General features: G+C 36.8%; 1 protein-coding gene and 1 long non-coding RNA gene across 3 annotated transcripts; one reads left to right on the top strand and one right to left on the bottom strand.

The window, feature by feature from the left end:
* Positions 1-22,983: 22,983 nt before the first annotated feature.
* Positions 22,984-25,608, top strand: LOC109163341. Of its 2 annotated transcripts, XR_002051257.1 has the most exons (8): positions 22,988-23,305; positions 23,896-23,958; positions 24,034-24,107; positions 24,187-24,339; positions 24,430-24,547; positions 24,645-24,747; positions 25,087-25,209; positions 25,352-25,608. XR_002051257.1 is itself a non-coding variant. In XM_019312092.1 (6 exons), the coding sequence occupies exons 3-6, from the start codon at positions 24,062-24,064 to the stop codon at positions 24,649-24,651; spliced, it is 324 nt and encodes a 107-aa protein (XP_019167637.1). In that variant the 5' UTR covers positions 22,984-23,305; positions 23,896-23,958; positions 24,034-24,061; the 3' UTR covers positions 24,652-24,737. The 2 variants fall into 2 exon arrangements, 1 of the variants encoding a protein (XP_019167637.1); XM_019312092.1 differs by lacking the exons at positions 25,087-25,209; positions 25,352-25,608 and having other exon boundaries at positions 22,984-23,305; positions 24,645-24,737.
* On the bottom strand, positions 24,748-33,459 carry LOC109163342. The gene is made up of 3 exons (XR_002051258.1): positions 33,448-33,459; positions 27,452-27,462; positions 24,748-24,846 (listed from the first exon to the last, which is right to left on the bottom strand). It is a non-coding gene; the product is annotated as an uncharacterized LOC109163342 (long non-coding RNA).
* Between the last annotated feature and the right edge of the window lie 38,630 nt (positions 33,460-72,089).

A 72,089-nucleotide genomic window follows, 5' to 3' on the forward strand; every position in this document is an offset into this window, starting at 1 on the left:
ATAAAACCACAAGTATAAAGCTATATATCCACAATATCACAACTATTTGTCCAAAAACATTTCAGAAAACACCAAAAAACAATCAAAGAAATAGAAAAAAAACAGAGTATTGATCTGTTTGAGAAAAATGCAAAATCGTGTTGCAAAACCCTAGTAAAAAATAACAAGAATATACAGCGAATATGAATGTTAACAGTCAAAAAACACAACGTTAACAGTAAAAAATCACAAAAATACATTATACCTAATGGAGAATGCGATGATAACGGGCGACAATGCTAGAATGAAAATGGCGAAAATGGCGACAATGGTGAACAAAACAAGCTCCGGCGACAATGAGATGAAGACGGCGAAAATCGCGACTCCGAGTAGACAGAGAGAGAGATGAAGACTGCTACAGTGCGAAGGAAGTGTGTAGCTTGTTGGAGACGAAATGTTGGAAATGGCGGAAAAAGGAGTGTAGTGGCGTTTTATGGCAATAATAATAATATATTTTTTTTAAATATCGGGATGAGTGAAACGGTGCCACTAACGGCACCGTTACTTCCCTGGCACTTTACGGTGCCGTTTTCAACCGTGTGTACCAAGAACGGTACACACGGTTGCACGGCATAACAATTGCGTTTTAGAAACGACGTCGTTTCGTGTAATTTTTTTTTCATACGACTCGCTACAATATACATTTTTATAACTCATAATGTATATTATTTCAACACATAATTTACATTATCGTACTCCAAAAGTTTCATTATTCTAACATATAATGTACATTATTCTAACACAAAAAGTACATTATTCTAACACATAATGTGCATTATCTTATCCTAAAACTTTTATTATTCTAACACATAATGTATATTATTTTAACTCATAAAAAGGATCGTTTTGGACTATGGTCCACACAGATGCTTGGACCGTAATTTGCCGTTGGGAAAAGGGACCAGAATCGCACAAGCTACACGCGACAACTCATGCGAGACAAGTTGGCTAATTTTGGATAATTGGGGAACTAAAACAAAAAGCAAACTTTCCAAAAGAAATTAAAGCAGGAAACAGAGAAGAAAATGAGTTTATGAATATGCTAAGGTGCTTATCTCCATCTATTCTTTAAGCTTTAAAAATGGTCCACAAGCCATGGACGGTATTGATGGGTAGAATCCACACACAAATATAGCCAGAAAGATGGAATTATACCCCATGCTGGCTCACTTTCGGTTGATGTTTCTATTCAATTGTAGTTTCAATAATGTTGTATTAATTCCAATTATTTTTTTAATTGATTTTGTATAAGATCATCTCTTGAATGCCTATGAGATGAATCCTAAAAACAGTTATGGGTAAAATCATTTTTCTAAAAATTTTATAAGCTATTTTTATTTGATGTCCTATAAACTGGTCTATATTTTGCAAAACCTATTACTTTTTAGCGAAGAGAATAAGGTAGCTGATAGCCCTGCTTCTATGGGAGCTTATCAACATCAAGAGTGGAAGATCCTCAACACATGTCCTCCGGAAGTGATAAGGATTATCTTAATAACCTAGTGCATGCCACTTGTTCTCGCAGAGTTAAGGAGACAAGTTAGTTTTTTTCTCACTCGGAGTTTCCCCTCCTTTTCTGATAAAAAAAAAGTTAATAATTTTTAAATAATAACAATTATTTTAAAATTGAAAATTAAACACTTGTTAAGAAGCAACACATAAATTTAAATAAAACTTACTATAAAATTTTAAGTTCAACACCGAGTGAGATCGGTCTATTGACATTTTTAAATTGCACTAATCAATTTTAATTTGGCCAACTTAAATTTATTAACTTCTTGTGGTACTTTCACAAAATGCCATTTATCCCGTACATACTATTTAGTAATGGCTAAAAGTTTATCTCATGACAAACAAATTATTACAACTTTTCAACGACCAAAGAGATAATAGTTTTGAAGCAATAACTATTACTTTTAAATTGAACATTAAATGTTTATCGAGAGCAAATGCACAACATATTTAAAATAAAATTGTCACTTTTTAGCCAAAACTATAATAGTTTTGAAGTAACAACTATTACTTTTCATTAAATAATTAAATACTTTTTAAAGAAGTAGCACATAACAGAAAAGAGTATAGTCTATAATTTTTCGGCCAAATAATAATTCTTTTGAAGCAACAACTTTAATTAAAGTGAAATCTATCATGTTTAGTCTGAAAAATAAATAATTAATACTTCTATATATGCAACAACCATTACTGGAAATTATGGAATTTCCGACCACCTGAAAGTGATCTTAAATTAAATTGAAAGTAAAAAGTGGTCAGAAATAGCAACAAAGATTTTTTCAGATACCAAAAGTGATCGGAATAAGGCTTTCAACTTGATTTAAGATCACTTTTAGGTGGTCAGAAATTCTAAAATTTCCAGCAGTGAACAACACTGATTTATAATGTAATCTCCAACTCTGTGGTCCCCATGGCCTCTTTTAGCCCTCGCAATTTTACTAACAAAAAGAGTGTAATTTTATTATTCACGAAGTTTGCATTTTATATTACTAGCATTTTCACATGTGCGTTGCACGGAATCAATTTGTTATAATATTTTAAGAATATTTAGATCGATATGCAATTGTATAAATTGTAACATCGAATATTATATAGTGCAATTGAAGAATTGAGTTGGATCGATTATGTTTTTTGATGTTATCACTGCTTGAATTCTAGCAAATAATTGCTCAATTAATACCTAATGTGTAGATATACGCATTCGCTGGTGAAACTTTAGACATTTTATATATCAACTAGTAATTGTCTCGTGCGATGCACGAACTATTATTAATTTAACAAATTTACCAATTAAATTTTTGACATAATCTGAATTAGCAAAGAAAGTAATGGTTGTTGAAACAGAAAAAAGTACTTGAGTTCTTGAGCTCAGAATTAGTTTGATTAAAAATGTAAGTATAACTATACAATGTAATATTTAATATTTTTAAAAGTTTAATTATGCTATTATTATGTTGATTTTAAAGTTTATTGTTACTTGTATTATTATTTTAATTTGAATTTTTTTGAATGGAATTTGAATTTGAAATAACTACTTTAATTATATAACTAACATATTTAAATAAAATTTGTAATTAAAATAACAAGTGATATTTGTCGAAAATCTTCACCAAAAACTTATTCATTTGAAAAAGATTATTTATGTAAGAACTATATTTATTTTATATCTAATTTCTCCTCTTTATATATGTGGAGTCAAATTAATTATAATTGAGGTTTAAATGAATATATACACAAATTATATTAAATATAAAACTTTACCAATAAATTTGAACACAATAAACTTTTTTTCATACTTCATTATGCTTTAATATTTATAGAGATAGAGATAGAGCTATAATAAAAAATATATATATAATTTATAAAATATAAATGCACATAATAACTTCAAAAAAAAATGTATAAATACATCTACCCACACAATTAATGCATTCATACTTGCTAATCTTATTTATATCAAAATGCATTCACACTTTGGAGGAAAAATTTTGTGACTAGATTCTGTTTTATATATATATATATATATATATATATATATATATATATATATATATATATATATATATATATATATATATATATATATATATATATATATATATATAATGAAGATGTTTAGGATTTGTATTAATTTGGCTAATTAGCTCGTTGTCTAGCAACTTCGTTATAGAAATTATTTGTACGGAAGATATATTTTCTATGTAGATATATAGCAATTTTGTCATCGTCGTATAAAAAGAAAATATAATATCACTGGTTTGAATTACACATTATTGAAAATCTTTTTGTAGATGACATTGGCAGTAGTAATAAAATTTTGTCCATCCTCTTCAGGTCATCAGGATGGGTGACTTGGGAAAAAGCCACATACAAATGACCGTGATTAAAGATTGGTTTTTTCAGCAATAACCCAATGGCCAACGTGAGTTAGTGTTTGACCCTGGCTTTAGTTGATAGTCATGGCATATGTGAGCATCAACAGGAATTGTTTTCGCTGGAACTTGAAGGGCAATTTCATATCAGAAGGGGTGAGAGACTTTCGGGGGATAAGAACTTTGGTTCTTTGATGTGTCCCATTAACTATTCTTGCTTCGATAATGTGATCTGTCAATCTTGTGACGATGAGGCGCGTACCGTTGCAAAGACCAAAAGAGCCGTCTATGTTTGGCAATAACATAACAGGTGCACCAATCTTTAATGTCAATGAATGATTAGGAAGTCCATACAATCTCAAACTATTTAAGAATTCAGGAGTGTGTACTTTCTATTTTTTCATTTTTAAGTACATATTGACTTCAATGGTTTACGATTAATTAGTATTCGAATAAATTAGAAAAAAAATCCATCTTTATGTAAATAAATTGGAAAAGGAATCTTCCATCTTTATGCAAATACAAATGGGATTGTAATATATTAGTTACCGTACACTAATCTATACTAAAATGAATATTAATTAATTGGTAAAAAAATAATAAAGCTTAATTGTTAATTGTTAACAAAATTGTATATGAAAATTAACTGATATCTAATAAATTGGAAAAAGAATTAGTTAATTAATGATATGGAAAAAGAATTTTGTTGGAATTTTAATGAATTTGAAAAAGAATTAGTTAATTAATGATATGAAAAATTCCAACGAAATTCTAATATTTAGTTAATTTCCATATACAATTGTAGTCAATATATACTATTAATTTTGTAATACAAATGTGTTCTAATATATTAATTACCGTACACTAATACGAATATTAATTAATTGGTAAAAAATTAATAAAGCTTAATTAGGAACACATTTTTATTTGGAAATTAACTAATATATAATGAATTGGGAAAGAATTTCGTTGTAATTTTCCACTTTCTCTTTTTAAGTACATATTGACTTTAATTTGTGGTACAAATTCATTAGATATACATATTACAAAATGTACTTATATGGAAAATTTCAACGAAATTCTAATATATTAGTTTTTATTTTTGAAAGCAAAATAATTTCGGTATATTACTGAATGAACATAGTAATAGAGTCAAGAGGGACAGACTCCCAATACATAGACTGATCCTGATCGAATACTAATGAAGCTAAAGTATGAGCATGTAAGTTTAAAGTTCGTTCTAGAAGTATAACTCAAAGAACATTGAGTAAATGACGATATAGATGTCCTACATTGGTCTATGATCACTCTAACATAGGACAAGGTTGCCGTAGAGCTTGAGTATAAGGAATTCCGCAGTTCCAAGCAATCCGTAAGAAGATCGACCGCTAATATGTTTCTTTCCTTGAGCCACGAAAGAGACTCCTTGCAAGCCAGTGCCTCTTGAGCCACGAAAGAGACTCCTTGCAAGCCAGTGCCTCTTCCATAAGGGGTGAGAATGCACCAGGTAGCTTGCCACACGTTGCCGCTATAAATGTTCCATCGTGGGCTACAGGGCCGTATTTTAAGTTTTTGTGGCCCTACCAAAATAACAATTTTTAAAATCAATATATACAAGTTTTGAACATTTGACCTCCAAATTGAAATTGAAATATAATAAATACACATTCTTACCATCTCTTCATGGAACCTTTTAAATTTAATTGAAAACTTTTAATTTTTATTTCTAAACTAGCTAGGTAAAAATTAAATATTAAACCTCTAAAATTTGGGGCCCCTTTAAAATTGGGGGCCCTGTGCGATAGCCTAGCTTGCACAGCCTAAAATCCGGCCCTGGTGGGCTAGCAATACTATTCCATATGTAGCTTCTCCGGTCGGCAACTTGAATCCAGCATCGACGTAGCATTTCGACCTGGTATGCGTCTCGTCCATTGCTGCCACCGCATGCGCTGGTTGCTGTAGCCGTCGATGGATCTGCTTGTACGCATTTTCCGCAGCTGCTGCTCGCATCCAGGTTCGTCCAGGCCGTGGGAGTGCCCTCTCCTAGACCGCCGAGTTGCGGGCATTCCACAAATGATACATCACGCCAACCGCAACTCCGCATTGCTCCTCTGTCATGGTATTCAAGATTCCCATAAGCCATGATGGTAATGAATTAGTCACAATATTTGTGATAGGTAACTCTGAAACATTCCAAACCATCTTAGAATAATCACATAAGACTAGAGTATGCATAACATCCTCATGTGCCAATCCACACATTGGGCATGCAGGATCCACTTCTACCATCTTTATAATCAAATTATTAGTGGTGGGAAGAATATCACATATAGCTCTCCATAAGAAAGTCTTCCATTTGGGCGGTACCTTCAACTTCCATAATGTAACCCATTTATCAAAAGCACCTGGGTTATTCTCAAAATTGCCAATAATGCGCCTATAGGCATTTTTGACCGTGTACATTCCTTTTGGGTCGCCCATCCAATACCATGAGTCGTCATATTCCGGGCTAACAGGGATCATAGCAATACGGTTCACATCCTCAGGAAAAAACAGATAAGATAAAATATGTGGATCCCAGGTATTTGTTTGCTGGTCAATCAGGCTAGCCACTAGTGCTCCTCTCAACTCATCAGGCATACTTGTTTGGACCAATGGGATGGGGTCATCTGGTAGCCAAGGATGTCCCTAGATCAATGTTGTCCTACCGTTTCCAATTTTCCGTCGTACCCCAGAACAGACCAGATCATGCGCAACCATAATACTTTGCCAACAGAAACTCGGGCAATTTCCTATAGTGGAATCAACAAAACTGGTATTAGGGTAATAACGAGCCTTGTATACCCTTGCAGCTAAAGTGATTGGATTCGTAAGGAACCGCCATGCCTGTTTTCCTAGCATAGCCAGATTAAAGGCACGTAGTTCTTTAAAATCCAATCTACCAAATTTCTTTGGGATGCATAATTTATCCCAGGCCTTCCAATGTATTCCCATGTCTGCGCCATTTCCCCACCAAAATTATTCATGGTTCGCTGAATAGATACACAGACTGTCTCAGGTAGCAAAAAAACACTCATTGAAAATGTAGGCATATATTGAGCCACGCTTTTCAAAAGTACTTCCTTACCACCCTGGGAGAGCAACCTCTTATTCCATGAACCAATCCTCTGCCTGATCTTATCCTCCACATAAGCAAAAACTGCCCTTTTATTTCTACCCACAAAAGATGGTAGGCCTAGGTATTTTCCAAAATTGGCTGCATGTTCAACCTCGAGACAATCCGCCGCTTCCTCTCTGTCTCCCTCTAGGTATTCCGACTAAAACAGATACTTGATTTATTAAAATTCACCATTTGACCAGATAATTTTTCATACCTTATTAGGCATTGCTTGATAATACTGGCATCCTAGATAGTTTCCTTGAAGAACAATAAACCGTCATCTGCGAAAAAGAGATGTGATATAGGAGGTGCCCCTCGAGCCACTCTACATCCATGTATAGAACCTGCCATCTGTGCCCTCTGTAACAACATTGAAAGTGCCTCTGCACAGATAATAATAAATAAATAGAGAGATAGAGACCCTTGCCTGAGTCCGCGAGTGGGTGTTATTTGTCCACTACCCACGCCATTCACCATTACAATATATCTTACAGTCATCACATAAAGCATAATCAGTCGAATCCAACTGTCATCAAATCCCATAACACTCATCATTTTCCTCAGGAACGGCTACTCCATTCTATCATAGGCTTTTGACATTTCTAATTTAAGTGCACTCCAACCCGTTAAACCACATTATTTCCTGTTTAAGTAATGTCCCACTTCCGCTGCTACTAAGATATTATCTGTGATAAGCCTTCTTGGGATAAAAGCACTCTGGGATTTCGAGATTAGGTCTCCCATAAGTGGTTTCATCCTGTTAGCTATCATCTTGGCCATAATCCTATAAATAACATTACTCAACGCAATAGGTCTCATGTCTGCCACTGTTTCAGGCACACTTTTCTTAGGAATCAAAACAATGTTAGTATCGTTCAGCCCTTCTGGGAACGCACATGTATTCAAACAACTTGTTATAAACTCAGATACATCCTACCCAACCACACTCCAAAAAGGTTGATAGAAACCCGAATTCATTCCATCCAGGCCCGGTGCTTTATCAAGGAACATAGAAAAAATTGCTGTTTTAACCTCATCAGTTCCAAAAGGGTGTAACAATGAAGCATTCTGCTCATGAGATGCTCGGGGGATGAAATTATCAAATAGGGGATCCTTACAACTAGAGTTACTAGAGGTAAAAATAGCTTTAAAATAATCCAATACGCCTGAGTTCATACTATCCCCTTCAACCCACAATCCAGCATCATTTTTAACACGAGTAATAAAATTCTTTTTCTTACGAGCAGAAGCATACCTGTTATAGAACTTTGTGTTGGCATCTGCACCACGAAGCCAGTGTTGCTTCGCTCATTGTCTCCAAAACAAATCCTTCTGGGCATCCAACTAGCTCAATTGATCATCAATCTGTTGGAACTCAGCCAAAACAGTCGGGTCCCTTCTATTCATGATAATCTCCTGCCTCTGTCGTAGCTGTTTAATGCGATCTCCAAATTTATGAAACTGATCACCAACCCATCGCATCAACTTTTCTCCACAATGCTGCTAACAATTCAGCAACCCCTCAGTCCTCCCATCCTGCCAGGCAGACACAACCACATCCCTACACCCTTCATCCAGGAGCCAAGCCATTTCGAACTTGAAACCCCTCGGACCCCTCCCCCCTTGCATGCGGATTGCATTAATATTAAAGAAAAGAGCCGAGTGATCTGAAATACGAGTTTGGGTATTCTCCACCGATGCATTCTCATTCACGTTACACCAATCTGTCGTCGTCAATACCTTATCAAGTCTCTCCTCTATCAAATTCTGTGTACCTCTACCCTTTTCCCATGTAACCTAGTGACCTCTCATGGCCATCTGCATCAGACCACAGCCATCAGTAGCCTCCCCAAAACCGCGTAGAAGGCTATCTGGATATGGGTTTCCCCCCATCTTCTCGTGCTGGAATAAGAGATTATTAAAATCCCCCACCACCACCCACGACAACGAGGGTCTACCACTCAAAACCCCTAGTAAATCCCAAGAGTCCTTTCGTTTATGTTGTTCCAGATAGCCATAAAAGCACGTAATTCACCACAACTTGTCATTCGAAATATTAACTTCCACGTCCACATGGTTTCTAGAACAACTCAACAATCTAACCGTGTTATTCTTTTTCCAAAAGAGAGTCAAACCACCACTCAAACCAATGCTATCAATGTAAAAAAGTCCTTCGTAACCAAGCTTGATGCAGATTCGTTCTACATGTACCCGCCCCACCTTGGTCTCCATCAAGAACACAAACTCGGGCTTCTTACTGGACACTAGGTCCACAACTTCTCGAACTGTTCGTGGATTGCCCAAGCCACGATAGTACTAGCTGAGCGTACTCATGAGGATGGGCGGGACTGAGAACGAGTTCCCGTCACATGCAAGTTTTTTGGTATGTCAACCATTGCTACATCACCACTCCCTGAACCTGGCCGTCTTCTCGCACCGCCCGACGTTTGCTGGCAGCGTTTAGCAGTTGCCACCATCACATCGTTCATCGGCTGCAGGTTATCGCCCGGAATCTCGCCACTGCTTCCCCTTTCGGCCACAGCATTCGACTCCTTCCCAGCTGTTTCCTCCGGCACCGGCAACGGTTTTCCACCCACCAGCACAAACCAGTTCTCGCCTACCACCCTCGGTGTTCCCCGGCTCCCTCTCGCCCGCATATCGGGGCCATATGGATACAATTTAGCAGTCATGCCACTCTCACATGCCTTCAAGCAAAAGGTGTGAACATGCCCCATAAAACCACAAAAGAAACAATGCTTATGCAACTGCTCATATCGGAAAGTTATCCCGCTCGTCGTTTTGTCCCGCTTTACCAGTTTCATACGTTTCCATAACGGTTTGTCAACCGCAATGAAAACCCGGATACGGTAAAAATAAACCATGGGGCACCCACAAATCTGTCATCATGCTTCACAAACGTTCCATGCAGGAGTTCATGCAGCTGAACCCATATGTCAACCGTATTCAACGGCACCTCTCCTGGAATCGCTCCTTCGACAACCTCCCTGCAAATTAGGGTATTGTTCTCGAACGCCCACGGTCCCCCATCCAGAACATATTCCATGTCCGTTTCATGGAAGAAGACGAACAGGAACAAGCCCGGTTGAACCTCAGTGACCTGCGCACCCCTTACCGGCTGCCACACAGATGCCATAACCTGTTTCATATATTCCAGTTTAATCAGCTTTGCCATCAGAAACCTCCCTACCACCGCCCAGGTTTCCTCTCCGTCGCTGCCAACCTCCCCGACCCCCTCTCCGTCCGGTGCGAACTCCTCCTCCTCTAAGGCCATATCGGCCCATCTCTTCGTCAACCTCTCTACCACCTCCGATGCTGCCGTAGTCGTCATGCCACCACGCTGAGCAAAACCCTGCTTCGTCCCAGAATGGAAACACCGGTGATCTGCCGGAAAAAGATGCAAAGATACGAGAAAACCTAGTTAAACCCTAGGAGTGGAGGCTAAACCCTAGTTTGTCTAGGGAGAGAAGTTCGTAACTTTTAATTAATAATATATTAGTTAATTTGCATATAAAATTTAAAACAATATATACTATTAATTTTGTAATACAAATGAGGCTAATATATTACTTATTGTATACTAATCTATACTAACACTAATATGAATACTAATTAATTGTTAAAAAAAAATTTAATAAAGCTTAATTGGTAACAAAATTTTATATGAAAATTAATTAACATCTAACGAATTGTTACCACAAAAATTACTATTACGCAAAATTAGTATTCTGCATGTGTAGAATTTAAATTATTATTATTGGCTTAAAAGTAGTATTCAAATTATTATTATTGGTGTAAATAATAATTAATAAATTATTATTTCCTTATAAAACTACGCATAATTTCGAAGGAATTTTCCCATTTATTACGCAGAATTTGTTTTCATTAATCTCACAGTTATAATGTTTTAATTATTATCAGAATTTGGTAACCGATTTCCATATAAAATTTTGTTACCAATTAAGCTTTATTAATTTTTTTACTAATTAATTAGTATTCATATTAGTATGGACGGGAAAGTTAAAGAGGAGGATTTTACCTTTATTAATAGTATAGAATATAGATTGGTGTAAATAATAATTAATAAATTATTATTTCCTTATAAAATTCCACAGAATTTCCTAAGAATTTTAACATTTATTACGCAGAATTTGTTTCCATTATTCTCACAATTATAATGGTTTAATTATTCTAATAATTTGGTAACCATTTTCCATTTTAAGTACATATTGACTTTAATTTGTAGTAACAATTCATTAGATATTAGTTAATTTTCATATAAAATTTTGTTACAAATTAAGCTTTATTAATTTTTTTACCAATTAATTAATATTCATATTATTTTGGGCGGAAAAGTTGAAGAGGAGAATTTTACTTTTATTAATAGTATAGATTGGTATAAATAATAATTAATAAATTATTATTTCTTTATAAAATTATGCATAATTTCAAAGGAATTTTTCCATTTATTACGCATAATTTATTTCTATTATTCTCACAATAATAATGGTCTAGTTGTTCTCTGAATTAGGTAATCATTTTCTATTTTTAAGCACATATTGACTTTAATTTGTTGTAACAAATCATTGGATATTAGTTAATTTTTATATAACTTTTTTTTTTTTTTTACAAATTAAGCTTTATTAATTTTGTTACCAATTAATTAGTATTTATATTAGTTTAGGCGAGAAAGTTGAAGATGAGGATTTTACTTTTATTAATAGTATATTGGGTGTAAATAATAATTAATAAAGTATTATTTCCTTATAAAATTACGCAGAATTTTAAAGAAATTTTTCTATTTATTACGCATAATTTGTTTCCATTATTCTCGTAATTATAATTGTTTACTTATTCTCATAATTTGGTAACCATTTTCCATTTTATGTACATATTGGCTTTAATTTGTGGTAACAATTCATTAGAAATTAGTTAATTTTCATATAAAATTTTGTTACCAATTAAGCTTTATTAATTTTTTTTTCTAATTAATTAATATTTATATTAGTTTGGGCGGGAAAGCTGAAGCGGAATATTTTACTTTTATTAATAGTATAGTTTTTTTTTGCCTCAAATTTTAATAGTCAAACTTGCATTGTGTGATGTTTTTAGAGACAAAAAGATTAGTTGTTTTTTTTTTTTTCCTTAATGGGGATTGAACAATATGTTCGATCAAGGATATTAATTTACTGCATAATTTCAATGGATTATGTTTGAACTAACACACAACTTGTTTTTAAATCAATTGTAAAGATAAAGCGTTTATCATTATATTATGACATATTATGTCATAAGCTATAACTAGTCGTTAAAATGTAACTTTATTTTCTTATACTCGTTTAGTAGTTATCGCTATACTTCAATGACAAGATACTAGACTTAAGCCCTCTCCCCAAAATGACAAGATACTAGACTTAAGCCCTCTCCCCAAAATTTGTTTTTTTTTTTTTTTAATGTTACTGGCCCTATTACATTGTAGTATCTGTTCATATACTTTCCCAACCTACTAAAACAGAAAGAACCAATAACACCTCCACTGAGGCTTGAACTCATAACCTTTCAAATGAAAGTCCAACCCGAGTACCATTAAACCACATAGTCCTCTCCCCAAAATTTGGTTAAATGTAAACTTATTGTGAACTATCAATGTTAGGAATAGTTGTAAGTAACAGGATTTCATGATATTGATTAATTGTATTAGGAAATTAGATTTCCCAAAGTTAGATAAACTTTCAATTTATAGAAAATTGTTGCGTCAAAAAATACCAACAAAAATTTTGCACTTTAGGTACATTATATTTTTAAAGCAGAAGATTTCACATTTGCACACTTAGAAAACTAATTTCCAGAGGATAGGTTATCAAAGTATCAGGCAATTGATGAGTGTCAAAGACACATCTTTTTAGAGGTTAATTTTGCATCTTTTGGAGCTAAATTGATTATCTTTGTAATTGGCTTGGATGTTATTTGATACAAATTGACATAATTGAGGTACAAGGAACATGGTGAGTGAATTTTGGTGTTCTGTAGGATTTTAGGCTGAATTGGAAGCATTTGGACAATGTTTGGAGCATAATTGAAAGAAATCCCGCAACAACAAATGTCACGAAGGAGTTCACGTTCGTGAAACCAACCGTGGGATAAGATCAGAGAGTTGTACGCCTAGTTCCATGATCATGATTTAATTCCCCAGCATTGTAAGCAGGGCATCATGAGCGTGGAACGCGTCGTGCAATTTAGGCGCAAAGTATTTAAGAAATTTGAGAAGTTGACTTTGTAACCTAGACTTTACTTTTATCTTTGACTACTAGTCATAGCTCTAAAAACTCTCCAATTGTAGAGAGAGAAAGTAGTTCTATGGTTCTAAGGTGAATTGACAACTCATCCTGATCTTGGAGCTTCTTCCTTGCATGATTGGATTTCTTGTTGGATTGATCTCAATTCTGATTGAAGTTAAGTAAATTCCAGCATTTTATCTCTTTTAATTTATCTTCCATATCCATTGCTAACTCAATTGCAATTGCTTCTCAATTTAGAACATGAGTGACTAGATTCTCTTACGGAATGGATTAGCATTTACTTGCATGGTGCAAGTTTGATTATTGATTGCTGTTGGAAATGTATTTGTGTTGATTGCTTGAATTCTTGATGGAAGTATAAGGTTTTGTTGATTTTCATGGGGTTACGGCCCAACCACATGGAATACCTAGGAATTAGCTTGGTTGCAAAGAGATTGAGACTATGCTAGGGCCTCATTCTACTTGCATTTCCCGCCTTAGATCCAAGAGGACAAAGTCCGGAATGAGGTGTAGGCAAGGTGTTCGACAAAATGTCTCATGGTAGTAGCATAGACACTTGGGTGCTATATTACTCCATGATAGGCCAAGAAGACCTAAAATGGCTTTGGCAATAACAAACATTTCTTTTGACTCACAATTAGCACATTATACATTTCCTACCTAAGGTACTTGATAGCACAATTACAAGGAAATGCTAATCCATACCCATTCAATCTTACTTGATTCTTTAATTGAGTTGTTAGTTTGCTTTCTATACTTTGCAAACTTGTACTTTGAACACAATACTCTTGTAAGTTCATTGCTCACTTGTGATCTGCCACACACGAATCACTCCAAATTTGCCATCTGTTGTGAATGACATTCTCAGGGAATCTTCATTCTCCACCTTACTTTCCATCCATCACATATACACAATTTGTCAAAATAGCGTCATTGCCGAGGATGGCATACGGTGACTATTGATGTGTTTTTTTGGAGGGCATGAGATGAACATGATCTTGGTAGACTAAGTCATTTACTTGCTTTCCTACTCTCTTTTGTTTACATTCTTTACATTCGTTTACTTTACTCTTGATTTTTGCTTACTTTGTTTGGATTCACCTACGCAACTACTTCTAGTTGCAAGACCACTTGTTCATTGTCATCTTGAAGGTTAGATGCACACTAGGTCAGGGGGAGGCCAAGGCTTACTTCCTCTAGACTTGGAGATAAACGCCACTACAAGGAGAAGGAAGATCATACGAACTCAAGGACACGTAGACGAGATAGCATCCACTAGTGCCATTAACCAAGGAGTTCGCGACCACCACTGTGACACCCCGTAAATCTAACTTCTAATTGTGATTAATTGAGGAATTAATCCTAGCTTTCCTTTGATAATTTCTCTATAAAAATCCTGAAATTTGATAGTCGAGGGACTAGAATTTGACTAGTCTCTTTAGTCAACCAAGTGTACCTTTTGCCTTATGCTTTGTACCTCAACCCTTGTGTCTTTCTAACCTTAGTAAGGGTAAAATTGACCTTCCACACATGTTTTGTTGTTCAAGCCATCCCTAGCAAGACATTTCATTCATTTCCCATGCTAGCCAAATCTTAAAACCTCCACCTTCTCTCTACAAGAAATCTTAGCTTTCTCTCCAAGCTAGAAGAAGGGTTCTCTATCTTTGCAAGATTTCACCTAAATCTTCCACCTTTCTACCTCTCTAGCATAGGAAATGGTAAGATCTCTAGTTGTTTAGTGTTTTTAGCTAGCTTAAAGGTATCTTTATCTTATTTTGGTGTTTTTCCTTGTGGTTTGGTTTGGTGAGAAGTCCTTGTTGAGGAAGAGCTTCAAGGTGAGGCATAGGAGGGTAAGAAGAAGTGGTTTTTGGTCTATAAAGGTAACCCATCCTTTACAAAACCTATTTTATAATTGCTATTGGTATTTCTTGGCTTCTATTTGACGATTCTTGATGTTGTGAGTGATTTGATGCATGATCTTGTGATAATGCATGTGTAGAGCTTGTATTTAGGGTTCTTGAATGCTTTTCTTTGAGCTATCCTTGGGTTCAAGTCATATCTTTGTTGTATGTGAGGTTTTGGGTGTTTTGGACTTGAACATGGCTTTGTTGATGAATTTTCCCGAAGGGAAAAATTGTGTATGTAGGTGGTACCCCACGGGCAGAACGGCGGGCAGTGGCCTACCCGCCGCCCCACCCGCGGGGAATAATGTGAAAGTGGGGTGTACCCCGCGGGCAGGCCCACGGGTGGGGGGGCCTACGCGTGGACCCACCCGCGGGGAACATATGTGGGGATTGCAGGGATTTGTTCCCCGTGATCCTTTCTTCTTGGTATTTGATGTTTTGACCTCCCGTTGTTCAATTATTGAGCTTTTGTGAGTCTTCTTGATGTTTTGTATGTCTAGAACGATGTGTTAGGAATCCATGTTAGGATTTGGTGTTTTGAATCGTGCTAAGGGTCCAACCTTGTGATTCGTTGGGCTAATATGAGTCTTGAAGGTCCGATGGAACCATTTTGGTTTACCCGTTTTGATGAGCATTCTAGTTTGATGTTGTTATGCTAGTATGTATGGTTTGTTCCTTCTTGTTGAGGATTGGCAACTCGTGTTGCCAATCATATTGGTATTGGATTGTAGCCCATTATTGTTGAGTATTGTATCATGTCTTTATTGAAATCTCTTGATTGATTCTTATGGTGTGATCTCGTACAAATCGTTGTACCCTTTGTTGATACTTGATTGGGGCTATTGATGAGCCTTAGTCTCCTTGATGATGATGACTATGTGTGAATATGAATGAGATTGGTGGTTTTGTTACTTGAGCTTTGCTCACATGATCGGTGGTATGTTACTATGATTTGAACGGTACCCTCGTGTACTATGAGTTCGGCGGAAGTTTGGCGGGGGACGACGGTCCCAGACCGGGAAAAGGTTGGACTCAGAAGTATAGGGTGGCACTCGGAGGTACAGGTTGGAACTGAGATAAGGTCGGGGGTAGCCATAAGGGTGGTACTTAGGGATAAGGTTGGAACATGAATTTGTCATTATGTGATTGATGCATTTCCTTGCTTATGTGCATGTCTATGATGAACTCTAACTTGTGCATGGTAAGTTGCATCTAGAGTCGTGGTTGTCATTTGTTGTTGTGGTCTCTACTGATTTGGTTGAGTTGTGGGTCTTGATCCTTGTTGAGAGTGTGTTATGATTGATTGTTGTCTCACCTCTTGATTTTCAAATGCTATATACTGTATTCCTCAGATCCAAATGGTTTTGATGATATCTATATATATATATTGGTAGTTAAACACATATTGGTGGGTGTTTTATTCGCTGACCGGGTGTTATCCCTTGGCTTTTACAGGTTTCGATTAGTTGAGGAGTGCGCTAGTGGAGACTTCTACCTAGTATAGCTTTACCCTTCCTTTAGTTTATTACTTGGCCTGTGAGCCGTAGACTCTGGATGTTAGTTTAGTGATTATGTTGCGCCTGTGCATCTTTAGTGCTTTAAGATGTTGCATAATATCCCCGTTTAGACTTGCTTTCGCTTAATGTTTAATGAATGATTAGCTTGCTTATCTTGCCTTTTAAGTGTTAAAAATATTGGTAAAATCGGGGGTGTTACAACCACCACTAATACACACTCAAAGATGCTATGAAGATGCCTATGATGAACCACCAATTCATCCTAGGCTTATGCAATTCCAAGAAGAAGGAGGGCCACATGTTGATCAACAAAGACCACTCATTCCACCAAGGCGTGATGAGTACTATGATGCTCAAGGGAACAACCGGAGAAGGACCGTTGCAGAGTACATGACTTCGGACTTCTCCATGCACAACTCGATCTATATTCCCCCAATTGAGGCAAATAATTTTGAAATCCGATCGGCAGTTATTACACTTGTGCAAAATTCATTGTTTAGTGGTTCACTAGCGGAGGATCCTCACACTTATATCACACAGTTCATCCAATCATGTGGGATGTATCACAAAAATGGAGTGTCAGACGAAGTGGTCTGGTTGAAGCTATTCCCATTTGAGGTGATAGGAGATGGGGCTAGATGGGTTGATTCACACAAACAACTATTTTCATTCTTGGGGTCAATTGCATAAAGAATTCATGAACGAGTTTTTTCCTTTGACTAAAACATTGAAGATCCGAAAGCAAGTCCAAGATTTAAAGCAAGGTTATATGGAATCTTTGGGTGAAGCATCGACCTGTTTCAAGAGCTTGAAGCGGCAATGTCACCTGCATTTGCTACATCTGTGGGACGTCATTAGTTCATTCTATGGTGGACTCAACGATGATAGCAAGATGTTGCTAGACTCGTCTTCAATGGGGGCATTTGTATCATCCCCACTAGAGGAAGCCGAAGCATTGATTGAAAGAATTTCGGCAAAAACTTCACTTTGGTACAAGAGAGATACTAAAGCCGGGAAGTATGAGGTTTTAGAGAAATTGGTGCAAGATGCTAAGGTAGAGGCAATGGGGCATGAAATCAAGAGGTTGCAAGCTTTAGTTGAGAAGATGAGTAAACAATCTCAATCGTGTATGGCCCTAGCACTCTATTGCAATGTTTGTGGAGGTCCTCATGATACTATGGAATGCATGTTTCCTAACAATGAAATCTATGAGCAAGTAGAGGCCATTGGTTACCAACAAAGGCTTCAAGGTCAAGGCTACAATTATAGAGGCCGTGGTAATCAAGGTTGGAAATTAAACAAGGAAATGGTTTGAATAACAACTCAAGCCAATGACGATACAATCATCAAGGGAGGCCTAATGTCAATCAAGGGAGTAAACCAACCGATGGTTCTACTAGGGAAAGCGGCCAAGTCACATACAACCCAATTCAAGGTAATGCAAGCAATGTTCCCTATAGGCTACCACAAGCTTCCCACGGTAATGCCTATACTCCTAGGTATGAAAGCCAAATAGAGTTTGAAGAAAGATTGATGTGAACGATGACCGATATGGGGAATGAAATAAATCTCTTCATGCAAGAAATGAAGCAAGAAATCTGGCAAGAAATATCCACATTGCGCCAAGAAAGCCAAACTGCCATAAGAAATGTGGAGACACAGTTGGCTTAAGTGGTGAAATCGATCTCGGAAAGGTCATGGGGTGCTGTTCCAAGCACCACCGAGAACAACCCAAGAGAACATGTTAATGCTGTTTCTTAGAGGGTTGTGAAGGAGGACACTGGAGATGTTTCTTAATTATGAGCCAAAGGGGAGCACCAATGTGTCTAAAGCCAAGGAGGAAGAACTCAAAAAGAAGGGTAATGAGGCTACCTCAAGTGGCCTAGCAACCCAGAAGGAAGATTTGAAGGAAAAGCCGATTACACCTCGTCCGACCACCAATTCACTTTCCTCAAAAGCTTGTCAACATGGAAGAATTGGAGTGAAAAGGTAAATTTAATGCACTTCTTCATAAGATTCACATTGATATACCATTCTAGAATGCACTTGGTAAAATGCCTAAGTTCTCATGCTATCTTAAAGAACTTCCGAAATAGAAGAAAAAGTTGAGTGATGTTTCTAAGGTGGTTTTGAATGAAGAATGTCCATTCGTGCTTTATAAAGGATGGCCACATAAGTTGGGGGATCCTGGTGCATTTGTAGTGCCTTGTTTGGTTAAGGATCTTGATTTTGATAATGCATTTGCTAATTTAGGAGTGTTAATTAATGTGATGCCTTCCTTTGTGGTCGACCGTTTGTTGTTACCTCTTTTGACCCCAACTCATTTGAGCGTTTGCAGTCTTGATGGCTCTATTCGGTTCCTTAAGGGGATTTCCAAAAACATGTTGGTGCATGTCAAAAGATTTATCACTCCTGTGGACTTTGTTGTTTTGGATATTGGTGATGATGATCTTGATATACCTATGATCTTTGGTAGACCATTCTTGGCCATTTGTAGGGCCATTATTGATGTTGGCACAAGAAAGTTAACCCTTCGTGTAGGTCATGAGGAAGCAAAGTTCGTTATGGTTTTACCAGAGGACAAAGCAAAAGGCAAGGGCAAAAACAAGGCCAAACCAAAAAAGCCTTTGGAAAAGTGAAGATCTCTTGTGGAGGAAGAATTGGATGACCCCTAATTACTTTCGACCCAATGGTTTTGAGGTGCCATGAGAAGAACATGTTGATTGTGTCGAGCTAAAGACGTTAAACATAGAACTTTTTGAGAGGCAACCCAATTCCTTTTATTGCATTTTGGTACATTTTTTTGTTTTATTTTATTGTTTTTTGGGTCCATGTGCACAGGAACATACCATAACGATGCTTAGGGAGAAGCCATTTTGCAAACAAATTAGGGAGTTCATAGTATGTAGGGTGTCACAGTCGTGATTCCCAGCGTACACTGTTTGGAAAGATTGTACAAAGGGGTTCATGACCATGATCTAGACTTGGCAATTCGTGTATACGGGTCCGTTAACGGGTCGACATGATAACAACACGAACACGATAAGGCTAAACACGGACATGACACCTTATGGTTAACTGGTTCAAAATTTTAACACGAACACGATTTGTTAACGGGTTAAACGGGTTGACACGATAGATACGTTTTGTTAGCAGGTTTCAAGACGTGTCGGCACGAAACCCGTTTAAACCCGCTATTTCTATTAATATATTTAAAAAACTAAAATTTAAAGTTAAGTTATATAAACAAAAAAAAAAACTTACAATTCAATCCATCAAACAAACTAAAAAATATTCAATTCATAACATTCATAAAATGATAAAATAACATCCAAAAAGCATAATTAAAGGAGTATATACTAGTTTTTACAATAAAATTGAACACACAAAATTCAAATTTCAAATTGTCAAAACAATTGCTGTAGGATCTTGGCCTAATGTAGTAAATTCATCCTTAGTCATGTTCATAATATTTTTTGTAATCTCATTCATGGCAATGGTTTTTAGCGGGTTATAAACAGGTTTGTGTAAACGAGTTCGTGTTAACGGGTTAACACGATAATATTAACGGGTTAAACGGGTTCTTAATATGTTTAACAGGTTGACTCATTAAGACACGAAACATAACGGATCAATTCATTAATGACCCGGGACACGTTAATGCTACACACTAACCCGTTATTTTCATGTTCGATTTCGGGTCGTTTCCATAATTTCCAGGTTTACCATGATCCCTTGCGTACAAGTTTCTGGAAAAATTGTACATAGCGTCCCACGATCATGATATTGCTCTTACAACTCTCTGAAGAAATTGTACGAGGGGTTCCACGATCGTGGTACTTAGCGTGAGGAATTCTGAGAAGACAAGACTTTGTACGACGATTGTACGCGGCGTTCCATGAGCGTACAATTACTAGTACAATCTTCCTAGATGTGGGTTTGCACTTCAAATACTTCCATCCCTTCATATTCTCTCATTCCACACAAAACCTACCCCAAGGTACGAGCATACTCTTTTCCATTGCACATTCCTTCCATTCTTTTGGAGATTTCAAGCTAGATTCTTCAAGTTTCCATCAACTTTGAGGTAAGAGCTTTCATCTAGACTCATTTATGATTAAGGTTCTTAGCGTTTTCTCTCTCTAATACACTATGTGTTGATAATGCTAGATTCTTGTGGTGTTATTGGATAAATTTTGTTGATATTGTTTGAGATACATGAGGAGAACCCTTTTTTTTTTAATTGATAAATTGCATGGTGGATTAGTATAATTGAATGAGCATGGTAAACCATAGGTTTATGAAATGGGGATTTTTAATTGGGTTTGTTCAATTGTGTTTGCATTGATGAATTGATCATGAAATTTTGCAATTGATTATGTGAATAGAGCTTTGATTGGTAGAATGCATGTTGTGTGGGATACATTTTTTCACTTTTGAATGAGTTTGCCTTGTTAGAAGGATGAATTAACATGTGTTAGGCTCGGTTAGGATGTTTGATCATTGAGGTTTCCATGAATATATGAGTAATTATTTTTGACTGAATTTTGGATCCCATGTATCATGATTGGCATATTTTTGAAGGTGAATTTGAATATGTGATGTTCATATGTGTTCTTATGAGTTGATGAAATAATGGATGTTGCTTATGTTCATGTCGAAAGTTTTTTTTTTTTTTTTTTTTTTTTTTTTTTTTTTTTTTTTTTTTTTTTTTGCATATGAATGTGATTATGTGAGCAATTTGAAGTGGATTTGAGCATGTAGGATGAAGGAAGGATTGTTGTGCTTTAATGCTACACATTACATGTTGAGTATAAAATGAAGTTTTGTCTTGAGATTTACATAGGAAAAATGGTGCGCCGAAAGGAATTAGCCAAGAAGAGAAAGTATCATGTTTGACAGAATATAATGCCTTAGTCACACTCATAGTTTCAGTAGACGCTAGGCACTAGTTGGGCGGTAGAGTAGTGCCTAGCGCCTAGACAGCTTAGGCAGGCGACTATGCGACTTACTAAAAAAGAAAAAACAATGAATGTGTGTGGGTGTATATATATATATATATATATATATATATATATATATATATATATATATATATAGATTTAAGATCATATCAGAACATGTGCTTAGGTGAGAACATGAGAACACATCATATGCATCCATCTAATATTTTTTAATGGTCTAGAATAGATTAACTGTGTGCGAACGCGCATTAAATGTGTGTAAACGCTATTTAGTGTGTTTGCACACACTTAATCTAATCTAGACCATTAAAAAATATTAGATGAATGCACATGATGTGTTCTCGCGTTCTCACCTAAGCACATGTTCTCACTGAAACCCTACCATATATATATATATATATATATATATATATATATATATATATATATATATACTACAAGAAAAATCATGAATCGCGATGGACTATATTTCGTCGCCATATAGCGACCGAAATTACGACCGAATACATTCCGTTGCAAAATGGCGATGGAAAAGGCGACGGAATTAAATTCCGTCGCGAATCTTGGTGCAAAGATAAATAAAGCCCGCAAAATATTGGCGGCAAAATATTCACGACCGAATTTACGACGGAACTAATTTCCGTCGCCCATTTTGTGACAAAAGGGCGACCGATGTTCATTCTGTCGCGAAATCGCGACGGAAATTGCGACCGACTTGTTTCCGTCGTTAAATGAATTAAATTTTGATATATTGACTCAATATTGCGACGGAAATTGCGATCGTCTGGATTTCGTTGTAATATTTTTTTTTAATTTTATTTTTTCTTCTGAGTTAAATGGTAGCGTTTTGAATATGAAATAAAAATAAAAATAAAATAAAACATTATTATAGTTGACTAGGGATGGCAATTAAACCGGGGGCGGGTTCGGAGATTTTTTTTGCGGGGACGGGACGGGGAGGGCATTCCCCGCACCGACCTCAACCCCGTCCCCGAATCCCCGTTTAATAGTTAATATATATATATATATATATATATATATATATATATATATATATATATATATATATATATATAATATGAATAATTAATAATTAATTAATAATTAATAATATTAATAATAAAATTAAAAAACAAAAGCCCCTTAGTTCTATACTCTTATCAGTCTGTCTTATTCTTAACCCTAATTCGCAACGCAGTCATGCAGCCGGCAGCCAAGCCTCACTCCCTCACTGTCCGCACGCCCTCCGGTCTCCCTCTACGCATCGCTGAGCCACCGTCCGTGTCTGCTCGTCGCTGAGACGCCGTCCGTGTCTGCTCGTCACTTAGATGACGCCAAGCCTCACTCAGTCACCCTCGCCGTCCGTGTTTGCTCATCACTGAGACGACGCCAAGCTTCACTCCCTCACCGTCGCCGTCCGTGTCTGACTCGTCGACCTCTCTCCATCGCCACGAGCCTGCGACGCCGTCTGTTGTATTGACTTCCGTCGTCCTCTCTCCATCGCTGCTTAGTTTCTTCAGGTAAGCGAGTAGCGACACTGTCTCCGTCGTCTGCTGCTATTTTAGTTTCTCTTTGTAGGTGTTTTAGTTTCTCTTTGTTGCTGTTTATATTAGTTTAATATTACTAATGTCTGATTGAGAAATAGAACTAAGACATTGGATATTTGGATGTTTTGGCATGAGAACTATATTTTCAATTGTATTGGCTAAGTAGCTGGTTTGTATTATTGTTTGATTGAGAAATAGAACCAATTCCATTAAATTTTGTATTAGCAGGTTTGTAATGGTTTGTCTATTGATTGTATCTGCAAAATCCCTGCTAAGTAGCTAACCTGCAGACAAGATTCCATTAAACAATATGAATTTTTTATAATATTAGACTTTCTTTTAGGCATTAATAAAAAATGGGGACGGGGACTGGGGAGATATTTCAGTTCATGACTTAATGTGTTGTACTGTGACTATATTTCAGTTTTTAATTTTATTACTTTAAGTTATTCACTGTGTAAGTTAGTAATTTATGTTTATTTTTATTTATTATGTATTTAATATTAATTATCATATTCATATATCATATATTCACTTTTGATTATCTCTTGGAAATGTGTAAGATTACTATGAGGGGCTCGTGTTCTTGTGAAACCATATAGGGGAAAGTCAAAGCCTATTGAAAGGTATTTTTACCTATTCGAGATGTTGTGTTATGATGTTTCTTGCAATGAAATTAAGTTGGTCTTGCTCTCTTGCAGGAAATTTCAAGACAAAATTGATCCATCAATGAATTACAACTCTCACAACGATTTTGAATATGAGAATCAATCAAGTTTGTTTTTAGCTTCTCATTGCGTAATTAAATTATTTTGTTTTCCAATAATTTTAAAGTGTTTCGTATTTGATTATAGGATTGGATTCCAAATTTCTAAGGAGATTCGAGGAACAACACGCTCTCAAACTTGAGATAAGGCGACTCTCGCAACTGCAGTTAGCACGAAAGCCTCTGTTGTCTAATCATTCTTTCTTTGGCTGTTCCATGGACGAGCTGAAAATGTCTGAAGGTGCAGTTCCAAAGACTTGGTTTTATTAGACATTAAATTTCACATTTCCTAAATTTTTTTTTTTTATCATTTTTCATTCTTTTCTTGCAGAGTATTCCAAGCTCACGTCTGCTGATGATTTCTACCAGTTGGATGGTCCAAGCGGCGGCTCCTCAAGTGATGATAATAACCAAATATATTCAAGCACAAAATACCATGATCACGGGAGGTACGAAATGCGGTTTCCTCCTATCTGACCAATTCTTCGGTTTAATACTTTATTTTAATGATGATGATGATGATGATGATAATGTACAACAATTCAGGAATTAATCTCCCGGACAGCCCCTTTGCATCTGCATTACCGACCAGCATCTCTGCAGTTATGTAGGCCAAATGACACATAACAAAAAGTCGTTCATCTGATAGGTAAGATTAGTGAAAGGCAGCCATCTGATCTTACGTTTGACACAAGATACAAAACTATTTTCCCTGTGAAGTTCTCTGTTTGCGAGTTTTAGAGATAAACTGTGTATTTCTTAATAGTATAAATTCCACTAGCAAATGTGTAAGATTACTATGAGGTAATCATCCATGTAGATACCGAATGAATTTGCATCTATGTTGGGCTAAAATTGACTTTTGGGCAGAATGTGATATTTTATTAGTTCATGATCTAATGGATATCATACTCTTTGTTGTTGTTATGCTTCTTTCTTCCTTTAGCAATTTATAGCCATTTTCACATCCTTTGGTTTCTTGCTTCAGACGAATGCTGACAGGAGGCTTCTGGCTGCAAAGGGAAGTGTTCCAATTGGAATTGGCAGGAATTCACACATCATCAAAAGACCAATCATTGGCAAGAATGCTCGTAATGGGAATGATGTGAAGGTTCGATATCAAATAGTTGTCTGCTTTTCTCCTCTTTTTTGCTTTTAAAAACTTGGCCATTAATCTAGTGAACAAGTGTGCTCAATCTTCCTATGCACGTGTAACATAAAGAAACAGCTAACTTGACTCTTGATTGTTTCAGATCATTAACAATGAAAATGTTCAAGAAGCAGCTAGGGAAACTGAAGGATATTTCATTAAAAGTGGAATCAGAATCATCAAGGATGCATTGATTCCTAGTGGAACCATCATGTAGAAGTATTTGAAAATCATGTGTACATGATTACTGTAGTGTAGCCGTTAGAGAGACTAATGATGCATCCTGTTAAACCTTTCGTTTTAGTTTTGAACTTTTAAATAATAAAGCATAATCTTCATCTCTATGCTGCTTTTTTCCCAGCCTAAGGCGTTTAATTGCTATGATTGAGATATAGGAAAATAACATATTTTAAAAATATTCATTACTATTTAAAATCACAATTTTATTTTAAAATAATTCAAAAACGCGATGGAATCGTGATGGAATATAAAATTTGCGACGAAATATTTGTTGCAAATGATGCGACAGAATTACGACGGGAAACATTTCCGTTGCGAAATGGGCGACGGAATCGCGACGAAATTATTCCGTCGCCAAAAGTTGCGACGGAATTATTCCGTCGTCTTTCAAAATACGACAAGGCGATAGACGACGGAATAAATTCCGTCGCTATTCCGTCGCGAAACGCGATTCGCGACGGAATATTCCCATTCGCGATGGAAAAATTCTGTCGCGATTCGTGATTTTTCTTGTAGTGATATATATATATATATATATATATATATATATATATATATATATATATATATATATATATATATATATATATATATATATATATATTATTGTGATTGTGTGAATTAGTAATCTACAATATTAACCAACTTTCTTATCAAACAGTTGGTGGGCAGATTAACACAAATAGATAATCTGACAAACAAACAGATAGGCAACCAGATAAGCTAAAGCGCCGAAAACTAAAGCAAAAAGTAAATCAACACACAGGTTTGTTTACTCAGTTCAATACAATGTGTATCTACGTCTGGGAGACGATCACTGATGCGTCCAATCCACTAACTCAGAATCCAATGTGCAAAGGTAGAGAAACGATCTCACCCAAGTGCTCCACACTAGGTCAGTACCCAATCTGCAAAGGTTTAGTCGATTGTTGAAGACGGAGACCCACGCATTCAGAAGTCCATGAAATCCCTTCAATGGAGAGCTAACTCTGATGCAGTCTGCTTCAATGACGCAGTCCCACGCTGTTCCCACAACTGAGTGATCTTCACGTCCACTGTTTAAGCACAACTGTTTCTTCTCAAGTTCATCTTCTTAAATCACCATGAACTTTAGGTCTTGAGAAGAGATAATAACCAGAGAGAGACTTTTAGAACAATGAGTGCTATTCTAGATTCAAGGATTGTATTGTATGCTTGTATCCAGTTTCTTGAATCAGCAACTGATATATAAATTCCTGGTTGAGGGTGTAGGACACGTAATCAGAAATTCAAACAGCTCCTTAATTAGATTACGTCTTGCATGATTCCAGCTTAAACTTCTTAATCATATTCTTAGCATACTTTTCTTGAGAGATAAAGTATCTTTCAGTGCTTTGTTTCACTTGTAAACTCAGAAAATACGTCAGTTAACCAACCATAGACATCTCAAACTCTCTCTTCATAACATGCACCAAATCATCAGTATACTTTTGTAGAGTAGATCCGAATACAATATCATCGACATAGATTTGAGCTATAGTAACATACTTTCCAGTAGACTTGACAAATAAAGTCTTGTCTACACTTCCCCGATCATAACCATGTTGTAGAAGATACTGAGTCAGACGTTCATACCAAGCTCTTAGAGCATGCTTAAGGCCATAAAGAGCTTTCCTTAACTTGTAGACATGTCCTAGGTACTTAAGGTCCTCAAAACCTTTAGGTTGAGCCACGTAGATATCTTCATGCAAATAGCCGTTTAGAAACGCAGTCTTTACGTCCATCTGAAACAGTGTGAATCCAGTATGCAAGCAATAGCCATTAGAATTCTGATTGATTCTAGCCTAGCAACAGGTGCAAAAGTCTCATCATAGTCGATTCCTTCTATCTGAGTGTATCCTTGAGCAACTAGTCTGACTTTATTTCGAGCAACATTCCCTACTTCATCAGTCTTGTTATTGAAGATCCATTTTGTTCCAATAACATTCACACCCTCTGGCTTAGGAACGAGATCGCACACATGATTTCTCTCTAACTAATGAAGCTCATCTTGCATAAACTTAACCGAGAGATCATCTTGTAAAGCTTCTTTGACATTTTTGGGTTCTATCTTTGAAGTATAGCAAGAATATCCAGCCAACTCTATCAGATTATTCCACACTTTGCTTCTTGTGCGAATTCCAGCTGATGGATCACTAATGATGTTGACTGATGGATGATTATATTCTTCTGAGTTCTAGTTGACTTGTCCCTTCCATCACGATCAGACAAAGATTGACTCATCCCATTATTATCATCATCTTCATTTGGTGGTTCATCAGAGACAAGAGGTTGATTAACATGTTCTGATTCATCTGGCGGCTTGAGTAGTGTATCAGGTAATGTATCAAATGCAGAATCAGACACTATTATGGCTTCAGGCTCATCTGGCTCATCATCTACAACAACGTTCACTGACTCTATAATTGTTTGAGTCCTCTTGTTATATACCCTGTAAGCTTGACTATTTGGTGAGTATCCAAGGAATACTCCCTCGTCACTCTTGGGCTCAAACTTTCCTCTTTGTTCACGATCAATCAAGATGAAACATTTAGTACCAAAAATATTGAAATATTTCAAGTTAGGTTTTTTACCTTTCTATATTTCATATGGAGTCTTAGATGTACCAGGCCTAAGACAAATGTGATTCACTGTATGACATGCAGTTTGCACTGCCTCAGCCCAAAAACGTTATGGTAGACGTGATGCATTAACATAACTCTTGTCATTTCTTGTAGTGTTCGATTCTTTCTTTCCACAATGCCATTCTGTTGAGCAGTTTGAGGGGCAGATAACTCATGGGCTATTCCATTTTCTAAGCAAAAGTGTGAGTAAGATGAGTTTTCAAATTCCTTCCCATGATCACTTCTGAGTCGTAGGATTTTGACAATAGGTTCATCTTTCTCCTTTTGAAGTCTCACACATAATGTTTTGAATGCTTCGAATGCCTCAGATTTCTCCCTTAAGAAAGACACCTAACAGAAACGTGAAAAATCATCAACACAAACAAATATGTATTCCTTACCACCAATGCTCTCAGTTTGAGTTGGACCCATCAGATCTATATGAACCAGTTCCTAACATCTCTTAGTGGTAATCATCTTTACAGCTTTGTGAGGGGTTCTGGTTTGCTTTCCTATAACACAGGTACCTCAAACTCTTTCATGATCCACTTTCAGCTTTGGTATGCCTCGAACAGCATCAAGTTTGATGAGCTTGTCCATATCCCGATAATTCATGTGACCCAGTCGTCGATGTCATAGCTTTGACTCTTCTGACTTTTCCCTAAAACAAATAGTATCATTGGTTAAGATATAACAATTATCAAAAGAACGTGTACCTTCCATGACAACTTTATCTGTCTTATCACGAACGATGCAACAGTCTCGGTTGAAGCAGACATTCCAATGAGGTAAGCCTGGAACATTTAGAGTGCCTTTACCAATTATCTTGCCTCGTTGACCATCCCCAAACGTCACTGAACCGTTGCTAGGTTGAATATATGTTAGATACTTTGAATTTCCAGTCATATGTCTCGAGCAGCCACTGCCAAAGTACCATCTGGTTTCAGTCAATGCAGCAGACAACACAATGGTTGGATAGCAAACAACTTCTGATTTTCTAACCTAAACTTGTCTCTTGAATGGAGCAATAAACTTGTTCTTGTACTTCTCCTCTCTTTGATCTTTATAGAAATAGTAGCATTCTGGTCATGTGTGACCTCTAACTTGTCAATAGTGACAAGTAGGAACATACTTCTTGAGTCTGACATACTTGCCCTTGTTTCTAGAATGAAGTGATTGAAACTTAGTATGCGGAGGTTCAGGCTCAAATGTAGAGTTGGAAGTGCTTCCTTTGACAAACACAGAAGCAGTCTTAAATGATTGTCCCCTTTCGAATCCGAGACCTGTTCTACTATTTGACTTTCGACCAGAATATAATATTTTGGCCAAAGTAGATGTAGTGTCCATCATCTTGATGTTTTTCTTCAAATCTTCCTGTTCTTTGATCAACTTTCCTTCTCGAGATCTGATCTGAGCAATAAGATCATCCTTCATTTCTAAATCTGCGTTAGCTTCTTCAACTGTTCATCTCGCTTTCTTAGATCCTCATTCAGACTTATGTTGATCTTCACCAGATGTTCCCAACTTGCAACAAGCTTAGCAATCGATCTCTAACTGAGTATGTCTCTCTTCAAAGTCATCAGAAGACATATAGGCTTCATCATCATCCTCATCAGAGTCTGAGTGAATCTCTGTTGTAGTAAAGAAAACAACAAAGTTTCCAGTATTTTCATCAGACACCTGGTCTGCATTATCTTTTTCATCATCACTCAACGTTGAAGCAGACTTGGACTTCTTTCGTTTCGAATACATTGCACATTGAGGCTGTATATGCCCAAATCCTTCACAATCACAGCATTGAACAGACCGATTTAGGGTTTTACCTGTAGAATTCGATGTGTTCTTGAACTCACCGGATTGTGTAGATTGACCAGTATTTGAAGATGAGGGGGTTGATCCAGGTTTCTGATTTACAGAGTTTCCACCCTTGGATTGGTTGCGATTAGATTGCCCTTGGTTTCTTCTTGAAATTTTTCGTCAGCAAAGCCAGAGATTCGTCCTCAACATCTTCAGAGTCAGACTCTTGATCAGCCTCAGTGATGAATGCCACTGACTTTCCCCGTCTTCTTGAACTCGGGATATCATTGGCCAACACTTCAAGTTCATAAGTGTGAAGACTACCCATTAGTTCACCTACACGTTTCTTTTCCGAACCGGCATTTTATTGGATCGCAGTCACCTTCATCCGGAATCTCTTAGGCAAAGACCGCAATATCTTCTTGACTACTCTATCTTCTTGAAATGGTTCACCAAGAACAGCCGCTCTGTTCATCAGATCTTGAACTCTACTATGGAAGTTCGAGATATTTTCATCTTCATCCATCCTCAGAGCCTAAAATTTTGACAATACCATCTGAAGTTTGGACTGTTTTACATCACTGGTGCCTTCATCTCTAGTTTCTAGGATTTCCGAAGCCCTTTTTGCATCCTTTATTCTAGTAACTTGAATGAATACTGATTCATGTAAAGATCCTACAATCGAATTTAGGGCATTGCTGTTGAGATCAGAAGCAGTTATCTCATCATCAATCCAATTCGCTATTGGTTTAGCCGATCCATCTGCATTTTGAACTATTGGAGGTGTCCATCTAGTGAGGATAGTGGAATACACCCTTGTTCCTTGTGCTTGGAGGTAAATCTCCATACGAGCCTTCCAGAATGAGTAATTGTGACCATCTAACTCAGAAGGTTCCGTATTCGAGTCCATCCTGATACAATCAGACAACTAGCCAGAAACACAGATAGAGAGAAACACAAACAGAAAGAGAAGATAATAACAAACTCTATTACCGAAATACAACAAAAAGCTTTTTCCGTATGGATCAAGTCATTATGCAGACTTAAAAGCTCTGATACCAATTGTGATTTTGTGTGAATTGGTAAACTACAATATTGACCTACTTTCTTATCAAAATGTTGGTGGGCAGATTAACAGACAGATAATCTGACAAACAAACAGATAGACAACCAGATAAGCTAAAGTGTGGAAAGTAAAGCAGAAAGTAAATCAACACACATGTTTGTTTACCCAGTTCTATACAGTGTGTATCTACGTCTAGGAGACGATCACCGATGCGTCCAATCCACTAACTCAGAATCCAATGTACAAAGGTAGAGAAACGATCTCACCCAAGTGCCCCACACAAGGCCAGTGCCCAATCTACAGAGGTTTAGTGGATTGTTAAAGACGGAGAGCCATGCATTCAGAAGTCCATAAAATCCCTTAAATGGAGAGCTAACTTTGATGCAGTCCGCTTCAATGACGCAGTCCCACGTTCCCAAACTGAGTGATCTTCGCGTCCACTGTTTAATCACAGTTGTTTCTTCTCAAGTTCATCTTCTTAAATCACCATGAACTTTAGGTCTTGAGAAGAGATAATAACTAGAGAGAGACTTTTAGAACAATGAGTGTTATTCTAGATTCAAGGGTTGTATTGTATACTTGTATCCAGTTTCTTGAATCAGCAACTCATATATAAATCTCTGGTTGTGTAGGACACGTAATCAGAAATCAAACAGCTCCTTAATTAGATTACGTCCATACCCTTTGAGGTGTCCAATAAGTGAGGACTTTCTTGTAATTTCACCTCAGGCCATAACGGCATTCTGCCAGATCATACGCTCCTCTATTAAATGTCTTCCAACTACTTTAATTTTCTAGAGACACTTCTGATGGATTACCTGATCAAACAGGTTCATTCTTCAAACTCAGACTGACTCTGATCTACAGCCTATTCTAATTTGACATAATAATAATGTCAATTACATGTTGGGGTTTAACAAACAAATTAAAACACTAACATAGTGTTTAAGCATTGATTGTTCACTACTATCAACTCCTCCAACCATATATATAACTCTATATACCTACCTCTTCACGGAAAGTGTTGGCATCTAACGCTTTAAGGACCATTACTGGAGTTATTAGGGGTCTTTCATATTAGGCTTATTCTTCTTCTTGTTGGCAAGCATAACCTTCATCCTTTATGTCGTTTCACCATTCTCAGTATCTTCAGGCATTTTTCCTTGCTTGCATTTCTTTGTGAACTTTTTATGCGTTTTCAACACTGAACCACTCAGACTTCCTATTCTCAACTCTTAGGTTTTGGTCCTTTTGGTAACATAGTTAGCTTATCAGCTAATTTAATTTTGGATTAGAGTTAATTCCAGCAATGATTCTCCGATTATATTGATTTTCCAAAATTAGCCATCGACTTTTAATTTGGACACTTTAAGTCCCTTGACTTTCAATGTCTTTGCAATAGAGGTCCTTTTGTCAGAATACGGTTAATTGGACTTTAAATGAAGGGGTAAACTCATCATTTCACTTGCCTATGTATTATTCTTCGTATTTTGCTGTTGTACCTAGTAAACATCTCAATAATGGAGGAACACACACACGGGCAGTCAGCAAATGGAGAACGACAAGGAACATTTTAGGGCTTCGACTGAGATTATCTTCATATATATCGCGTATACAAGGGAGAAATACGAAGAATAATACATAGGCAGGTGAAAGGATGAGTTTACCCCTTCATTTAAAGTCCAATTAACCGTATTCTAACGAAAAGACCTCAATTGGAAAGAAATTGAAAGTCAAGGGACTTAAAGTGTCTAAATTAAAAGTCGAGGACTAATTTTGGAAAATCAATATAGTCGGAGGACCATTGCTGGAATTAACTCTTTTGACTTGTTTCACCACTATTAGTTGTTTGATTTGGTTAAACATTCAATATAAGTTGTGTTTAATTAATTAGCTTTTTGTAACAGCTTATTGCTCTAAAATGCTAAAATTCAAAAAGCTGCTGAAAACAGTTTTTTGAGAAAATCATTTTGCATGTAATCAACTATCAGTTAACAACTAATTTATCAAACATCTTTCTATAATCAGCAAATGCTATCAACTACTCAAACTCACTAACACAATCAGCTAACAGCTATTTACCAAACTCCCCTTTGTCATTAATTGCTCCGTTGCTCGTTGAGCCCGTGCATTAACGAAAATACTTTCAAATTTAGTGAAGCTCATTCCTTCAACTTTACATAGCAGATCAAATGTCTTCTTTAGATCACCAGTTTTGAACTATTGAACAGCTCATACTTCATGTCAGTCTTCTCCTTAGCAATCATACTCAATAGCCAAATCTAAAGCTTCAAGATCCTCCTAGGCTTTAAGCATTTGAGTTTTACACTTTGCTTGAACCATTTGAGCTGGAGTGATGCTCGGAAAGGAGCCTTGCAGTTCACAATCATTATTGTGTGCACCATATTATCAAATAATATACTTTTAGTATATTAAAATGTACGTTGTATTCACGGAAAGTACATTATTTGAGCACTGGAAGTACATTATTTTATATAATATACATTCAGTACACGAATAATATACTTTTAATATATTAAAAATGTACATTTTATTATGGTCCACACAACACTACGTGGACTACAAATAATTTATCCACTCCCTCATTTATTTTAGCTTTAGAAGATCTACAATAAATAGATATATTGGACGTTGTTACTAGCCCATATCTTCTTGTCCTTAGAAACTCATCATCTACGGCAAATTATGCTATGGTGCACACGGTTGTAAAAACAGTGTACATTAAAAAAAAAAATCATTTTCGATTGTCGTTAGTTACAAAAACATATGTTCATAATTTTATAATTTCACATTCTAAATGTATAATTATGAAGTTATGGATGTGTAGTTATGCAATTCAGAATGTATAGTTATGAAGTTAATGGATGTGTAGTTATGCAATTCGATTTGAATGTATAGTTATAAAGTTATAGATGTGTAGTTATGCAATTCTAAATGTATAGTTACGAACTTATGGATGTATAGTTCAAATTATGCACAACATAATGCCGTTAAAAGCAAACGAAACTGATTTTTTTTTTTTTAAAGTTGGACGTCAAAACGACGTCGTTTTTGCATGGTGCACACGGTTGCACAGCATAACGCTCCATCATCTACCGGTTCTTCCAATTCTTCTGCAATTTCTTATGGAAGAAGGCCTACTGACGCATTGTCGGCAAATTATGTTGTGCAACCGTGTGCACCATGCATGGTGCCCACTGTTGCAAAATGATGCCGTTTCAAAAAAAATTAAAAATTCTTTTTCATTGCTGTTAATGGCGTTAGGCGGTTTCCTTTCACATTCAAACATTTCATTATCTCTCCGCAATCGCACAGTTTAGAAATTATGAATCTACAGTATAGTAATTATGAATCTACAACATTAGATTTGTGAAATGTGATAGAGCTATATGCTCATAATTTTCGATGTTTATATTCTCAATTGTTGAACTCTGTATTCACAAATCACGAAATTAAATGTTCATAATTTGATAACTATACAGTTTAGTTAATGCGATAACTCCCGCATTGTCCATTAACGTATAGGTTGCAAGAAATAATATTGTCTAACCATGAACCAAAATTGTTGCATGACCTATAAGACTTCATTAGATAAATATAAAATGTATAAAATAATTATGTTATAATAAAAATATCAATAATAATTTAGAAACCAAAACCAACAATGCCTATATATTCTACTGTGCTAGTTTAAAATTAATAAGAGTTAATACCTCCAATAGTCCTCCGAGTATCAACGATTTACCAATTGTGATCATTCGATTTATAGTACGTTACTGTGTAGTATAGTTTTGAGATTTTATATACAATATGTTATTGTTGTAGTATAGTTTTGAGATTTTATATACAATATGTTTTTGTTCGCATAAAAAAATGGGAATGAAAAAAAAAATCTTGGAAACATTATATTGCATATACATGGCAAGGCTTAACACATACACAGCAAAGGGATTGTGTTTGGATTTGAACAAGAAAGCAATAATTAAGAAACAATCGATGATTACAAAAGAAATTAGGCTGCAGGCAAGTTGCAGCTACACCATTAAGTTACAAATTTACCTGTCAAAATAATGTTTTAAAATTATAATATAAATCTTTTGGTCTTTTGTCTTTTCTTTAGGATTTATTGTGCCTACCAAATCGAACCAGATTGGTAAGTTTTTTCTTTTCTTGTTTTTATATTAAAAAAAGTTAAGAACTATAATATTTGGAGTTAATTATCAAAATGGTCTCTCGACTATGGCGAAAGTACTGCCTTGGTCCTCGACTTATTTTTTTTGCGGATCCAGTCATCAACTATTCAATTTATGTCCGATATGGCCCTCCGTCTGTTTGGGGTTAAGTCACCGTCTAATATAACAGCATAATAGTCCTTTCACTCTCCACTTTAAGGGCATTAGAGACCTTTCACTCTTTTGTTGTTGCAGCAACATTTTGCTGTTTCTAGTGGGTTCAGAGCCGCAGGCGAAAACCTCGACGCCATTATCGGTTTTCCGCTCATTAATTGGTCCTCGAAATCGTCGAGCAGAAAAAATTAATTATACCTTCGCCATCATCATCACCTTCATGCGTACACCCCGCCATTATCATAAAAATTTTAAGTCCTGGACTGGGTTAGAATTGTTCTGGAATTTAATGGGTTTATTTTCTCAGCATGTGTGACCCCGAGGATACGACGAAAACCTGCAAGGCGCAAACGTTACTGCTGTTGCGACGGAGGTCGCCGGAAGTCTCCCTCTCTCTTCGTCACCGCCTGCCCACTTCTCACAATCGTATGAATCCCTCCCAGAAGTGCACCAACAATGATTTGGTCCTGACGGTACCAAGTTAAATGTCTTCGGTTGGGAACGGTTCGAGCAGGATCCGTGTATTCGGTGGGTTCCTTGGTGGAACCGTCAACATAGCCCAGGAGGTTGAGACCAACAAGGGTAGCATGAACTTGTCGGCACCAAACTGGGAAATTGACGGTAGTGATTTAATGGGAAAGTGTGTGGGAGCATTGAGTTGGATGATTTCATTGGTGATAGTAGAAGCCATCAAAAAAAAAAAAAAAAAGAAAAGTTCTTTCGTAGGAGAAAGTTGGCTCTTGATACCATATAAGATCATGAACTGTATTTATTTAATTGACACAAACAACTAGCTATAAATAGCATACAATGGAGATAAGCTAGCAGGTGGTTAGCAGGAAGTTGTAACCACCAATTTAACACTGCTATTCTAAAGGCGAATAATTAGAACTAAAGAGAGACAAAATGTATCAGCCACAAGTATCATTAATAGTTTCCCCCTCTCCGGCAGCAACTACGTGGCGAGCAGGGGCTAGCGGTGGAAATTCGTCTCATTTTCTCCATCGGAATTGAAGAAGCGACTACTATGCATGATCAGATGACATACGAGTAGCTTTGGGACTTCCATTCTCTTTGTTTGGAGTAGTACACCCATGTTCTTTATCGCAATAGTCAGAATACGCACTTTGATAAGTTTCATCATTCCAATTTTTGTAGTCCAATCCCTCCTCGGCCATATCTTTTCTGAGATGCAAGATCACCACTAGGCTGTTGGGCTCCTTTTCCGATGGCTGCATGTGGCGGTGGATTGTGAAAACCAAGATAGTGGAGACATTGTTAATGCAGCAAAGAAATTGTTGACTCAAAAGATTCTGTCAAAGTTATCTGCAAAAGGGGATTCCAACCCGAAGAAGGAATACCAGTCCTAGGAGGAGTCATTATTGAAGAACTACTAATCACAGTATAATTAGGAATATCATAGTCTTTATTGAAGAACTACCAATCCCAGTATAATTAGTAATAGCATTGTTACTCACAAATCTGTTAGGAGTAGCTGCTATAAATAGGGATCACCTTCTACCACATCAGGTAAGCATTCAACATTAATCTTGTGAGGTATGAGAGTCTTTGAGAATAGGATACTAAATTCCCCTAGAAAGTAGTACATATGTTTAGGTTTCAATAGTTTGGTAGGAAAGATCATTCTGTTGTGTAATCTTAGGTTCCAAACAATGTACTTTAAATATTGAGCTTTTAGTGGATTTAGGCAAGTTCTCAAATTGAGAAGTGTCTCGCAGATTAGGGTTGGTTGCCCGAATTGCGTTACAGATTGTTTGTGTTACAATTCAACTTAAGTTTCGACATCACTGTGTGCTGCGCTTTACAAATTTCAGAAAGTATAAATTATATATCGCATGCAATATGGTTAGAGTTGAGATTACTCCCCTTTCACAGCAACGACAACAGATTGCAGAGATTGATGACAAACAGGTGTTTGGGTTTAGAGAATATAAGTGCTGCTTTACAACAAGTGCTTACGAGCAGTCTATTCCACTAAAACTGATTAGCGTGTCAGAGCAATTTCTGCCACAAACCTTTATCTCCGAGTGAATCATATTTATGTGAATTCAGAGGACATAAATCTAAGGTACTAATCTTGTTGATTTGAGCGGGGATGCTAGGGAGGTGTGGCAGAGACGGTGGTGACGGAGGTTTGCCACGGTTCACCGGAGACGGAGCGGGAAGCAGAGACAGTTCCTGATTTCCAATTTTTGCTTGTATTTTCTCTTTTTTTTTTTTTTTTTTTACAGAATTGGCAAGCTCTCTTTCTCTATCTTCCTTCATCTTCACTCCCCTTCGCCCTCTTTTCCTCTCTCTACCATGGTCGACGGCGTAGCAGCAGCAATAGACTGTTGACCTTTTCTCTCTCTCTCTCTTGGCGACCTCCAACAGTAGACAAAGGCGGTGATGGCGAGAAACCGCGTCCCTCCTCTCTAGTTTCGTCTCCGGCGAGCTGCCATGGTTGGTCACTCACCATCCAACGTAGGAAAAGAAGAAGTTTGTTACAGAATTGCTGAAAGGAATATTATACACTCAAATTAGATGGTGACTTAACTCCCAAACAAACGGAGGACCATATCGGACATAAATTGAATAGTTGATGACGCATCGGTCAAAAAATAATTTGAGGACCAAGTCGGTACTTTCTCTATAGTCGAGGGACCATTTTGGTAATTAACTCTAATATTTGCTATAGCAAACTATATTTAATCTGCGTGGATCGTTGTATCGTTCTTGATCCATGGTGCAATTGATAATAGCATATTGAAGTCCAACGAGTCAATATCGTCTCCTCGAACCTAATACCTCCCACTTGGGAGAGTCACTTTATATCGCTTGACCACAAGATCATTGAGACATATATCCTTATTATTCATCCTTCATTCACAAAATATACAAGATATAACAAAAGTTTTAGGAAACAAGAAGCTTCTAAAGAATGAAGTAGGAAACAAGAATGTGATTTCAGTTTTTCCAGATTAAGTACTCTTGGTTATCTTGATTAACCCAAATGTTTGAATATTTAACTATAGATGACCCTAACTACAATTGATTAACCAAACATTGTGACAACGATATATCTTGTGCGGAAAAATAAATCAAACAAAAAGTAAATGAGTTAGAGTATTGTTTACCCAGTTCGATACAATCGTATCTTAGTCTTGGGACCACCATAGTTAAGTCCAATCCACTATCTCAATAGTAATTCCTACATACGGCAAGAGAACACTTTCTCAGCCTAATGTGCAATATATCTCATTGTAACACCCCGAAATTTCAAGACATTTAAAACTTATAGAATAAAGGTGAAATCTCATTAAATCCCAAAACGTAATACAAGAGTACGGGGTGCTATGCCACACCTGAGCTAGAGAACTCAGGTGCACAGGCTAACTAACTAATATCCTTGATAATGTAAACGCATAAGCATGGCACGCAGGCCGAAAGGGAGACTATCTACTTCTACGCTCCAATTTCTAGCGCGCTCCAGTGACTTATCCTTCTGTGCCTGAAAGCCAAATATATCTGTTCAGCGAGAGATGCTGGTAACCCACTCCAACGCGTTGAAATACAATACATATAGAGATATATATAGATATACGAAAACCATTTTGAGCATGAAGATATATCCTACGAACTCTAGCTTTTAAAACCGGGAATGACTCGACAGATAAGGCTAGACACAAGCAACAGTTATAACAAGCGTATACAATCCACAACAGGCAAGACAGATAAAGCTGAGCACAATTAATAATCATAACCCAACATAAACAATCCCCAGCATAAATCCCATAGTCACATCCCCCAAGATACTCATAATCACAACTCATCCATATCTCATCACATAGCACACTTTGTTGACGCCACAGGACCAATCGCATGCCCATACATGAGGGTCAGCGCATATAGCTCTGACACGGCCCCGCAGCACCCTGCCCCGTATCGCAACACGGAGGGGTCGATCGCAACCGACCGATGAACCGCAGCTCATCATAACGTTTGATCGCAACCAAACAGTGGACCGCAGCCCAAGAGAATGTCATCTGACCGCAGCCAGGAAATATGAACCGCAGCTCATGTAGAAACATTTGATCGCAACCAAACGGTGGACCGCAGCCCGAGAGTGTAAATCTGACCGCAGCCAGCTTCTGAACCGCAGCTCAGGAATAACCAATCCGATCGCAACCGAATTGGGGTATCATGCACACATAACACATAGCAAGCACATGCAACCCACATTAACACATTGGGAAGGGGGAGGAAACGTATAACAAAACCTATGCGTGATCCTTCACATGCTAAGAATGGTCCTAAGGGGTTCATACTTCTTCCACCTAGATCAACGGGATACCAATTCAACTAGCATGCAATATAAAAGACTCATAAATCTACGAACGGTACTCGAAACATCAAACTAGACACGGCATGATGAACGGAGTCCGTTGGGACACCACGGGGATCGGGGAAACATCAAACGGGGAAGCCGGGGTCCCGAATGGGGGAGATTTCCAGCGGGTAACCTGTGGGTGGGGGGCCACCCGCCGGCTGCCTGCCGGTAAGCACTGTTCCGGGCAGCGGGTCGCCGGCGGGCAGCTGCCCGCTCGCCGGCTGCCCGCTGCCGGAGACGTCCCTTTCGGCCGCGGGTAGGTGGCGGGTCCCCTACCCCCCACTGACTCTTTACACACAAAACGCCCCGGGAACCATTGTGGAACCCGAAACCATGCATAGACACTTTACAACGTAATTAACGATCAACACGTAGACAATCAACGGATCAAATACGAGAAACGTACGACACATAACCTATCATGCTTTTCTAAACACAATCGACACCCAAACATGCGATTTCCCCACCCGATACACCAAGAATAATATCATACGATACAACCTAGGGTTCTAATCACTTTTATATCAACAAGAATACGATTCGTCTTCTAATTACAAGATTCGGTACAAATAACACATAAGAATCAAGAACGCCATACAATTATCAAGAACGACATATAATCATCAAGAACTCCACATAATTATCAAGAACGCCATAATTATCTAGAATCTCCCAATATCAAGATCACCCATGGAATTATCCCATCGATCATCAATAATAATATCACAAATCATCAATACACAATAATATGGGGAAATCCTACGGGGGAAATCATAGCTATAAAAATAGGTTTTGTTGAGACATGGGTTACCTCTTAGCCTTAATTAATTCCTTGGCTATGAAGGGTCTTTCTTTAAGCTTTCTTGCTTTCTTTATTTATTCTAAGGGGATTCTTGGAGCTCTTTTGGGGTGGTGGGGCGTTATTCTCGTGGGGGGTTCTAGGTGCCCTCTAGGTTCCCTATTTATATATCTAAGGGTCTTATTTTAGGATCTAATCTTTTTAGGACTAGGGGTTGGGTTTAGAGATGGGGGCCCACGGACTATGGTGGGCTTTTTCCTAATTAATTTCTGTAATTTAATTCTTTTTTTTGGGTAATTGATTAAAGGATTAATTGGTTTTAGGGTTCGTAACACGGGGTGTTACACTCATACGGTAAACACCCAATCTTATGAAGCTATAAAGGATTGTTGAGGCTGGAAATTTGTGATATCCACAGTCCAAAAAATCCCTTTTTGGAGGTCCGCGGTGTCGCTATCCGTCTCGCTGACTCACCCACCACTATACCACAGTTGTATGGAATACGATCCAAAGACAAAACTTTGTAGAGTGTCTTCTCAAGAATCTTCTTAAACTCAGATCATCAATAATGTCTTGAGAAAATGATTTCATAGAGTATTTCTCTTGTAAATCGTAGAGAGAGTTTCTTGATTTTAAAATCTTGAAGATTACCTCTTGTAGTTCTATCTCATGTGTTTTGTTGAAGTCTCTCTCTAAATAGCATATAAAATACTCTAGAACGTGTAAGACAAGTAATCATAAGATATTTCATGTAGTATGAGTTATTGTCTTACCCTTGAGGTTTCATCTAGAGGTGCATGGATATTCTTGTAAAATAACCTCAGGACGCGTAACTGTTTTGTCATATGTATAAGGAAAGTCAGTATAGTTCCAACGGCTAGTTTCCAAAGGCTTTGGTGTAGATTTTGTTCTGCCAAATCTTTAGTTAGCATACTAACTAGCACTAGACCTAAACTTTCTATTTTTCCATAATAATTCTGTCAATTAAAAGTTGGGGTTTACAATACTAAACACTAACAAACTCCCCTTTGGCTATTATTTGGCAAAACATTCAAGACCTATACAACTCGCAATAAAATGACAACATTTTAAACAACCAAAAACTTAAACATAAAAGCAGTACGTATACGTAATTATTAAGTGAAGTCATTTCCAAAGGACAATTGTTCAAAATACATAACAAAGAACCAAATACGCATAAAAAATATTAATTGTATTTCAAAGTAACCATCAACGTAACCAAAACTACTCAACTACCCCCCCCCCCCCCCCCCCCCCCTCCTAATATCACCATCTTCCCCCTTTTGTGAAGAAAATATCCAAAGTTTAGGATTTAGCGGGTGCCCCCTCTTCATAATAGAGGATAGAAAATAAATAACAAAAAGGGATATTTTTGTAATTCAAAAAGGGAGCTTAGATTCTGTTGTAACCGTCTTCCATTTGCCACCTATATTAGTTGGCCAGCTATCTCTCCATGCAATACACGAAAATAATACATTCTTCAGTTTCCATTTTGTTTCTCTTCCTCTCTGCTTCAAATCGCAAAATGGTATCAGAGTAGAGGTGGAGGTCCTACGCCGCCGCTACCTCCGGTGAGGCTAGTCAAGGAGATCAGACGGGAGCTCCGTTGATTGGATCGCCGGCTCTCACGACTCCTCCCTCGAACACGCAACAGGTTTCTCCGTCGCAGACACAAAGAAGCCAGGCGATGGAGGATCTAAACAATCCTCTCTACTTCAGTCCAGCTGAGAATCTGAACGCTGTGCTTATGAGTCCTCCTCTCATAGGCAGTTCGAATTACACCTCTTGGAGTATATCCATGAAGATCGCCCTTGAAGTGAAGAACAAGTGGTGCATTGTTGAAGGCAACGTTGCAGAACCTAACAGAGAGCATGTCCAGTACCAGGCATGGAGATGATGCAATTTGATGGTGTGCTCCTGGATCTTCAAGGCAGTACATCCATCTATTGATCAAAGCTTGATGCATCTAGACAAAGCAGGCGAAGTGTGGGAGGATCTGAGGAGGAGATTCGCTCAGTGCGATGCTCAGAGAATCTCAGCCCTCCAGAATGAGATCTATAGCTTGAAACAGAACTCCATGACAGTCAGTGAGTACTACACGAAATGCCGGACAATGTGGGAGGAGATGAACACCTTGAGACCTCTTCCGGCTTGCAGATGTGATTCACGAAGTGCCTGCGGTCTCACCGAGCAAATTCGAAAGGAACGTGATGTTGATTAGGTCATCCGGTTCCTGCAAAGTTTAAACGATGACTATGGAAGCTTGAAATCAAATATCCTAGTCCTGGATCCCTTACCAGAGGTATACAAGGTCTATGTCATGGCTGAGAAATTGGAGAGGCAGATCAATGCAGCAAGCTTGAATTTAATGGATTTCAGTCAGGCAAATACCGTCCAGAGTCCTCAAACATCCACAGATGACTTAGTTGCAGCAGTAAACACATATAATAGCAGGAAATTCACAAGTAATGCAAGTTTTAACAAGCTAAAGTGTATTTTCTGTGGAATGAATGGACACACCATTGACAAATGCTACAAGAAGCATGGCTACCCCCCGGGGTGGGTACAAGGTTACAAATCTAAGGCTAAGCAACAGAATTCTACATCTACTATAAGTGGCACTTCTGAACTGGGAGTCACGACTGATCAGTTTCAAAAGCTTATGATGGCCGTCCAAAACCAGCTAAGCCAATCAAGTTCTAGCACTACAGCTGCTGTGACTCTGGTTCCAAAATTTGATGAAAGTCATGAAGGCAAGTCTCTCATTTCTCACATTAATTTTATATCATTATGCAACTATTCTTGGATACTTGATTCTAGTGCTACAGATCACATTGCTTGCTCTATTGATTTTTTTGATGAATATTATGCTGTTGAGGGAGATGAGGTCAGTCCGCCTGATGGGAAAAGGATTGTTGTTAAGCATAAAGGCAGTGTGAGACTAGGCCGAGATCTATGGCTAAAGGATGTGATGCATATCCCAACTTTTCACTTCAACTTAATCTCAGTAAGCAAGTTAGTTAAAGATGCAGATTATAACTTGTGTTTTTCTCCTGAGCAGTGCATGATACAGAAACCAAGTGGGATGATGATTGGTTTGGCTAAACAACAAAAGGGGCTTTATGTGATGATGAAGAAGCCTTTGCAGTCTGAAACTAGTTCTAATACCATTGTTTTACAATGTAATAGAGTTGATGTTTGGCATCAACGTCTAGGGCATTTCCCTATGAATAAACTACATCTCCTTAAAAATGTTCCAAAACTTTCCACTTCCACCAAAGCTTGTGATATTTGTCATTTGGCCAAACACAAACGATCTCCATTCCCTCTAAGTACTTCATCATCCATTGCTTGTTTCGATTTAATTCATGCTGATATATGGGGGCCTTTTCCCGTTGCTTCTATGAAGGGAGAGAAGTATTTCTTAACACCTGTTGATGATCATTCAAGGTACACTTGGTTGCACTTAATGAAAAGGAAATCAGAAACACAGGAGTTGTTAAAAAAGGTTTCACAATTTTGTTTCCACACAATTTGGAGTATTAATCAAAGTGATACGAAGTGATAATGGCAATGAATTTGATATGAAGGATTTTTATGCAAGCAAGGGGATTATTCATCAAAGATCATGTGTTAATACACCTCAACAAAATGCAGTGGTGGAAAGGACGCATCAACAAGTGCTTAACGTGGCAAGATCACTTCGGTTTCAAGCTAATTTGCCCCTAGATTTCTGGGGTTATTGTGTCATGCATGCTGCTTTCCTGATTAATCGTCTCCCTTCACAAGTTCTCCATGGAGCCAGCCCATATTTTAGACTGCATGGTCAAGAACCAAACCTTGCCACACTCAGAGTTTTTGGATGCCTATGTTTTGCATCTATATTGCCTCACACAAGAAATAAAATGGAGCCCAGGGGTCGAAAATGCATCTTCATTGGGATGCCTGCCAACATCAAAGGGTATATTCTCTATGATCTTCTTGATAAATCGGTGTTCATATCCCGTGATGTTGTTTTTTATGAGCTGCAATTTCCCTTGTCTGAGCATGTTATGAGCCATGATGAATTGTTTAACCCTCCTCTGCCCAACATTCCTGCTACAATGTCGATGGACTATGTAGAAGAAGACAGCAGTAACAACTTACTGTTTAGAAGTGCTGAGCAGACCACACACATCTCACATGAGATATCCGGCAGCCAGCCACACCCCTTGTCTACTCCCAGTGACAACTTAATGTCTGCTCCAAGTAGCATGCAACATAATACTCAGCCACTTAATGATATCCAAGATAGTCCATCTACTGAAGAAGACAATATGATCGAAGAGGCGATGAATCATGTTTCCCCTCAACGGTCCAACAGAAATAGACACATGTCGGCCAAGCTGCATGATTACTACTGTGACTCAGTAGTTAAACAGAGAATCTCCCCTCATTCCTTGTCCAAAATCATCTCCTACGACAACCTATCACCTTCACAGAAAGCTCTCACTATGGCTGTTACATCCATTACCGAGCCTTGAACGTATAATCAAGCCATCAAAATGGACTGTTGGAAGGATGCCATGCAAGCCGAGATCATGGCTCTCCAAGCAAACAATACTTGGCAGATTACAGATCTTCCTACAGGCAAGACTCCAATCGGTTGTAAGTGGATATACAAAGTAAAGCTCAGGGTAGACGGTTCAGTGGAACGCTACAAAGCCAGATTAGTGGCTAAGGGCTATACACAACAGTCGAGAGTTGATTACACAGAGACGTTTACTCCCGTAGCTCGATTAACCACTATCCAATCCTTCCTAGTAGTGGCTGTTTCCAAAGGTTGGCATATCCATCAAATGGACATCAATAATGCCTTTCTTCATGGTGATCTTGACGAAGAAGTGTACATGCTCCTACCCCCGGGCATCCAAACAGCTAAACCAAATCAAGTGTGCAAGCTCACCCGATCTCTTTATGGCTTGAAGCAAGCAAGTAGGCAATGGAATGCAAAATTAACCACGGCCCTCTTAAGTGTTGGATTTAGGCAATCAAGTGCTGATCCATCTTTGTTTACAAAGGGCAGTGCTGACAGATTTATCACCTTACTTGTTTACGTTGATGATATTATTGTAGCAAGTAGCAATATGGTCTTAATACAGGAACTCAAGGACATGCTGGATGCCAAATTCAAGATCAAAGATCTCGGAGTTCTGGGATATTTCCTTGGCATCGAAGCAAAATTAAACGATGATGGTTTAAACCTTTGTCAGAGGAAGTATGCTCTCGACATTCTTAGTGATGCTGGCTTCACAGAATGTAAACCTGCTCCCACACCGATGGTTCCAGGCTCTCATCTATCACGAGAAACTGGCAAGCTTTTGGAGGATCCAAGTGGCTGTCGTAGGCTGGTCGGCCGGCTCCTGTATTTGACGACAACTAGGCTTGATATCGCTTATGCTATTCATCACCTCAGTCAATTTGTAAGCAATCCTACGGATATGCACATGGTTGCTGCCCATCGCGTGCTCAGATATATAAAAGGGACTCTTGGACAAGGACTCATATATCCTGCAAACGACACTCTCAGCCTAAAAGCCTTCTCAGACTCGGACTGGGCGTCATGTCCTGAAACTCGCAGGTCAGTCACGGGGTTCTGCGTTTTTCTTGGGGAATCCTTAGTATCATGGCATGCAAAGAAGCAGGCTACGGTGTCGAAGTCATCTACCGAAGCAGAATACCGTGCATTAGCATCCACTGCATGCGAATTACAATGGATCCGATTTCTTCTCCAGGATCTTCTTGTTGAAGTCACTGCTCCTGCTGTCATCTTTTGCGATAACAAATCTGCTATTGCAATCTCTGAGAACTCCGTCTTTCACGAAAGAACTAAGCACATCGAAATTGATTGCCATGTGGTAAGGGAAAGAGTGGTTCAAGGCTTGATCAAACTTCTATCAATTTCTTCACTCAATCCGATTGCAGATGGCATGACAAAACCGCTAGCTACTCAGATGTTTGCTACGTTTGTATCTAAGCTGGGAGTTCAAAATCTCCACTCTTCAGCTTACGGGGGGTAATAGAGGATAGAAAATAAATAACAAAAAGGGATATTTTTGTAATTCAAAAAGGGAGCTTAGATTCTGTTGTAACCGTCTTCCATTTGCCACCTATATTAGTTGGCCAACTATCTCTCCATGCAATACACGAAAATAATACATTCTTCAGTTTCCATTCTGTTTCTCTTCCTCTCTGCTTCAAATCGCAAAAATTCAATTGTATCAATAGCTCCTGGTTCAACATCGACAAGACTCAAGCGTAGTATAACAGTAGCTAGCTCGGTGCGAGCTATACCGAGTTGTTGACCAATAAGCATGTGAGCAACTTCGAAACCATTTACTGCCCTTTTTCAGCTTAGTAGACTGTCGGAGGTCTCGAACATATGGAGTAAGATTCTCCGTGTGAGTACAAGGCCTGGAGTTACTAGCTCAACATCTTTCACATGCTTGCCTCCCAGCAGGCGCTCATCAACTCCGTACAGAGAAGTGTTTTTCAAAGCAATTTTGTGGGGATATAGTGTAACACCCCCAACTATAAATACAGAACTAAACACAATAATAAGGGAAATTTCTTAAAATGCGGAAGCTAAGTTCAAACAAACGGGGATGCTATGCCACACTTAGGTAATTCTAAATCCAAATGCACAGGCTAAAACTAAAACTAAACATCCAATAATCATAAAATATCCAACAAGGCACACAGGCCAAACAACTAAATACTAAAAAGCTGGGAAGCTTCATCACTTCCGAGTTCACCACTTCTAATTTGTTTCTTCTTTCCCTCTTCAAAGGTAGATAGAACTATCATCACATTGATCACCTCGACCTTACGTTCCAACCCTTCGTGCTCCAAAACTTTTCGAGGTTGACTCATAGTTATTTAAGCTTTATGTAGTTGATCCGAGAATGACCACTTGACGCGAGTTGACTTCTTCTTAGCGTCTCCCCGACTGCTCTTGACTTCCCTTCGTGAGCGAGAGTCTTCAAATCTTCACCTTCAGGTTTTCAATCGCCTTCTTCATCTCGTGCCTGACTTTTACTGCGTGGAGAAACACTTCAGCTCCTGTAGTTAGTGTAGAACTGGTAGACGATACCGCACAAGAGACAACGCTACTTGCTCGAACGGGGATTGTTGTAGCTGACTCCAGATCGCGAGTAAAGCAGTCTTTCTTCTTTAGGTTGACCAAGTGTCCAGATGCATACACCACTACTTCACTTCTTCGGATCGATAAACAACCAAATTCTCATTCTCTTATTCTTAATCTTAGCCAATTCCTTAACAAAGCCAAGTTAAAGCAATTTACCAAGCTTGCTCCTTCCAACACAACGAATCACACAATTGGACTATTCAAGTAATATTAAAGCAATTCGCACCTAAAATTGACCACAATATACATCACAAAGTACTACAAATAAACACTTAGCAATATGATTATTTCTTTTTTATTATAAAAGAAAATCCATTGCACTTGAAAGAGATTGAGTTTATGAAGTAAAATTTAAGATTCAGTATTTTCATAAGAAAAAAATCCTTTATATTATATATGGACATCCTTTGACTATTAATTATCTAATAGTTTTCTTTGTTGATTTTATTATTAAAAAATCAAATGATGAGATTCTTGTATATCACAGCAGGGCCCATGGTGTATATCACAAATGTAAAGTAATACTGTCCATCCTATGGCCACAAAAACTTGGCCGCCTAAGCATCTAACTGGCGCACTACAGTGACCTCTCACCAGTAAAGGTGAAAAGAATTGTTTCTTTACAGTGTTATTTGACCTGTTAATAAAATGGTATCCTTCACCCTCTACACCGATAAAGGACAAACCAATATAATTTAACTAATCAACTAATTTAAAGAAAAAGTTGACATTTTCACTTGCTAATAATTATATGTAAAATATTCACAAAAAATAATTATAATTATATGTAATTAATACTTCCAATGGTCCTTCGAGTATTGTGCTATTATCCGCTAACGTTCTTAGAGTATAAAATGACCAGCAAATGTACATTATTTGTATACTTAGTGTACATTATCAGTACACAAATAATGTACATCACCTGAATACAATGTACATTTTTAATATACTAAAAGTACATTATTTTTGTACTGAATGTATATTATCTTAGAAATATGGTCCACACAGCTTGTGTGGACATCACAATAATGATTGTACCTAAATTAACATATATTTTCATATCTAAAATTTAAATTAAATAATGAAAAAAAATATTAATGTCAAATAAATTGAACAAGATTCACAATGTTTTAACAATAATAATAATAATAATAATAATAATAATAATAATAATAATAATAATAATAATAATAATAATAATAATGAAAAAAAATTAGTTACTTTCTTAAATGTAAAACAATCAATAACCACATATAAATAATTAATTTATAAAAACGAATAAGCAATTTAAAATTAAATAAACTTACAAACAATAATATTATTATCATAATAAAAAAAAATTAATTATTAATAAAAAAATTTTAAACAAAACTTAGAAAAGAGAATAAGCTAAAAAAACATCTTGATTGGGGCCGAGAAATCAAAATATTTCAAAATCCAATAAAATATCCATAGCAAAATAAAAAATTTAATTAATTACATAAAATGGTTCGAATAGAATACATAATATAAATCACACATCTCTTATATTAATATTATATTTATAAATACTTTTTAATTTAGGTAGATCAAATGTCAATTTTTTGTAAAATAATTTAAATATGATGACACAAAATAAAAACTTTTAAATTACATGGACTATATGATACATAAAGAAAAATAAAATATCAATTACATTTTTTAAATAATTGAATCACAAAATGTATTTCTAATCAGGTTAAATATATTTTACAATTAATAACATCATTATAAAAGCTCGCAAAATAATACATGATATAAATATAAGTATTAAATTAAATTACTTAGAGCTATAAATAAATTTCAAAATTATAAATAAATCTCATAAGTCAAAAATTTATTTAACTTCCTAAGGTGGAACAATTTATTGAGTGAAGTCAAAGGGTTTCGATCTCATCATGACCTTTAGTAAAACAACTACATATTGTACCAATTAGGTTAGTTCACCTTAAGCTACTTCATTTTCAACTAAAACCAAGACATAGTACTTTTATATATATATATATATATATATATATATATATATATATATATATATATATATATATATGACGGTAAATATGTTACTGGTAATACTATTTTGTGTAAATGAGTTAATAGTTGTATTGTTAAGTATTTCAGTACAAGAATCAGAATGTCCAAGTACAGAGTATTCAACCTCCCCCTTTGCTAGCTGAGGGAATTCTATTTATGCTAGGTCCCGGATGGTGTTAGCACCCTACCCGGATCACCAACAGGCCTCTAACCCGTGGAATTCCAAAAGGCAGAACTCCAACGGGCAGAACACCAACGGGTGGAAACATTATGGTCATTCATTGCATTGAAGGGGGAGAATTAAAGCATCGGCGCCTCATCCATGACTCTTCATGTTATTGCCGTTAGCCTCTCCTCCCCAATTATGACTCTTCATGTTGTTACCGTTAGGACCTAGCATAAATCGAACTCTCTCAGCTAGCAAAGGGGGAGGGGGGGGGGGGGGGGTTCAATACTCTGTACTAGGACATTCTAATTCTTGTACTGAAATACTTAGCAATACAATATTGTTACTCATTTACACAAAATAGTATTATCCGGTAACATATTTACCGTCAATATATATATATATATATATATATATATATATATATATATATATATATATATATATATATATATATATATATATATATATATATATATAGAGAGAGAGAGAGAGAGAGAGAGAGAGAGAGAGAGAGAGAGAGGAGTGATCACATGTGGTCATGTTGTTAGGTGTGGTCATATGGTCAATTATAGGCCATTCGATTAGATAGATCCAATGAATCATATTAATCAAGATTTTTTCAGTATTTTCGCGCACATTCTCCTACCCAGCGAACTGCAAGGGTAAACTCGTCATAAAACACTGGAATAGGGGAAATCACATTGTTGTGTGTTTTATTACACTATTGGTGCATGTTGTCAACACTGTTGGTGTATTCTGGAAGCCGGCCGCTGTAAATGGCCATTGTAATTACCATAACACGGGAATACACCATTGGTGTGTTTTACTGTGGTGTGTTTTATTACACTATTGGTGTATGTTGTCAACACTGTTGGTGTATTCTGGAACCCGCCCGCTATAAATGGCCACTGTAATTACCATAACACCCCCACTTAATATATATATATATATATATATATATATATATATATATATATATATATATAGAGAGAGAGAGAGAGAGAGGAGTGATCACATGTGGTCATGTTGTTAGGTGTGGTCATATGGTCAATTATAGGCCATTAGATTAGATAGATCCAATGAATCATATTAATCAAGATTTTTTCAGTATTTTCGCGCACATTCTCCTACCCAGCGAACTGCAAGGGTAAACTCGTCATAAAACACTGGAATAGGGGAAATCACATTGTTGTGTGTTTTATTACACTATTGGTGCATGTTGTCAACACTGTTGGTGTATTCTGGAAGCCGGCCGCTGTAAATGGCCATTGTAATTACCATAACACGGGAATACACCATTGGTGTGTTTTACTGTGGTGTGTTTTATTACACTATTGGTGTATGTTGTCAACACTGTTGGTGTATTCTGGAACCCGCCCGCTATAAATGGCCACTGTAATTACCATAACACCCCCACTTAATATATATATATATATATATATATATATATATATATATATATATATATATATATATATATATATATATATATATATATATAGAGAGAGAGAGAGAGAGAGAGAGAGAGAGAGGAGTGATCACATGTGGTCATGTTGTTAGGTGTGGTCATATGGTCAATTATAGGCCATTAGATTAGATAGATCCAATGAATCATATTAATCAAGATTTTTTCAGTATTTTCGCGCACATTCTCCTACCCAGCGAACTGCAAGGGTAAACTCGTCATAAAACACTGGAATAGGGGAAATCACATTGTTGTGTGTTTTATTACACTATTGGTGCATGTTGTCAACACTGTTGGTGTATTTTGGAAGCCGGCCGCTATAAATGGCCATTGTAATTACCATAACACGGGAATACACCATTGGTGTGTTTTACTGTGGTGTGTTTTATTACACTATTGGTGTATGTTGTCAACACTGTTGGTGTATTCTGGAACCCGCCCGCTATAAATGGCCACTGTAATTACCACAACACCCCCACTTACCAAAACACGCGAAAATTCTCAGAATTACCACTGCCGTTAGATTAAACTGATTCAACGACACAGATACGACCACACCTAATGACATGACCGCATATGAGCGCTTTTCTATATATATATATATATATATATATATATATATATATATATATATATATATATATATATATATATATATAGGTATTAGATTATATGAGAACAAGTCATTAGGAGAAAACCTAAGAACCAACATCAACCTTACATCTAGAAAAATTGGATGGACCGATCTGATTTAAAAATAAATGCAGTGACATTTTTCTAATTATCACCAACTTTACTATACGAACTTGAACACTAAAATCTGCAATTTTCAGAATTTTTCAGGTTTGCACATTTTGCACATTTAGTATTAAAAGATTGCACTAGGAAAAATGCAAAAGTACATTGCACTTAGGTTTCGATTTTAGAGTTTATAACTGTGTTTTTGGTTTTATTTGGTTTAGTGTTTCACTTTTTACTGCTTAGCATCTAGCATTTAAGGTTTAGATTTAAAATTTAGTTTTTACATTGATTTTATAAAATTTACTAGGTTTGCATATTTAGTTGTTAAAGATTGCATATTTAAGTGTTCAAGTTTGCATAGTGAAGTTGAGGATAATTACAAAAATGCAATCGCGTTCTTTTTCCTTTTATTTTTGAATTTGACCAGAACCATCGAACTTTTACAAATGTAGGGCTTAGATTTGTTCTTAGTTTTCTCCCGGGGTGTTTTCTCATGGGATCCAAAGCCTATATGTATGTATTTCCTTTATGCAGTCAGCAGTGAACTTGAGGACTAATGTGAACAGTTGATTTGAGATGATCCAATGGATCACAATCAACAAGATTAATGCACCGTGAATCTGTTAAAAAAATCAATGAGGGGTAAGGTTGTCCATGCATCGTTTCTTTCCTTTCATTTGGATTCGAAATTCATTTCCTACCGTGCTTCTTGGTTTTTTTTTTCTCGGTTTGAGAACATTAGTTTTGATCAAGGATTCCGCCATAGCCACCGTCGTTGTGCGCCGTCTTGTGACCAATGGGCATGTCCGAGAATGATGTATCCAGGTATGTTGCTTTCTGTGTGTTAGTAATGCACTGTAGTTCCTTATGGACATTGGATGAAGGAATCCCGGTGAACAGTTAGATGCCGGAGATGGTACAAATCTAGGTTGGGTAGCTGGTGTTGGATGAGCAATGCATGACAAGGCCAAGATGTGTACAATCAAACCTGCTTACGTCTTGCAGGATGGTCCACACAGTGTTATGTAGACCATAATAAAATGTACATTTTTAATATACTAAATGTACATTATTTTTGTACTGTATGTACATTATATAATATAATGTACATTCAGTACAAAAATAATGTATATCCCTTGAATACAATAGTACATTATTTTTGTACTGAATGTACATTATTTTACATTATACAAATATGGTCCATACAACTTGTATGATTGCGTCTTGCATATCTTTTTCGAATGTTCCTAGGCTAGGTAAGGTGCATGTATCGTATTAGCAGAGCATTCATGGCTGGATTTCTAGGGGGTTGCAAGTTTCCGCTGGCCCGTGCATGCCAAGGTCAATACTTGTGCACTGCAACCTGCCAGCATTCTACATCGAAAAATATGTGCGTAACATTGCTGGGCTTGGAAATGTGCATGTAACGCGTAACTATAGCATTCGTTGTGAGGTCACGATTGACACATGTGCAGTGGGTTCCTGTGCTAGTAATGTCATCATTGTGAATGTATGTAGATCAAGGGTTCTGGGAATGCAAGAAGTGGTGCAATGGCTCACTACTTGGTGTGTTTTAATGTGGGAGGTGCCCGGGGTAGTGGTGTACATAGATGATCAATGTGTGTTGGTTTTTGTTGATTTTATATAGAAATGAAAGTTAATACACAAAATAAGTATTTTGGTCATTATACTTTGGTGTTATTTGTTATAATATATTATTATAATTATTAAACCAAGCAAGTAATTAATAATTAGTTAATTTGTTGGAAATAATGGGTGTGGGTCATGCATTGTATGTGAAGAGTGGCCTAAATTATAGCATTAGTACATGGAGCATTAGCTTCCTGATTAGTAGCTTTCATTTAGTATAAATATGTGGTTTGTATTCATTTGTTAATCATCCCTTCAAATAACATTATTCATTCCTCTCTCTTCTCTCTCAATATATAAATATAATATATTGATATATTATATTTAATATATATTATAGATATATTATATTATATTTAATATACATTATATTAAATATATTATATTTAATATATCTAACATTTGGTATCAGAGCCGGTTAACCTTTCAACCCCGAGGTATTTTTCATACTGAATTATGGCCACAAATTTCAATATTGTATGGTCGGGTCCCAAATTGGACGGGAACCTCGATTACAATTATTGGCAAATTATGATGTCCACACATTTGCAAGCTCAAAATCTTTGGAGCTTTGTTGATCCCGGTCTACCCGAAGGAGCTGATGCAGGCGCTATACGGCGAGATAAATTGGCCTTGGGTCAGATTCACCAAGGTGTTCATTATTCCATTTTTGGGCAATTAGCTCGTGCTCAAACAGCAAAACAAGCTTGGGACATCTTAAAGGTGTCACACAAAGGAGTCGATCGGGCGCAGAAGTCTAAGTTGCAGTCGTTGAGAAGGTTGTATGATAATTGTGAGATGACCTCTACAGAAACAGTAGATGCGTATTTCACTCGTCTTATTGATATGGTGAATAAGATGAGGCTATATGGAGATACGATTGAAGATGGTGCAGTGGTTGAAAAAGTTCTTCGAACTATGCCGATGAAGTATGACCATGTGGTGGCTTCAATAACAGAGTCACACAAAACCGAGCTCTTATCAATTGCAGAGCTGAAAGGTATGGTAGAAAGTCATATTGACAGGATTGCGTCAAAATCGGAACCACTAGCAGAAGAAGCTTTGAAGAGTCAAGTCACCCTTAATGTGACTGGCACTAATCAAAGAGGTGGAGGATCTGGTAGAGGTCGTGGAAGAGGAAGAGGAGGTTCTGGTGGAAGAGGTCGTGGTAACTTCAACCAAGGAGGAGGACGTGGTAACTCCAACCAAGGAAGAGGTGGAGGTAATACCAAACAAGGTAAATTTCCATTTCATTGCTACAATTGTGGCAAGTATGGGCACAAGATTGCAGATTGTTGGTATAATGAGGACAACAATCGTGGAAATCAAGCAAACATTGCTGAAAACACTGCTGAAAAGTCTGGTGAGAGTTCTGAAACTTTACTTTTAGCCAGCGATAGTTTTTCTGCAGATAAGAACATATGGTTCTTGGATACTGGGTGTAGTAACCATATGTGTGGGAAGAAAGAATTGTTTTCTGAATTGGATGAATCAGTCCGGTCTGAAGTAACGTTTGGCAATAAGTCAAAGGTGCCAATTTTGGGAAAAGGTAAAATCTCTATTCAGTTGAAGGATGGTACTCACAATTTTATATCCGATGTGTTCTATGTTCCTGAACTACACCAAAATTTGTTGAGTATGGGTCAGTTGTCAGAAAAAGGATATAAGATACATATTGCTCAGGGGTGTTGTACCATTGCAGATGCTAAAGGAGTTTTGATTGCAAAGGTAAATATGTCCCAAAATCGACTATTTCCTTTGAAAATTAAGCATACTCTCCTTGCTTGCTTTAATTCTGAAGTTTGTGATGATAATTGGTTATGGCATATGCGGTTTGGGCATTTTCATTTTTCTGGGTTAAACTATCTTGCGAGAAAGGAACTTGTTTCTGATTTACCTGTTGTGAATGTCCCTAATCGTATCTGTGAGATTTGTGTGATTGGGAAGAAGCATAGAGATCCCTTTCCCGTGGGCAAGTCAAGGAGAGCCACAAAACAGTTGGAGATTGTTCACTCAGACCTGTGTTCGTTGGAGGTTCCCTCATATGGAGGTTGTAAGTACTTTATTACTTTCATTGATGATTTCAGTAGGAAAACATGGGTTTACTTTCTGAAGCAAAAGTCCGAAGCATGTGATGTTTTCAAACAATTTAAGGCTTTTGTTGAAAAGCAAAGTGGTTATGAAGTTAAAATCTTGAGAACTGATAGAGGTACAGAATATATTGCTTGTGATAATTTTCTGAAAGAAAAGGGTATTCAGCACCAAATGACAGCTAGATACACTCCACAACAAAACGGAGTGGCTGAGAGGAAGAATAGGTCAATCATGGATATGGTGAGGTGCATGTTGAAATCTAAGGATCTACCTAAGCCTTTTTGGGCAGAAGCTGTTGCTTGTGCTGTCTATGTGTTGAATAGGTGTCCAACTAAGAGTGTCCGTGATAAGACGCCCGAAGAAGCTTGGAGTGGGAGAAAACCCTCTATCAAATATCTCAAGGTTTTTGGATGTTTGGCATATGCCCACGTGCCGAATCCATTGAGAAAGAAGTTGGATGATAAAGGTGAGAAGTGCATATTCATTGGTTATAGTGACGCTTCAAAGGCTTATAAACTATACAATCCTGAAACTAAAAAGGTTGTTATAAGTCGTGATGTCACTTTTGATGAATATGGTGCCTGGGATTGGTTAGCTAAAGATGAAAGTTCAGTTGTTATTCCTGCTGTTGAAAATATTGTTGAAGAGCAACCGATTCCAGATAATGTCCAGTCTCCTTCACAGCCAGAGTCGTCAGTTCGACGATCTCAGCGCGAGCGCCACTTACCAGCTCGCTTACAAGATTATGTTTTGGGTCTTGATAATGACCTGTCTGATGAAGAAATTGTTCAATTTGCTCTCTTTGCAGATTGTGATCCTTTAACTTTTGAGGAGGCTGCTACAGAAACTCATTGGCTTAAGGCGATGGATGAGGAGATCCGTGCCATTGAAAAGAATGGTACCTGGGAGTTAACAGATTTACCTCCTGGAAAGAAGCCAATTGGAGTGAAGTGGGTTTACAGAACGAAGTACAAGTCAAATGGAGAAATTGACCGTTTTAAGGCACGATTAGTAGCAAAGGGTTACAAGCAGAAACCAGGTATTGATTATTTTGAGGTTTTTGCTCCTGTAAGTAGACTTGATACAGTTCGAATGGTTATTTCTCTTGCTGCTCAAAATGATTGGAAATTGCATCAAATGGATGTCAAGTCTGCTTTTTTGAATGGTTTTCTTGAAGAAGAAATATATGTTGAGCAACCTGCAGGATTTCTGAAGAAAGGGGAGGAAAATAAAGTGTACAGGTTGAGAAAAGCCTTGTATGGCTTAAAGCAAGCGCCTAGGGCGTGGTATGGTTGCATTGACTCATATTTTGTTGAAAGTGGTTTTGTGAGATGTCCTCATGAACACACTTTGTATGTCAAATGCACGGATTCTGGTGATATTGTTTTAATCTGTCTGTATGTTGATGATCTGGTTTTTACTGGAAACAACTTGAAGCTAATCTCAGAATTTAGGGAGGCACTCATTAAGAGGTTTGAAATGACCGATATGGGCCTTATGTCTTACTTTCTTGGCCTTGAGGTGTCCAAAGATGAGTGTGGTAAGAATGTGAACGTTACATCTTATAAAAGCTTAATTGGGAGTCTAAGGTATCTGGTGGCAACAAGGCCAGATATTTCTTTTGGAGTTGGAATTCTTAGCAGATTCATGGAGGAACCAAAAGAATCACATTGGGCTGCAGCAAAGCGAATTCTGAGATATGTCAAAGGTACGAGTAATGATGGAATTTTTTACTCTACTAATGAAACTGTGGAACTTGTTGGGTACACAGACAGTGATTGGGCTGGAGATGTTGAGACTAGAAGAAGCACGTCAGGGTATGCCTTCTATCTTGGTTCGGCCATATTTTCTTGGTCTTCAAAGAAGCAACAGATTGTAGCACTTTCAACCGCAGAAGCAGAATATATTGCAGCAGCAAACTGTGCTACTCAAGCAGTTTGGCTGAGGAGAATTTTGGAATTTCTACAACACAACCAAGAAGCACCTACAACTATTTTTTGTGACAACAAATCAGCAATATCGTTGTCCAAAAATCCAGTCTTTCATGGTCGCAGCAAACACATTGATATCAAGTATCACAAAATCAGAGAGTTGGTTGCTGAAAAGCAAATCAACATTGAGTATTGTTCAAGTGAATGTCAAGTTGCAGATATCTTTACGAAGCCGCTGAAGACAGAGACATTTCTCAAATTGAAGAAGGAAATTGGAATGACCAATATATCCAACTTGGTTTAAAGGATGCAATGTTATAATAATATTATTATTATAATTATTAAACCAAGCAAGTAATTAATAATTAGTTCATTTGTTGGAAATAATGGGTGTGGGTCATGCATTGTATGTGAAGAGTAGCCTAAATTATAGCATTAGTACATGGAGCATTAGCTTCCTGATTAGTAGCTTTCATTTAGTATAAATATGTGGTTTGTATTCATTTGTTAATCATCCCTTCAAATAACATTATTCATTCCTCTCTCTTCTCTCTCAATATATAAATATAATATATTGATATATTATATTTAATATATATTATAGATATATTATATTATATTTAATATACATTATATTAAATATATTATATTTAATATATCTAACATTATTGAATTGGTGTTGTTGTTAATTACGTTGTAGTTCTACGCGTGATAGGAGAGAACGATGGTGAAAAACCGTTGGTAGCTGACGTTAAATGTATGATGGAGATCTCGCCAGGTACGACAAAATATTGGGTTCCAGAATGTGACGATGCATATATGTAAACAATGCCGCAAATTTAGTACATTGGAAGAAGGCATAGTATTTTATACGAGTTATGGAAGGATATGTGGTTTCAATATCATCAGAATACAGTGGCAAATTATGCTGTGCAACCGTGTGCACCATTCATGGTGCACACAGAATTGGATCCATAATTTCTATACTATAGATTCATAATTTCTATACTATAAATTCATATTATTGAACTCTATATTCACAATTACAAAACTCTATGTTCATATTCTCAATTGTTGAACTTTGTATTCACAAATCAGTGAATCACTGAACTATGTTCATAATTTGATAACTATACAATTTAGAAATTATGAATCTACAGTTTAGAAATTATGAATCTACAGTATAGAAATTATGAATTTATAGTATAGAAATTATGGATCCAATTCCGTGTGCACCTTGCAAGGTGCACACGGTTACACAGCATAATGCTCCTATTTAGAAGTTTGTTGATCTCGGTAGGTTTGGGAGTGAATTTAGAGGGGGTGAGTAGACTTACTTAGGTTTTTGAAAAATTATTCACAAATAATCAAGTTTACCCAAGGGATAACTTTATCTATAAGTTCAGAGTTTATGCACAGCGAAAATAATATATGTTTAATCCTTTTCAATTCGTTTGCATGTTTGTTAGCTTGTAAAAATATTAGGCTGGTAGTTTGGGCGTGAATAATATGTAAGATAAACGCAGTAAATAGAGAGAGGGAGAGGGAGAGAGAAGGGGGGTTTATAGCGGTTCGGTTGTTAACGAAGCCTACTTCACTCTTCTTCACAACACGTGAAGGATTGAACTATGCCCTTATAGTACAATACACCAACACCAAGTTTACTCCTTGAACACAAGCGGGATGTAAACTTGAACCCAGATTTTTCAATTCCTACAGAGTTTAGCCCGCCTCTTTCTACTTATCCAAGTAGAGAATACAAAGGTTGAAGAAATAGGTTTTCTTCTTCGCCAACTTTAAATCTTGGCTTCATTGGATCTGGATCTGGCTAGTTGAAGTAGCTCATGACTTCTTGTAAATCTGAATTTTTACATCGAAGCGTTTCTCTCTTTCTCAACACTAGTCGCAAAAAAGTGCTTAATGTTTCAGAGCTTTCTCAAACTAGAGTACTTAGAATGACCAGCACCTTCTTCAATAAGTAAAGAGGGTATTTATAAGTGTGTGAAAATAGTTCCGTTGGAGGGAAAAATATTTTCAAAATGCCTAAGGACCAGCGGGTAAAGACCGGCAGGTAATCCGAAGGGTATGTGAGTTGTCATATTTTCCAGCTGTTGATTTCTTACAGCGCGCTGAACATTTACTTTTGTTTTGCACATGTTATCAAGGCATTTAATGAAAATCAACCTTGGGATATGTTCCTAGGACTCACTTTGCCTATATTTACTTCACCTTTTTAAGGTTCTGGATTCTTTATGCTCAGATAATGTTTCTGGCAATCCTATGGAGTGGTTAACTAGGTTGACACCTCGAACCTTAGATCCTTTCGGATATGATGGTTGAATTTACCAATCGTCCCTTAACTCTTCGAATGGTTTTTCTTTATCACTCGGTCTAGATAACACACAAGAAGCAGGCCCTTCGACGATTCGGTCTTATCAACCTCTAGGTCTTCGTCTTCGTGTTCGAATCTTCGTCTCTGATTAACACTTCGTTACGAGTCATTTGAGAATTAACCCCTCGGGTAACTCCTCGGTATGAGACTTGACTTCCTTGAGTGTACATTCGGACGTATACAGTTTAGCCACTCCGATAACCATTCGGTTAAGATTCGAATGTTGAGTAAACTTATTCTAAGTTTAAGAAATAAAAAGATTAGGGGGTCTAAACTCCTAAGTTTTTTTTTCCTCTTAAGTTTAGTATCATCAAAATCTAATACAAAGTGTTCCTAACAATTTCTCCATTTTTTATGATGCTAAAACCTATACTCTTACTATAAGGCTTAAATTATCCATGAAAATGATTTTTCATTACATACAACCGAATAGTTGAGTTTAACAATTTGTTCTAAGAGTAAAATTACAGGAATTAAAAACTCAACACAACCCCAAAACACTTTTTATTAATCATTCAAAACATTATAGTTAGAACAAGTTAAAATACATCTAGTTTATTACAAGATTACCTTTTCTTGGTTACTTGCTGCTTGTTTTGCTTGATCTTCTCTCTTTGATTCCTTCCAATTCAAGATTCAGAATACAGATTCGGTCGGTTCCTTAGTCGTCTTGGCCTTGGTCATTGAGAGGTTCCTGGTCAAGTTGGTTGTTAATTTTGACCCCGAATCTATAGACATTGTTTGGGACGACGAAGTGTTCAAATTCATGAGAGGTCCTGGAGTACATGTAGTTGTGGAAGGCTTCAGTAATATCTTCTCCTTCAATTACTCCTCGTCTCCACCATCTTAACAATTCGCATGTGTTCATTCCATCCACAAATGAAACATCGTTATCCTTTAGTAGATCAAAAACTACTTTTCGGATAATTCCTTCCGATTTTGAGATCCGAATCTTTTTCAACGAGTATATCTTGGCCTTGACTCTTCTACCTTGTTCAGCAGTCTCCTCTCGTAGCATCATCTTGTCTTCATCAACTCGTTCAGCCCTTTTCCTCTCCTCGTTAATCATTTGATTCATGTTGAACAGCCAGTTTTGCTTGCGCTAACAACTCTAGTGCTTGATGTTGGGTGGAATGTTACAGCCTCTGAGCTGATTATCCCCTAGAACTACTTGACTCTCGATGAAGAAATCTGTCTTTTTGCATGAGAGATCAACTCGTTATTTTAAGTTGAATTGACCTTGTTTGATGACATTTTGCTCTTCTTGGATCTTCTCATGGCCTTTGACAAGATTGTATTTTACGATTAGTAGTGTCAATGATAGGAATCAAGATTCCCGAGTTTATCGTTCTCTATGGATGACAACTTGGAAGTGTAAAATTGCGTTGAGATAGAGAGTGGTGTTTTGGCTTGTCACATACATGACTCACGAAAAGCATTGTGTACATATGTTCAATAGAAAGGTTCAAAAATACAACACAATTAATGAATCAAATGAGAAAATAAGGGAATAGAATTGATCATCCATTGTATAATGCTTCTAGTGTATAAGGTAAGATTGATAGATTGCAATTGAAGGATTTCAAGCGAGACTTTATTAATTTCATTTACATCTCAGTCTACACGGCCTATCAAAGGTCTAGAAAGCACTTCAAGTGACAACCTATTCCTACGAGTCAATTCATCAAACACCTTGTCTTCACCTCGTTCTGGACTTTGTCCTCTCGGAACTTAAGGCGGGAAGAGCAAGTGGAACGGAGGCTCCAATAAACCTAGAAATCTCTTGCCTAGGTCAATTGATCCTAAATTCTCTCTAGAGATGGCCCTAACTCACAAGAGTCAAATCATACATCCACTCCCAGCAAGAAATCAAACAACAATTGCAATTCACAAATCTAACCAAGCATTTAATCTCACACTAGCATCATGAAATGGATTCACAATTCAATCCCTAAGAAAAACCAAGCCACACATTTTTGCTAATTGAATCATCATTGAATCAAAATCAAAGATAGAAATTGAGATTAGAAAAAGAGAGAATTACCAAATTTGAATTCAATAGAAGATTCAATCTACAAATCGCTTCAGGGATGAAGGAATGTTGTCAAGATTCCTTCAATCCTAGAATGTCTTCAATCCAATGTTCTTGAGAGGCTAGAGAGAAGTAAAATGAAATCTAAATTCTAGAAATGAATCCCACCTCCTAAAATATCTAAATCTGGCCGTTTTAAATCATTTTCTCCCGGGCTTCTTCACAATTCGCGCACAAGGTCCCAATCACGAGCGGTCCACGATCGTGACTGGGTCACTTATCGCTGCCCAGTGTTCTAGTCACGAGCGTGGATCTGCTCGTGACATAGTCTAATTCCCTGCCACGAGTGGGTCATGAGCGTGACTAGGGCCAGCAGAAACTGTAACACCTCTAATTTATAAAATAATTAAAGCTTATATAAGTAACGCAAACCATCATTAATTATCCCAAACAGTGCATAAAACTATCCATAAGAGTCGGGGTGTTATGCCACACCTAGGTTTGAGAACCTAGATGCACAGGCTAAACTAACCAAGCATATTTAATCCGTAAATCAATATTCAAATACAACCCAAGGCACGCAAGCCATCTACTATGCTAAAGCTAATTAAGCTAAGTCCAAGGTTCTGACTAGCGCGCTCCGTAGCTAATGCTCATCACCTGAAAAACATTCGGTGTAACAACCATCAGCGAATAATGTTGGTAACCCACTCCAACGCGTTAAGTACAATATAGGTAGATATAAGAAACTCGTTTTGAAACTGGAATACATATATACTTACGAGACTCTAGTTTAAATTCAAGATCAAGACTCAAGATACACTAACAGACTCAAAAGTATAGAATAATCATAAAGACTAACATGCGTCCTAAGAACACGTTGCGAGACATAACAGAAAAATAGGCATATAAATAGCAAATAGAGACAACAAAGGCATTCAAGACAGTCAGTTAGCAAGTAATTAGCAAAGCACACTATCCATCTTCCAACCTTATACCAAGTTCCAACCTTGTAGCTCCCCTCCGTCCTTATATCAGTTCCAACCTATACCTCTAGGCCACCCTTATATCGCCTCCCTTATTCCTCCGGGCAACTACATTCCCCCACCGACAAACCATCTTTCAACCACCAACATATCAAGATAGCGCCGCAGTGCCATTCGCATGATCCGCACCTCTAGTGCCAATATCAAGGGGTCAGCGCATATAGCCCTGACATGACACCGCAGCACTTATAACCTGACCCATGCTCAACGGCAAGCTAGTTGAAGGTGGGTTTGTGCCTTTAGCAATGTAACCGCTAGGCTTGTACCTTTAGTACAATGACCGGACACAAGTGGTGCCAGCAGCCAACAATTCATTTCCACCAATCACAATCTCATCATCATCATCAATCACACCGGCCATTGCGTAATGGCCACGATACTCATCACCATTCAATCAATCAACACATAATCATTCAATAACAGTCAAGACATAACAACAATGACACGTACTACACATAAATTCCTAGAACGGTACTCAAAACATCAAACGAGACTCATGCACAACAAACGGGGAACAACGGGACACAACGGGACACGGGGAAAAACATCATGAACCACGACAAGTTTTCAGCGGGTAGGTGGTGGGTGGAGGACCACCTGCCGGCGGCGTTTCACTATTCCAGCGGGTGCCCGGCGGGCAGTCTCCTGCCCGGGCAGCGGGTACCCTTGCCCCCACGTACCCCCCACTAACTCACAGGCAACTTTTCGATCCCTGGATCTCTCGTGGAACCCAAAACCATGTCCAGACACATTCAAACACATAACAACAACGCCACGTATTCAATTAAAGGGATTAAATCAAGAATCATACCAAATACTTTCTAACACGACTCCTAAACATGCCAAGACTCATCATGAATTCATATAACGGTTCAGGTGCATCCGGAACCTCAAGAACATCAAGAAATCGATATGCAAAGTTCTAAATACAAGTCCTAGACTAGACTCAACGCCCGATCATGCATAATCCCACCCAAATATACCAAGAACATCATAATACGAAATTCACGATATAAACCATAGGGCTCTAGACATAATTAAAATACAAGATCATACATATAATCAATCGCAATATCAAGAACATCAAGATTATCAAATAAACACCATATAAATCCTATGCAAAGGCTCTATCAATACTCAATCACAGGATTACACATACGATTATCAAAGGAGCCAATAAATAAGATATAACAAGGAAAATAGGTTTTGTCGAGACATGGGTTACCTCGTAGCCTCAATTAATCCTCCCTTGGCTATTAAGGTTCTTCTCTAAGACTTCCCTCCGATTGATCTCCCTAGGCTTGGTGGTGGGGAATTTCCCGGGGAATAATTTCGTGTAATACAACAATGGGTGGTAAGGGTTCTAATTGCTTTCTAATCCCCTATTTATAGAGTTGGGAATCCTGATTAGAGTCTGAATAGTAAAGACCTATGTTCTACTCCTAATAGGTTTATAGGCCTAGGATTCCTAATTAGAATTTGACTGGTAAAAGGTCTACTCTCTTTATTCCGGATAGGCTTAAGATTCCTGTTTAGGCAAGGATCCACGATCCATGGTGGACTACATTGATTAATTAAAGGGAATCCTAATCAAATTAAATCCTTTCTAATTATTATTAACGGAATTAATTAAATAATTAATTCAGGATTAAAGGCCGTAACACGGGGTGATACACCCCCCCTACAAGGAGCTTCGTCCCCGAAGCTCGGACACGGATCACTCCCCTTGCTCCTAAGTGTCTTGCAATTTGGTCTCCTAATTAAGGAAAGGTGGCTCGAGTTTGTCATTTAACGAGTATAGGGTGGGGGTTGGTTAGGTTGGTGGTAGGTAGGGTTTGAGATTTTGAGTATACCTTGGTTTCCTGCTCCTGAGCTTGAAGCTCCACGTGTGCCCAACATGGTCTCGATTGCCGCCACCTTCCTGTCCAATGAGCTCGTCGCGAGAATCAAGGACGAGAATCCTTCATCCATGATCCGATTCTGCCTCGTGCGCTGCGCGAGGATGCGCTCATTGGTGGACCTCTCGTCTCGGTCCTCCATGTTTCCCCTTCCCTGTGTGGGTTCAGGTTGGCTAGGTTCGCTTTCTTCTTCCTGCTCCTCGGTTTCTTGCATTGCCCGTTTTATTTTCTTGTTTGAGATCTCCAACTAATCCACCAACATTTGTCGTTCTTCTAGGGATTTCAGGCAAACCTCCTCGAGGGTGATGTACTGTCCCTCTCCGACATGGTAGATGTCATTGCGGCAGAGGTTTTAGACATTGAAAACCATCTCACTCATGGGTCTGGCTTCAGTCCGGCTTATGTCCACTCCCTTATTTTCCATGATCCAGCTTAGGATCAACCCATAGGGTAGACTGAGTCGGTTGCTAGATTTACAGAATTCCATGTGCTTCAACATAAGGGCAGGCAGATTAAACTTGACTTTATGCTTAAGGAAATAGGCAAAGGTGCATTCCAAGCTCCCCACATCCTTGCTCTTGTTGTTAGTGGGCAACAAGCTGTCGGACAAAATCACAACTAGCAGCTTTTGTTCGGCGGTTAACAGCTTCTTAATTGGCCTTGTGGCGGAAGTGAAATCGCCTTCCCTTCCCAACAGATAACTGAGATAATCCTTGTACTCTGTGTCTCGAGTGCTAACCCAAGCCTTTCGGTCATAGTTTGACACATCCGTGGCGGTCAATTTCAAGAGTTTAGTCAGGCGGCCCTCGGTGAGCACTATCTCCTTGCCCCGGACTTTGGAGGTGATCTCCAACTTGTCCCCTCGTTTGGTAGCTACCAAATGGGAATAGAATTCCTTGACCAATTCGGGGTACGTGTCCCCTTTTAGCCCGAGGTATGTATCTAGCAAGCCTTGGAAATTAAGCATGTCAACCAACTCCGGAGATAATTGGTCAGGTTCGAGTACTTTACCTCCAATCACTGTGTAGTCGACGTTGTTCCACTCCCGGACTCGGGCATTGGAGGACTTTTTCGACATTGTAAGATTTTCCGGCGAACTTCCAGTGATCTTTCCGGTGGCTTTCCAGCGAGGGCGGCGAGTGGCGTGGTGCGACGAGGGACGGCAGGTGTAATACCCCACTTTTCTTAAACTTAATTACAGTTCTAAAACCAAAATCAAGATAAATTAAGTAGCGGATAAACAACTTAAATAATAAACTAGTGGGAATGTCACCGCCACAACCACCTCTCCACGGTGATTGCACAGGCTAAGGATGGAACTAAAACATTAAACCAAACTAACATTCAAATTACTTAAGTTACAGTCACTTGGGGAAAACACCCCGATGTCTATCATCGAACATAAGCATAATAAGTCTACAGTCCATAATCAAACATCATAATAATAAAGAGAGTTTAGATAACTAGATCTACTAAACTAGTCTAACTCGATCATCTCTCAAACGATGGGCCCACCTGAAAGGGGTTTTGCAAAACAATACATAGACAAGTAGGAAAACATCCGCTAGCACGAAGCTAAGTATAACCACACTCAACCCTGTAAAGTACTACAGTATATACTTTGGAAAAACATTTGTTCACAAACTCTAATCAAGCAATCTCAACACTTAGACAACTTTAGATACATCAAAGACTTTCTATATGCTCGCAACCTATAATATCAACAGGCATTATTCAAATATAAATAACTCATCAACATAAATACTCCAACACATATTTCTCATAACAAATCTCATTATAACGAACTCATGCTATCAATCAATTGCGGACCAACAATCAATACAAAAATATCTTCATGCCTTCAAGTTCTCATCATGCAAACTAGATATATAAGACATCAAAATTCCACTAAAGCAATCATACTCGATATACAATCTCGGTTAATCATTCTCAAATGCAATCTAGTGCAATACTATACTCAAATGCAATCTCGTGCAAACATTCTCATTATGCAATCTCGTACAAACATTCTCATTATGCAATCTCGTGCAATACTATAAGTATACTCATACACTCATTTGTAAAATAGAATACTTTTCTGTGGAGGTTTCTTAGAGCCACAAGGACTCGCTTGCTTTCTTTCTTTTCTTAGAGTCGCAATGGCTCGCTTTCTTTCTTTCTTTTCTTAGAGTCGCAATGACTCGCTTTCTTTACAAATGGACGAGGTAGGAACTTCACCGTATCGTGAACGAACCTATCCGGGCACGGCGGTCTAGCCGGCCTAATACTCATCTCGTCCACTGAACCATTCTCTTGGTTCTATGCTCAAACTCTGTGGAATCAGGTATCGAACTTTTAGCATGCACACCCCCTGACCAGGATTCCAAGCCTGGCGGGCAGTTTCCAACCTCATAACGTGAGAATACACTGCGTTACATATACTGGGACCGCAATGTCCATAACTTTCTTCCGAGAGGACATAGTCCAAACGGGTCTTCCAAAACAAGATTTTCCTCACCAGAGATATATATAGATATATCGCTCATGCATCTCATATATGTAACACTTAACTTATGCAAAAGACATGCACATACTTCTCAATTCATTCTCAAAGACAAGATAAAGATGCTCTACGTGGAATGAGATTTTTGGAAAATAATACTTAGGCTCACGTTGGTCACTTATGCACTTTTAAAACATGATTTACTTGGAATGCAATTTACTGTACAACATGCTTCAAATTTATCTATCACAGTGATCTCTCAAGAACACAATATCATGCTTGGTTTGCAACATATTGTCTTGAGTGAACAACCGTGATGACTACTATTCTCTATTGTCTTGTTTGCATATACTTTGAACTCTCATGAAGTATTATGTGTTCACCAATTCCCTTGAATTGAATACCTAGTTGACATGGTTATGGTTGGTAGTTTGATTTCATTGCATAAGTTTGCTTGGGGACAAACAAAACCTTGAGTGTGGGGAAGTTTGATAAGCTTAATTTCTAGGCATTATTTAGAGTAATTTTAGTAAGTTATTTTCATAAATAAATTAAAATCTAGGGTTGATTTTATTATAAATATTATATTTAGTTATATGTTACTAGTTTAGACTAGTTTAGATTGATTTTAATAAGTATTAGACTAATGTTGCATTTTTATTAATATAAATAGTATTTTATTTTAACTAGTATTTTATTTATTACTTGGTTTAATTAAATAGTGTCATTAGGTTATAATTTATTATTATTTTGACTTAATTTTGTTTTGCTTTTTCTTGTTGGGTTTTGCGCAAAAAAAAAAAAAAAAAAAAAATAGAGATTAAGGTTTAGGGCTTGGGTTTTATTTTTGAGTATGGCAGAACGGAAGAAGAGCAAAACAGTAGAGAAAAAAAGAGAGCTTGGGAGCGGCAGCAGAGTCGTCGGACGAGGAAATATCAGCGAGGAGATTCGAGACTTCGTCGCAGGAGATTTTCGAGCATCGATTGTGGCTATCATTCTCTAGGCTTGAATTATATTTTTCCGTCTCTATTTTTATTCTTGCTTATTCCAGAATACTATTTATTGAACAATTTATGCATTTAATTATGATTATTGGTTAGAACTTTAATTAGGGATTTGGATTAGCCTAGATCAGATTAGATTAATTGACTATTCTTCATGTGTTGATTCTTCCAATTTCAGTTAAATAATTGAACTTGATTATATTTATTTTATGTATTTTAATTGTGGATTATGTAACTGGCCATTGCATATTTCTAATATGGAATAAAGGTCAAATAGGCCATCGAACTGCACACGATAAAACAATTAGGCCACTGAACTTAAAAAACCAACAATTGGGTCCCTAAACTAATCAATTTCAAACAATTCTTCCAATTTGAAGGTTTCCAACAGGTCAACAGGTCATCCTTCCAAATTAATTATTTTTTAAAATTTAAATTTTAAAAATTAATTATTTAAATTTAAAAAAAAAAAAAAAAAAAAAACTGGTTCCAGCCGGAGACGGTCGTCGCCGGCTGGATTCCAGTTTTTTTTTTTAATTTAATTTAAAAATAATTAATTTTTAAAATTTATTTTTTTAAAAAATAATTAATTTGCGAGATGACCTGTTGACCTGTTGGAAACCTTTAAATTGGAAGAATTGTTTGAAATTGATTAGTTTAGGGACCTAATTGTTGGTTTTTTAGGTTCAATGACCTAATTGTTTTATCGTGTGCAGTTTGATGGCCTATTTGACCCTTATTCCTTCTAATATCAGGGTTTATGAGAAGAACTGACAGGTGAATTATGAACCTAGAACTCGTAAGATAAACACAATTGAGATAAACTAGACATAGCTTTAGGTATTTGTGGTGATATTTGATTGTTCCTTAATGGGTTCAATTAATGTTGGTGAGATATCGATGAGAACTGATTGTATTATATTTTCTGAACTTAATTACAATGAGATCAGATGATGTGAATATATAGAATAGAGAGTCACAGTGTGACAATGATAAGAAGTAGAGAGTCACAGTGTGACAAGGATAAGAAGTTCTAACACTACAAGAAAAATCACAAATCGCAACGGAAAAATCGCGACAAAGCATAATCTGTTGTCAATTCGCGATGGTTTTTGCGACGGAACATGTTTCGTCACGATTTTGCGTCGGAAATGGTGATAGAATTCATTTCTGTAGCGATTTTTGGCGCAAAGTGAGAAAAAAACGTGGGAAACTTTGGCGCCAACATTCTTGTGACGGATTTTGCGAGAGAATTATGTTCTGTCACCACAATGGCGACGGAAAAGGCAACAGTCGTTGATTCTGTTGCGGTTTTGCGACAGAATCGGCGATGAGAATAGATCCCGTTGTGATATTTGGCGCAAAGTGAAAAATATTCCCCCGCAATCTTTGCACCAAGGAATTGACGACGGAGGCTAACGACGGAAATTGCGACGGGTATTTTTTCTGTCGCGAAAATATTTTATTTTTGAAATATAGTTTATTTTTACTACAGAATGAACAACAAAACCAATTCCGTCTCCAATATGTTAACATATTGGCGATAGAAAATGCGACGCCCTACATGTGTCGCGCTATGACGACGGAATCAATAATGAAAATTAATTATGCTGCGATGTTTAGTGCGAAGATAAATTACGTTTGAGGTTGGCGATGGAACTTGCGACGATTGTTCTTTCCGTCACTAAAATATTTAATTTTTTACTAACTTTTAAAAGGTAAAAATTAAAAATTAAAAATGAAACCCAATTCCTAATTCATAAAACCTATTTTAGGATATATATATATATATATATATATATATATATATATATATATATATATATATATATATATATGATATTGTAATTTAAAAAACTAAACCCTTTAAAAATTGAAAATTATAATTATTTTTTAAAAACTAATAGTTTAACAATTAAAAATTAAAAATCAAACCCAATTCCTAATTCGTCAAATCTATATTAGGATATATATAATGTTGTAATCTAAAAAACTAACCCTTTAACAATTAATTAAAACTACTAATAAAAACAAAATTTTACATTTACAACTTCCCTCCTAAACTACCTCCTAAACTATTACTATATAAAATATAATAAGTTTTATGGTAATTAAATTAATAATTACACGAATATTAGTGCAATTGATTAATAATTATTATATTAATTAAACTAATAATTACCTTAATAATAATAATAATAATAATAATAATAATAATAATAATAATAATATAATTACATTTAAAAATAAGATGTTGGATTTTTAAATAATTATTAAAATTAATTTTTTGATTATATAAATATAAATATAAATATATATATACATATATATATATATATATATATATATATAGAGAGAGAGAGAGAGAGAGAGTAATACTATGAGAATAAAATAAATTATCATTCATATTTTTTCGTGTAAATGCTATATGGTAATTTGTATTTATATATATTTTTTATACTAAATGTATAAAAATATAATTAAACAATATTAGTACAATTACTTAATAATTATTATAATAATTAAGAAATTAATAGCACAGATATTAGTATAATTGACTAACAATATTATATTAATTAAGCTAATAATTAATGAATATTAGCATATTTACAATTAAACATTAGCCGTTGAATTTTCTTTATAATTACAATTAAGGTATAAATTATCATTCTTATCATTCTTAAGGTATAATAATATGAGAAAAAAAATAAATTATCATTCTTATTCTTTCATGTAATTACTATGGTAAGTTTATGCTAATACATCTATATATTTTTTTTTATTTAAGGTATAATAGTATAACTGCATAATAGTAGTATATTTACCTAATAATTATTTTGTTAATTAAGGAATTAATTATATAGATATTAGTATAATTGAGTAATAATTATTATGATAATTAAATTAATAATTCCCATAATAATAGTATAATTATAATTAAGCATAAGTCGTTGAATTTTTTTTATAATTATTACAATTAACTTTTTGATTTTATATATATATATATATATATATATATATATATATATATATATATATTACTGAAGGTATAAAATTATAATTTGCACAATTTTAGTATAATTATCTAATTTAATAATTATTATGATAATTAAGAAATTAATTTCACAAATATTAGTATAATAGACTAATAATTATTATGTTAATTAAGCTAATAATTACGTAAATATTAGTATAATTATAATTAAACATGAGTCGTTTGATTTTTTAATGATAATTACAATTAATTTATTCAGATATGGAGGATTGAGAAAAAAGTAAAGGCTATATGCTGAATAGAAATATACTTAATGTGTGAAAGTATAATTGTACAGATATTAATATAATTGTCAAGTAAT

The sequence above is a fragment of the Ipomoea nil genome, unplaced genomic scaffold, assembly GCF_001879475.1.
Source record: "Ipomoea nil cultivar Tokyo-kokei standard unplaced genomic scaffold, Asagao_1.1 scaffold3017, whole genome shotgun sequence".
Classification (NCBI taxonomy): Eukaryota; Viridiplantae; Streptophyta; class Magnoliopsida; order Solanales; family Convolvulaceae; genus Ipomoea; species Ipomoea nil.

Excerpts from the sequence above, each read along its gene's own strand:
- LOC109163341 (XM_019312092.1), top strand. The coding sequence starts at position 24,062 with ATGAATTACAACTCTCACAACGATTTTGAATATGAGAATCAATCAA. Across the intron at positions 24,108-24,186 it reads TGAATATGAGAATCAATCAA|GATTGGATTCCAAATTTCTA; the intron begins GTTTGTTTTTAG and ends ATTTGATTATAG. Across the intron at positions 24,340-24,429 it reads CGAGCTGAAAATGTCTGAAG|AGTATTCCAAGCTCACGTCT; the intron begins GTGCAGTTCCAA and ends CTTTTCTTGCAG.